The sequence below is a fragment of the Staurois parvus genome, unplaced genomic scaffold, assembly GCF_062004578.1.
Source record: "Staurois parvus isolate SC_StPar_1 unplaced genomic scaffold, SC_StPar_1.0 ptg000347l, whole genome shotgun sequence".
NCBI classification, from domain to species: Eukaryota; Metazoa; Chordata; class Amphibia; order Anura; family Ranidae; genus Staurois; species Staurois parvus.
In genome coordinates, this window is record NW_028318143.1 from 7,865,076 (window position 1) to 7,937,164 (window position 72,089).

The following is a 72,089-nucleotide window of genomic DNA, read 5'->3' on the forward strand; positions in this document are numbered from 1 at the left end:
ATAGAAGAGGTTGTAGGTTCAGATCCGGGTCCTGATAATTTGCTTTGATACAGAGACTAACAGGGATATGAATCCTTCTATTACATTACATAACGAAACAATTAAAGACATATCTCTTGGCTCAAAGAGGCTACATTTCTTTATGCTGTTAGCAGTCAAAATATTCCCTCTCTTACTCTATGATTATGACTTATAAAATTAGCTACTATGACATGTGATTATAAAAACATCAATTTAAGAAGAACTGGGACCCTGGGATATCAGCAATCTATATGAGAAGTCATAACGTTCTTTACTTTTTTCGGATTATACAATTCTTTTGCTCACAATCTAAATGTACGTTGAGCTGCAGTGACAGAGGATAAAACTCCATATTGCAGGTATTTCATATTCAATTCATATTCTGTGCCTGTTGGAACTGTAAACTTACTATCTACGGCATCTATCATGTTACTTGAAAGTGCAACTTCACTCTCTCAGTCAGCATTTACTAATATTAATTCTTATGCTTCTAGCACTAGCAGGGGCGGACTGACAACTCATGGGGCCCCTGGGCAATAGGGGATCATGGGGCCCCTGTGTCCTTGCCCAAACTCAAAAAAGCCTATGAAAAAGGTACCAAGGGCATCTCATGGGGCCCCCTACTGACCCCGGGTCCTCGGGCAGTGCCCGAGTTTCCAAATGGCCAGTCCGCCCCTGAGCACTAGTAAATAGATAGGAAAGTATATCATATACAGTGTTTACCCCTTGATCTCTGGAAGATTTTACCCCCCCTCATGACCAGGGCATTTTCTGCTATTTAGCACTGTGCTACTTTAACTGGCAATTGTTCAGTCTTGCAATACTGTACCCAAATGAAATTTATACCATTTTTTCACACAAATAAACTTTCTTTTGGTGGTATTTGATCACCACTGGGCTTTTTATTTTTTACTATATACACGAAAAAAGACAGAAAATTTAGAAAAACTATATTTTCTACTTTCTGTTATAAAACACAACCAATAAAATAATCTAATTTCTAAGTTTAGGCCAAAATGTACTCTGCTGCATGTCTTTGATGAAAAAAATCACAATAAGTGTATATCAGTTGGTTTATGTGAAAGTTATAGCATCTACAAACTATGGCGTATATACTAGAATTTATGCAGCAATATCAGCGACTTATAGTGGGACTGTGATAGTGTGGTAGGCAATCTGGCGCTAACAGAAACTGGCTGGGAGGGGCACTAACTGATTAACTGACACTGACATCATTAGTGACACTAAAACAGTGATCAGATAGAATACTGTACACTGTCACTGCACTAATGACACTGGCTGGGAAGGGGTTAACATCTAGGGGCGATCATGCTGTACCTAACAAGTGAAATGTGTGTAATGTGTGCTACTGTTACTCACAGATCTGGCTGTTTTTTCTTCCTACTTTTCAGGAAGAAAAAACAGCCAGATCTCTGTTGATCTCGAGTCCTCAAACATATCTGAAAATCGATCAATCCTGATGTACTGACGGTCAAATTTCTTGAAGCCTGAAAATGCCAGGACAGTACAAATATCCCCCAAATGACCCTTTTTGGAAACTAGACAGTCCAAGGTACTTAGTAAGAAGCATGGCAAGTTTTTTGAAGTTGAATATTTTCTAACAATTTTGGTCACTATTTTTTTTTCTTTTTACATACTGTCACCAGTGCAATACAGTGTCATCATATAACTGGTGTGGCAGTGATCAGAGACACTGACTGGTGACGGTATGTTTAAAAAAATATATTTTTTCAAATATTTTTTTTAATGTTTCTTTTTTTCTTACATTTTTTTCTGTGACCAGAGCAATACAATGTTACCATAGTAACATTGTACTACTCGGGGGAAGTGATCAAGATTTTTTTAAAACATTGATTGCTTATATCAGCGAATTTCCAAGGAATTTCATTGATATAAGCAACCATTTTTATTGAAAGAAATTGATTCATTCAGTGTTTACTATTGTGGCTAGCTGTGTTGGCCACAGATAGTCACATGGTACAGATGGCCCTGTCTGTACTATGTAATCACTGTGACCAATCATGGAGATCAACACAATTGTACACAATGGATGGCATGAATGAATGCCAAATTATTGAGTACAATTGTGATGCTGCTGTGATTGGTCACAGTGATCACGTCATATGACATACTGCAGGGAGTGGTTAAAGCGAAGTTCCAGCTGAAAAAAATAAAACGTCAGTAGCTACAAAAACTGTAGCTGCTGACAGTTAAAATACAGACACTTACCTGTCCCTCGGTCCAGCAGTGTCTTCACCACGGCTGGTTTCACCGGCTGTCTTCTCTCCTTGGCGCCGGCATCTTTAGTGTGGGCACCCAGCTGTGACAGCTTGTGGCTTCACAGCCGGGTGCCCACTGCGCATGTGCGAGAAGCGCTGCGCTTTGTGAATGGCCCCGTAGTTTTCAGGGACCTGTCACATGTCCCAGAAGACTACAGGAAGGAGGACAACTTCCGCTTCTGATTGCCTAGGCAATCTCAGCGGAAGTGGGAGCGGGTGCCTGTCAAATTCGTGTACCCGCTCCCCCCCCAGTGTCTTCACCACGGCTGGTTTCACCGGCTGTCTTCTCTCCCTGGTGCCAGCATCTTTAGTGTGGGCACCCAGCTGTGACAGCTTGCGGCCCACTGCGCATGCGCGAGAAGCTATGGGCTGTGATTGGCCCTGTCTATACCATGTGATCACTGTGACCAATGACAGAGACCAACACAATAGTACACAATGGATGGCATGAATGAAAGCCATCCATTGTATACAATTGTCATGTGATCTGGTGTGATTGGTCACATTGTTCACTTGGTACCGGCAGTGGCTGGTACACTGATCAGTACTTCGCTGTGTCCGGTAGATACAGCGGATGACAGATCGACCCACAACGTGGCCCTTGGAGCGCTCGTGAGGCACATTTCGGGAGGACGTCATATGACATCCACCTGGAACAGTGAATGTCGTCATTTGACTATAGGCCGCGCGGGAACTGGTTAAAAATTAATTAAATAGCATTTTTGGTTTGCAGTGCTTATACGCAGTGTAGTAATTATCTGTTCTGTACTCTACTTCTTCCTTATAAAAATATTGAATAACTTCTACCTTGCTACCAGAATACACTCAAGTAGTACACAAAGGTACATGAAAGTTCCTCCGTGGTTCCAGGGAAATGTTTATTACCATTTATTGGCCTCCCGACATCTGCCAGAGGAGAGGATGCTACCGATCTCCATGACACAGAGCTGAAGACTGGCAACACTTTGGAGGAAGAGTTAACAGACTTTAACTATTGTACAGAAAGAGATCAGCCTGACAGATGTGGGTATAAAATTCCTGGCACTGCTGGTCTTCAAAACATTTCATGAGGACATTGTGATGTCATGCCATCGTAACACCACCGGCTGAAAACATTTGCTGGGATGACAGCAGTGTATGAGATGGAGACCACTAACACTGCCATGAAGGTATGATAGCAAGTGGTGGCAGAGGTTTATAGGGTATAGGCCTGCTACATTCTATCGAAGTGTAGGAAGGGCACCAGGGGTGGACTGACAACTCATGGGGCCCCCGGGCAATAGGGGATTATAGGGCCCCCCGTGTCCTCGCCCACACCCAAAAAAGCCTATGAAAAAGCCAATGAAAGGTACCAGGGGCATCTCATGGTGCCCCCTACTGACCCTGGGCCCTCGGGCAGTGCCCGAATGGCTAAATGGTCAGTTCAACCCCGAATGGCACCCTAGGGAAAAAGTGGTAGAGGAGGCAGAACATCGGGACGTCAGACTGCAGAATTTCAAGTACACTATGCTAATATTTTATCACCTGAAAACAGTACGCTGAAAAAACTTTATGTAATTTCTATTTCAAAAGCAAGTGTTGTCTAATGTAGGGTGTGCCTTAACCACTTCAAGTCCGGACACTTTTACACTCTTCCTGTCCAGGCCAATTTTCAGCTTTCAGCGCTGTCACACTTTGAATGACAATTGTGCGGTCATGCAACACTGTACTCATATTAATTTTTTTGAGACCGATAAAACTTTATTTTGGTGGTATTTATTCACCAATGGGATTTTAATTTTTTTGCTATAAAAAAGAAAAAGTCCAAACAGTTTGAAAAAAAAGATAAATAATCTTGCTTGATAAACCTTGGGCAAAATGTATTCAGCTGTCTTTTTAGTAAGAAAAAAAATAACCCAAATTAGTTGATAACCAAAAATTATAATTTAAAAAAAAAAGATTTTTACATTTTTAATTTTTTTTTATATTATTATTTATGGTTTTTTTAACATACCGTTACCTTAGCAGTACAGTGTCACCATAGTAACACTGTGCTACTTGTGGGGTCGTGATGAAGATTTTTTTTTGCTTTTTTTTACACTGATTGCTTTTACACCCATAATGGCTGTAAAAGCAATAATTTCTCCTTCTCTCTGACTGCATTCTTGCAACCATTGAGAAATATGGTGAGAGCTGTGATTGGTCACAGCTTGTCACATGGTACAAGGCTGTTGTGAATAGCCCTGTACCATGTGACCACTGTGATCATTCACAGATTGCACTAGTAGTAAGCAATGATGTCAGGAAGTGACATCTTGTTTACTACTATTCATGTGATTACTGATTGGCCAATCAGTGATCACATGAATCGTGACCTCACACAGAGGTCCCGTACAGCGATCGGTGCACCGGATCACAGTGGCAGTGAATCTAGGGGCTGTTTATAAGCGGCAATCCGCTTCGGCACTGCTCCCGTCCGGCCATTTATGTACACGGACCGGACGGGAAGTGGTTATGTAAGAGCAAAAAATTATATGCAATACATGCACTTGTGTTTTATGCCGTGCACCACTTCAATACTTACTGGGAACTTTACACCCCCTTCCTGCCCAGGCCAATTTTCAGCTTTCAGCGATGACAAACTTTGAATGACAATTGCGTGGTCATGCAACAATGTACCCATCTGAAATTTTTATAATTTTTTTAATACAAATAGAGCTTTTTTTTTGGTGGTATATAATCACCACTGGAATTTTTTTTTTGTTAAATAAAACTAAAAATGTTAAAAAAAAGTCGATTTTCTTCGTTTCTGTTATACAATTTGGCAAAAAAATAATTTTTCTTCATAAATTTAGACCAAGCTGTACATTTCTTTGGTGAAAATAACCCAAATCACTGTTTATTTGGTTTGTAGGAAAGTTATAGAGTCCATAAACTGTTATATATATCTGAAAATCTATCAATCCTGATGTACTGATGACCAATCTCATTTCCAGAGGCCTGAAAACACCAGGACAGAACAATTATCCCCCAAATGACTCCTTTTTGGAAAGTACAGTCCAAGGTATTTAGTAAGAGGCATGGCAAGTTTTTTGAAGTTGTTAATTTTTTGTCACAATTTTTTGAAAAAAACATTTTTTTCACATTCTTTTTTACATACTGTGAGCAGCGCAGTACAGAGTCATTAAATAACTGGTGTGGTGGTGCACACAAACGCTGACTGGTGACAGTATGTAAAAAATAAACAAAAAAAGTTAAATTTTTTTTTTCAATTTTGTTTTTTATCATATACGGTTTTTCTTTTTGCAATGTCTTTAACACACTCTGACCAGAGCAATATTATGTTACCATAGTAACATTGTAGTAGTACTCAGGAGAAGTGATCAGGTTTTTTTTTTAATATTACTGAAAATTAAATTTACATTTTTTTTCTTTATTACACATTATTTTTTTTTTATGATTTTTTAACACACTGTGACCAGAGCAATTAAATGTTACCATAGTAACATTGTATTACACAGGGGAAGGTGATTTTATTTATTTTTTTACACATTATGATTGCTTATACCAGTGAATTTCACTGCTATAAGTGACCATTTTTACTGAATGAAATTGATTGATTCAGTGTTTACTATTGTGGCTAGCTGTGATTGGCCACAGATAGTCACATGGTACAGATGGCCCTGTCTGTACCATGTAATCATTGTGACCAATCATAGAGATCAACACAATAGTACACAATGGAAAGCATGCTTTCCATTGTGTACTATTGTGGTGATGCTTTCCATTGTGATAATTGAATTCCTGGAAAGGACCGGTAATAACCCTATAAAATATTTTTGCATTCTTCAAAAGATTGAATGAAATTTGAAGATGACTTTCTTCCTGATCCTCTGTCAAGATTCGAGACACCATCTTTGAAGAAACCTTTCTCCCAAAATCTTCCATTACAATCTGCCGCACTCTTTGCCTGTTTGTGTTCAGTTCTTCTGCCATCATTTGCACACTCAGTCTTTGATCTGAGGGTTCGAAGTCTGTTCACATATGCATCCATCCTTTGCGTTTTTGGCTGCCCACTTCTTGTGTCATCGTGTACATCTTTCCATCTGTCCTTACGCCATTCAAAAACACTTGATTTCTTTATGGAATGTTCACCACAGGCCTGTTGTAACAGAGCTAAAGTTTCACTCGCACTTTTGCCAATTTTACCACAAAATGTGATGTTAATCCTCTGCTCCTGATTCCTGTCACTTATTTTCCTCCAACAGCGCAACGCACAGGTTATTTTTTCTACTACTTTGTAAGGACTGAGTCAACTGGTCTGCGAGTGCAAGTTAGAAGATGTCAGAACGCGCTCGAGTGCAATTGGCTATGTGACTCACCACCATTGTGCTATGCTGCGGGTATTCTGGGAATTAAATTGTCACACCTCATATATCAAAATGCTTTAAATGGTATAATTAATAGACAAAAATGGAGCAATTCAAGTTTCATTTAAACTTTGGGGCCATGTTTCATGTTAAACCCATATTTAGGGTGTAACATGTAACATGGTAACATTCCTCCTACCCCCAAGCTGCTTCTCTACTACCTGAATTTTGAGGTGCTTCTCCCCATAGGTTTCTGTTTCATTTTTACATCAGTGTAAACAAATGTGTCATCCTTTCACAGAGATCCATGAATGTAGAGACTACAAGTCCAATCTGCCATTGCAGCAGAGGGACTCGTAGATGTCAGTGGCGCACAATGTCAGGACCATACATACTTACCTGTCCACTGGCAGCCCACGTTGTCCAGTTCCAGCTCTCTTTCCTCCCATCAGTGGTCTGTGTTTCAGTTGCTGAGTAACAAGATGCAGCACTGCTCCTCCTCTCACCCAATGTTCCGGATGCCCGGCAATAGGACACAGCCTTCCAGCCCCTCACAACAATTGATCGCTGATGCCTTTTGTTTTGCACATTTGGTTGGGCATATGCCTAACAGCTCCTGGATTGGTCCCTAGTGCAGGAGGCGTGTTATTTAAATATCATCAACCTGTACCTTGGTGCTTGTGATAGTGTTTTTCTGCTAACCAAGTGCATATGTGGCTTTGTTTGCTTGTTCCTGTTACTGACCTTTACTACATTAATGCACATATATACATTCAATCCCTCTACTATCTGCTGCCTGCCATGACCTTTACTAACTTTATTAGATACTTCTCCTGTCTGCTGCTCGTCCTGACCTATGCTGCATTACTGAATCCCTGTACTGTCGGCTGCCTGCCCTGACCTTTACTATGTCTAATGGATACTTCTCCTGTCTGTTGTTCATCCTGACTTTTGTTACATTACTAAATCCCTCTACTGTCTGCTGCCTGCTGCCTGCCATGACCTTTACTAACTTTATTAGATACTTCTCTTGTCTGCTGCTTGCCCTGACCTATGCTGCATTACTGAATCCCTGTACTGTCTGCTGCCTGCCCTGACCATTGCTATGCCTAATGGATACTTCTTCTGTCTGTTGTTCTTCCTGACCTTTGTTACATTACCAAATCCCTCTACTGTTTGCTGGGTGCCATGACCTTTACTAACTTTATTAGATACTTCTCCTGTCTGCTGCTCGTCCTGACCTATGCTGCATTACTGAAAACCCGGAAATGTCTGCTGCCTGCCCTGACCTTTGCTATGCCTAATGGATACTTCTCCTGTCTGTTGTTCATCCTGACCTTTGTTACATTACCAAATCCCTCTACTGTCTGCTGCCTGCCGTGACCTTTACTATCTTAATTAGATACTTCTCCTATCTGCCGCTCATCCAGACCTATGCTACATTACTGAATCCCTGCACTGTCTGCTGCCTGCCCTGACCTTTACTATGTCTAATGGATACTTCTCCTGTCTGTTGTTCATCCTGACCTTTGTTACATTACCAAATCCCTCTACTGTCTGCTGCCTGCCATGACCTTTACTAACTTTATTAGATACTTCTCCTGTCTGCTGCCCATCCTGACCTATGCTGCATTACTGAATCCCTGTACTGTCTGCTGCCTGCCCTGACCATTGCTATGCCTAATGGATACTTCTTCTGTCTGTTGTTCATCCTGGCCTTTGTTACATTACCTAATCCCTCTACTGTCTGCCGTGACCTTTACTATCTTTATTAGATACTTCTCCTGTCTGCTGCCATCCTGACCTATGCTACACTACTGAATCCCTGTACTGTCTGCTGCCTGCCCTGACCTTTGGTATGCTTAATGGATACTTCTCCTGTCTGTTGTTCATCCTGACCTTTGTTACATTACCAAATCCCTCTACTGTCTGCTTCCTGCCCTGACCTTTTATATGTTTATTGTATACTCATGTCTGCTACTTGCTTGTTGCTCTAAAGCAAAAAATGCATATTTTTTTCTGTTCTCTAAACTCATCTAAAAGGTCTCTAAACACATCTAAAAGGCAGTTCCCTATAATAAAAGAGCTCTTATACACATATTCTAGTAGCCCATCACTGCATCCTCTGCCAGACTCTTCAGCAGTTTACACATCAGGAAGTGTCAGATGGCTGTGTCCCCTGCAACAAATTGTGGTTCCATCCTCTGATCCCTGCATCTGTAAGGGACCACCAGGCGGTACCACTAGCACTCCACTGGCCAGGCGTCCCCAGCGCACGGTATCTAAGCCCCAGGGTACGTGTTCACCAGAGCCCCTGATGGTGGGGATGGACTTGAAGTACCCCGAGACCAGGTCGTGGCTACTGAGCACGCCTGTCAGTGGTAGCGGTATTCGCCAGGGGCTCCCGCAGGGAAGAGCCTGATGTGAGGAGGTCGGGTGATCCCGTCGGGATGGATGGATGGCTGAGCAAGTGCGGGGTCAAACGGGCCGGGTCGGTAACAGTGGGGACGGAGCAGTACAAGGCAGCGGGCAGAGAGTAGTCGGGTCACACGCCAAGTCAGCAACGGAAGGTCAGATCCAAACGGGGGCATTCAGGAGAGAGGTCAGGCAAAGCAAGGGTCTGGGCAGGAGAAGGCAACAAGGTCAGGTACAATCCGGGTCAATAACTTACTTAGAACAGGTTCGCAGATACAGGATACAAGGAAAGACCAGAAGGCACTGAATGACAGCTCAGGGCCGTTTAAATATCCCGCCCTGCGCTGCCATTGGTGCCACGCGCGCGCCCGCGGTCCCTACTGCGCATGCGCGAACTCCCTCGCCGCGGACGGCCAGGTCTCAGTGCCCGCATTCTGACACGGGGCAGTGCACTGCGCCTGCGCCAAGCCCGTCGCAGCGGGGATTCCTGACAGCATCACTACAGGCCACAGAATTGTAGTGGTCATTGGAGGATGGAGACATTGTGATCGGTAGGGAGATAGGAGACACAGACTGCCAGAGAGGTGAGTATACTACTTGGATTTGTTTAGGGAACTGACAGGGTCTCTTTAAAGAATCCGTGCCACCAATTTCTACACTGACAACTAAACACAAGCTGGCAGTCTGTACAATATGTACTTACAGAAGAATTGTGTGCTGATCTTGGGAGATTTTTTGGGATAACTGTTCGTAAGCTGTCATTTTTGCTGAGACATATCTACAGTAGAAATACTTTTTTGTTTCCCTTAATTATTTGAAAATGTTGTTATTTGGCTACCAATATGAATATTGGTAAATCCAGGCTTGCCACAAAGATATGGCATGCGGCGCTTCAGAAGAACATCAATAGCTTAATGGAAGAACTGAAAGATTAACATAGTCGTTTACAAGAATTATATTGGAAGACTGATGCATTTAAGGATGGATGAAGCTGCTTACTGACTGATGAGATTGTGTCTACGACTGTGAAGGACATTTTGGAAGCAGAGAAGGAAGGATTTAGAATTGTCACCGTTTCACTGAGCATCCTGCTATATATTCTAGTAGCAATATATGGGGAACGCGGGATGTATGAGGTCCTCTGCTCCATCAAGCTTTGCCTTCCACCCTCAGTCCTTAAGATATTCTCTGCTATTATAATGCTCCCCACCATGTTGGCCCACTATAGAAAAGTTTTACTGTTAAAAAACACCACATGATGACGGATACAAGTAATGCAAACACTATAAAATATCTTCATTGTGTTGCTACACTTAACAATTCAAGAGATTATGATCAAAAGCTTAGGCTGACTATGGCCTAACTGCAAACGTTACATTTAGACTAGGAACAATCCAGCTTAAGGCAGGGCCCCTACACCAAGAATGGATGCCCTAGGCCAGTGGTCGGCAAGCCGCAGCTCGCGAGCCACATGCGGCTCTTTACACACTTTAATGCGGCTCTTCTGTGCGCCGGGCGCCCGCTCCCCTCCCTCCTCTCGGGCGGCTGCCCCAAAAGTCAGGACTCTGCAGCTAGCCCAGCAATGGGCAAACTACGGCCCGGTGGACCTTTTAATCCGGCACGCGGAGCGTGGCAAACATTGGCTGTCAGGATGTAGGCGGGGCAGCGTGACGAACTCCTCTCCTCTCACAGTCCGCCCTGAAGACCGGAACGGCGCGGGAACACGGCGAGAGGAACACGCGGAGCAAAGGTAAGTGAATTGACACAATATGGGGAATGAATTACTATAGGGGGGATGAATTACAATAGGGGGGATGAATTACTATATGGGGGATGAATTACTATGGGGGATGAATTACTATATGGGGGGTGAATTACTATGGGGGATGAATTACTATATGGGGGATGAATTACTATGGGGGATGAATTACTATATGGGGGATGAATTACTATGGGGGATGAATTACTATATGGGGGATGTATTTTCAGTTTTAAAAATGTGGCTTTTCGTGGTTCGTGGTAAAAATCGTGGTTTTGGCGAGATTTGGCTCAGTTGAAAAAAAATGTTGCCCACCACTGCCCTAGGCCAGTGTTTCTCAACCTTTTTTCAGTCAAGGCACCCTTTAAAATTATGGACAGTCTTGAGGCACCCCATCCTAAAATGGGGTGCCTCAAGACTGTCCATCATTTTAAAAGGGCACCCCGTTCTAAATTGTGAAAAACTATTCTAATAGTTTTATGTAACGCAGCAACATCCACACATGTAGGACACCCAACATTAGAGGTGATTTATTCTTTCAAAGCAAATACTCTCTTGCACACTGGTACTCAGTAGTATTACAATGTTTCTCTTCTCCCTCAGTTTTTTTCCATCACTGAGCTGATGTGACACCAGCACTGATGGAGAGGGGCAGTGGAGGGTTAAACTAGGATGCTGTGCAGGCAGCTGACATCCTCCTTATCAACTGATGATGTCATTGGTTGTCAGGATGCTGGCAGCTAGAAGGTCGTAATGGTGCACAATGAAAATCCGTGGCTTTGTGTAACTAAAAGGCAGGTTTGTTCCACCCGCCGGCTTGTATACAGGTTTTGGGCAATTTTTAGACATTTTGCCAAGGCACCCCTGAATAAGACATTTTGTCAAGGCACCCCAGAATGCCTGGGTACCCCGGTTGAGAAAGGCTGCCCTAGGCATCCAGATTGTTAACTGACCATAGAGCTAACAGGTCCAGCCTGTGCAAAAAATAGTTTTTGCAAAGGCTAAGCGGGTAGCCAAGGCTCACCAAAGACTACAGCACACTGTGCAAATACAACGTAGTATGTATATAATAAAGGACAACTGCTGTAAAATATGTAAACTATATGTAAATTTTACATTTAATGATAGTATTTGAATTCCTCTCTCTAATTTCCCATCCTTCAGTTCATATTTTTTTCTCATTTGCAAGCTCTCCAGCAAACGAGACAGTTCCAGATGTTCGAAAAAAATAAAAAATGTGTTGTTTTCTTTTTTTTATTTAAACCGTGGGAATTAAAAGGTAAGCACATCAGGCCATGTTGTACTGTCCTCCCACCCACCCTCACTACAGATAACACTGCCTCCCATATTTAATTTAGCATCACTGGGGCCCTGGAAATATCACTTTCTCTATGCATGACTTAACAGCCCAAATGGCTCGAAAACACTTTATGGCCGGCTAACATGCCACCTGCAGCTCCCAAGGTGCTTGAAAACATCAAGAATTTTATGCTATGGGACAGATGCCTGCATATGTCTGTGTGCATGAGACCTAACATGCATGTGTATGGTATATCCTCCATATAAGGTGCATGTTGTGAAGCTACCAAGCTGTATTAGTTTAGGGTATGGTTGTGGCCACAGCAGGACTCTACAGGCACTCCTTAAAACGGAGTTCCACTCGAAAGGGGAAGTTCCACTTTAAAGATTGGTCCCTCGCTCCCCATTAAGGATTGGCACCTTTGGGGAGCAGGGGGGGGGGAGTGGGTACCTGAAATTGACAGGTAACCACTCCCACTTCCGCTGCGATCGCCTAGGCCAGGGGTGTCCAAACTTTTTTCAAAGAGGGCCAGATTGGATGAAGTGAACATGGTGGAGGGCCGAACATTTTTCCGAACATTCTTTGAACCATTACAATTAAATGCAAATAAATTATTTTATGCCAAGTTAATTGCAAACGACATACTTTTCATTTCATAACATTAAGATCAACTGACAGCTGAGTTTTCACAATGTATTGAAAATAAATTTTAAAAAAACTTACCTGCACTAATGTGAAGGGTGAAAAAGGTAGCTGGAGCTGAAGTCTCTGCTCGGCAGCCGGGAGGGGAAGAGAAACACACTTCACGCTGGAAGCCCGGCCCTGACGTCACCGCCCTCTGTCGCTCCCAGCACGGCGCAGTCACGCATGCGCACTGCTCTCAAGCAGAAGACTGTCTGCCACAGAAGGGAGGGCCGTGCGACAGCCGCATTTACACAGACCAGGGAGAACGCGCCGCAGTCAGGCATGCGCACTGCCCTCTGCTCTCAAGCAGAAGACTGTCTGCCATAGAAGGGAAGGCTGTGGGAGGGCCACATTACACAGAGCAGGGAGGGCTGTTGGAGGGCCGTATTAAACCGACCCCCGGGCCGTAAATGGCCCACGGGCCGGACTTTGGACATGCCTGGCCTAGGCGATCAGAAGAGTAAGTTGTCCTCACCCCTCCCTCCCCGTAGTCTTCTGGGACACGTGACAGGTCCCAGAAGACTACTGTGCCATTCAGGAAGTGCAGCACTACTCAGGCATGCGCAGTGGGCACCCAGCTGTGAAGCCGCAAGCTATCACAGCCGGGTGCCCACAATGAAGATGCCGGCGCCTGGAATACAGGACAGCCGGTGAAACGGGCTGCTGCGGGGGCACCTCGGGAACGTGGGACAGGTGATTGGCTGTTTTTTAAACGTCAGCAGCTACAGTTTTTGTAGCTGCTGACTTTTATTTTTTTACAGAGTGAGTGGAACTCCGCTTTAAAGTGGTAATAAACCCAAAACCAAAAATGTAATATATTGCAGTTTACCAATCCTTAGTTGTGGTGGCTACATTAGTTTTTGGGTTTTTTTTTTTTTTAGGAGTTTTCCCTCTGTGTTCACCTAGTGATCTGGTCTGTAACTCACATCCTGCGTTACCCCAGGTTCACAACTAAGCGCAGCATTTTGCAGAAACGCAGTACAGTCCATTTAACATGATTTCCTATGGGACACGTTCACATCTCTGTGTTTTCACCCGGTGCATTTTTTCGAAAGGGTCAGGGACTTTTATGAACACAAAAAGTTGCGTTTTTGCTTCTATAGGCTTCAACGGAAATGCTTCAGAAAAGCATGTAGTGCGTTTTTTATGCAGTTTGCGTTTTAAATCTGCCTAGCAACAATAAAAAAAAACACGTCAAAAACGCAATGCAGAAACAGCTCAAATGCAACCTGCATAGGTGTGAACCTAGCCTTAGAGTGCCTCCACTCCAAATGAAAGAGCACATGGGGCAAAGCAGACAGCGGCATTGTCAATCTACTGTCATTGTCAGTCAATCTCTAGATGGACTTGCAGATTTAGACACACTAAATAAATTGGGCGCTGAAAGGACTGCCCATAGAGCAAATTCCTGCTGGTCAATCAGGAACCAGTTGAAATTTCATCCATGTATGGCCAGCTTTGAGCTAAACCATTTTCTATTTGCGTAATTTTCCAATAAGACAAAATTATATCTTCTTGATTTACCGTATATATTTCACTACAAATAGTAATAATATAAACAATGTCACTCTCACACAGAAGATCCATCCAAAGAGCCAAAAGTCACTTTTTGTAGAATTTTTTTTATTTAGGAACATTTTTAATATTACATTATATAACAAAAACAAAAAAAAATTCTACATAGCACGTAGACTGTATCGCCGAAACGGCTTTACAAAATTAACCCTTCCCCTGCTGGATGTGGAGAGAAAAAGTTAAATTGGGTACCAGGCCTGGTTACTGACTTTCTGCAAAAAATGCAGAAAACAAACTCATGACGTAACGCTGAACAGTACGACATTAATGGAAAGTGCTGTAATATACATCGAGATCCAGCGCAAGCAAAAGAAGAGTGATAAAAAATATATATTTATATTTATATATATATTTATATATGTACCTTTCCAACAATAAGCAAGCATTCATGCGACCCTTACAATGTTAAAGGAGAACTCAACTTAACAGTGAACTCAACTTTGAGTGAAGACAGGTGAAGACGTAGTGTGTGTATAGGACTGCACTCCATGTCCCAGTTCCACTGGGTTTCCATTTCACAGTCTTGCATTGTGCACTTCCAGGTCCCACAATCCTTCAGTACCCTCTGCCTGCACCAAGTGTCAGACCGATAGCATCCTATGGCAAATTCCCCACACAGACGGGGAAAGATGGGAGCCAGATGTGCAGGGTTTCTGATTTAAGGGTCTAGCAGACCTAAAACAAAATATTAATTTTTGGTAGGACTATTTAAATAAAAAATTAAGAACAGGCATATGTAAAAGGACCCACATTTATATAGAAAGAAAATTGACATATAGGTAATTTGGTGAGACGGCAAACATTTTGCTGTGTCAACTGAAAATTTTAGGCCAAAAGGAGTCTTAACCAACCATCTCTTGATCCACTTTGGAGAGATTCCCCCTTTCCCCTACTTTTCCACAATCAGACATTAACATTTCTTTTTTTATGATTTTAAATACCCACACTTCCAGGTTTCTAGCCAAGGTGAGAATGACCTCCTCCAACCAGCCCACAATGCGTGATGTACATCCCAGGAGGCTGCAGGGCAATCTTCTGCACATGCGCTGGCTGTCTCTTGTCAGTCCTTGAAGCCGCCCCCCTGATGATGCGCATTCACAGCATTACGGCAGCAGGGAACCAGCTTGAAAATCAGGAAGAGACGGTCATCTTCAAGAGAGGAAGATAGTGGTGCAGGACCTGGTGAGCAGCAGCAAAATTGTTACTGCAAAGCAGTGTCGGGACGAGGTCATACAGTACTAAGGGCAAAGATGACAAAATGCACCCTCCCTTCACGGTTCATGGTGTGCAGGCTTATGGAATCCTACGCCCAGCTGTCACTTGCTTGTCAAAATCACTGCCGCTGTCACTACTCCTGTCAGCCCTGTAACAGAAGGAAGGCGCCCCCATCCCTACAGCAAACCATTGGGCCCAGGGCAGCCGCCCCTTCTGCCCACCCCTTGTCCCAGCCCTGCGTCAGAGTGTCTGTGTTCGCTGGGCATGTGAGTATGTTTATGAAGGTCAACTCAGTGAAAAAGGTAAGATGGAATTAAAACAAAAAAAAAAGGGGGGGGGATGAGGTTTCTCCTTAAAGTAATTCCATCAGCACAGGGCTACTTGGATGTAAAACATACCTACAAACTGCACATGCTTACTTTACCCTGTCCTTGAAGAGCTGGCACTTCTCTACTCTCACACATTCAGAAGTGCTTGAATACTCACAAGGGGCGTAATGACGTGCTCCACCACCACTTACTGTGGTTTCTCCTGCTGACTTGTACATCACTACAGGTCAGAATCACAGGAGAAACCACAGCAAACCGTGGGGGAGCAGGTAAGCGACCCATCTGACCAGTTGAATATTTATAGAGGACAGTGAGCAGTGAAGCAAGAAACAGGTCACTGGAAAGGTAAGTACATGCAGTCTTTTTTTTTGCAGATATGAGATACATACAAATGGCCCCGTACTGACAAGGATCAGTAAATTTGAAATGAACAATGATATTTTCTTAAACAGCTCCAAATTGTGTCTTTAACAATATTTGTTGGAGTTTCAAAATCAATAAAGAAATACAGATATTTGACATTTACATAGCTCTGCGGTAACTGCCATTTTTGGTCAAAGGAAGCACCAGTGACAGTTGATAACATTTATTTTAGGTGTCAGGAAGTCAGCTTGACGCAGGAAGATGCACCTCCCCCAATATAATAACTACACTTTACATTTCTACTGCTTTATCTTCTGAAACAAAGACATATTTATCTTGGAAGGTTATTGAAGACTCTTTTACAAAGTAACTGCAGAGGGTGAAGGGAAAGTATGCTGGGCCCCCAAGCTGTAAAGCCGGTATTGATAGGAGAAATTTTCTTTCCTGCAACTATGGGTTGCTGGAGAGAAAAACCGCTTGATTCCCCCATCAACACTGACTGGAATCCCTCCTGCAGAGCCATTGCATTTTCCCTGGTGGGAAGGGGGGGCAGCTGCCCCTGCCAGGAGAGCACAGTGATTACTATTAGTGGCTATAATTGCCGTTAGCAATAATCGCATGTAAAATCCGACAGGCTGGTTGTACCCAAGTTAATCGATTGATCAATTTGGGTGCATTCAGCCTGCCCACACATGGTTTGAATCTCAGCCGGTCCCTGGTGAAGCGGTCAAGATTTGAACCATCTATGGCCGGTTTTATGACCCCTAGTGTGACAGGCACTGCCTCTGTTTAGTGTTGGCGTAAAGCTGAACTCCAGGCAAATAGATGAATATATAGGAAAACACATGACATACATAGATGGGAGCTGAAGGGCAAATAGGCAGAACCAGGGCATGAAATAAAAAAAAAAAAGTTAATGCTGGTCTCACTTCAAACCCACTGATCAGAGTTCTCCTTTAACATGTGGTTAGGAAGAAGACAGTTTTGGGACATAATTTTAAAGGCTGATGTACCTTTAATATCCAATATACTACATTTCGAGAGTAATCCTTTGTAGCCTCAGAATATTATTATGGAAGTAGACTGATTTTTATGGCAAACAAGAATCCTGGTTAATTACACAATTGTCTAAGGAGACCGTTTTTCTCCCTCTGTAGAACATATTGGGTGTACCTATTTTGCCCATTTAATTAGACCCAGATCATGCCCTTTGAAGTGGCACCTGTACTGAGAAAATTGGATGGCCACCACCGCTGTCCTTCCCCCTATGCTGATCCAGTGGTTGCAGTACTATCTCAGTAACTGTATGAAGTCCTGGAGCACATTGACTAAAAGCACCACCAGGGAACCAGCATTTTCAGAAGCAGCAATAGCAGCTTACATATTTCTCTCAGTACAGGTTGTTTTAACAGTCATATTATTTAAGGACATGATGGAATTGTGCATTTGCTTCTATTAAATAAAACAGTGCATAGATGGTTTCACTTTTGAACCCTAAAATGTTTTTGTGCTTAAAAATTCCTAGAACCAATCAACACACCTATGCAAGTTGCGTTGCCATTCATTTTCACTGGTTTTCCTTGTGAAGGGTGGCATGACACGTTGTTACAAACATTGCACTGTTCACTGTTTTAATTTTTTTTTTTAACTTTATTGAATTGTCACAAAATGACATTTCATTCAACTCTATGCACTGCAGTGTATTGTGGCACATAGAGCAATGACATGCAGCTCACTGTGTTGCGCTGTGTAAAAATGTAATCATGCTTTATTTTTTGAAATAGCGCACACAAAAGCAAGTGTATAGTGTAGACCACATGTGTCAAACACAAGGCCGGGGGCTGAATCTGCCCCAGCAGACCATTTCATATGGCCCTCACACCTCTCCTGCAGCACCCCCCCTGTCTCTGTCCCCATCATGGCTCAGCAGTTGACAGCAGATATATATTAAAATTATAGACTGCATGTACCACATTCCTAAATAAACATAAAGAACACCAAAAAATTATATGGGACTTTTCCGGTACAGTGTAGGACAGATGAATGATGCTGTACTAGGGCTGTTTAGCCAATATATTGTTTTTAAAGTATTTAAAATAATTTTTATGTACAATTTTAAAAAAATGTGTAATTTGTTAGTGACGTGTCTGTCCTGCACTGTACCAGAAAAGTCCTGTATAGTTTTTTGGTGTTCTTTATATGCCAGTTGGTAGCAGAGAGGAGGACAGAACTCCACCTCAAGATCCTGCCCTTCTTCATGCAGCCGGAGAGAGGCTGGTCTCTGCCCATCCCCCCATCTCAGCAGTCGGCAACAGAAAGGTGGACAGAACTCCTTCTATAGATCCCACGCCTCTCTGCGCAGATGCAGCAACCCCCTCATTTTCACCTATTCTGGTATTTAACAGACTTTGGAAGCTGACTCCAGCCTTCCTCTTGTCCTCCTCCAGACCCTGCACTTTCTACTTCCCAGATCAGCCTCTAGCTTCTTCCTGGAAGAAGCACAAGTTGAGGGGTGCACTGTGATGTAAGGGATGGTGGGGGACTCTTAACATCTGCTATAAGATTACAATCACCTAGATTGTAAGCTCGAAAGAGTAGGGCCCTCTTACCCCTCGTACGTTGTTTGTTGTTGTTGTACTGTGCCATGTATTGTCCCCCCCTCTATTGTACAGCGCTGAGCAAACCCTTTGGCGCTATATAAACTCGTAGTAATAATAATAATAATAATAAGAGGGGGTGCTCTGGGCATCTAGACTTACAGATATAACTGGCCCTTTGAGGACAACCATACAGCTGATGTGGCCCACGATGAAACGGAGTTTGACACTTCTTATGTAGACAATGCTGATCAACACAGGGCTTGTTCATACTAGGTGTGTGTAGCTAAGGCTAGAAAAACAAAAACACAAATCCAGACAAAGAAGACTATAGTTGGCAATGCCAACTAAACACCATGGGCACACACAGCAGGGAAAACCCTCTGCCTAGCGAGCACCCTAGAAAGACCATTGCTTTAGCACTTTGAACAAAAATCCTGAATAGAGGATAAAAACTAAAAATCTCCAATGAACATGAAAAGACATGAAATGTTTGGGGTTGTCAAATGACTTAAATATGTTACACTGGAAAAATCCAAATGGTATCCCACCAATGTCAACCATGAGGTTCTGCTAGATAAGGCATCTTTTGAAAATGAGGCTGGAAGAATTGAGATTGCCCCGATTTTTTAGCACAGTAATAGTGTTTTTTTAGCAACAGCAAATGGTAAGGTGGTTATATAATAGAGAAATAATTTTTTTCATGCATGCAGTTTTTCCAAATATTATGCCCAGTACCTGCAAAGAGACCAACTAGCATTGCATGTTAAATAAGTAAATGCAAATGCACAATTTCAATATGTAACCAAAAAATCTGTGTCTTTTGCTTCCAAAGAAAAGAACACGAGACTTGGCTATTTTGCTAGGTTTGATGACTGCCATAAAACCCAAGAAAGCTGTAAACTTGAGCTGAGGTCGCTCTTGAAAAACAAAGAAGGGCCTTTTGCTCTATACAAAGGCAAATAAAAACATTTTAGGTCACCTTAAAAGATAGCGCAAAGTAAAAACAGTCCTATTACCCACAACATTGGCCTTTATCTTCTGCCTTTGGTAAAAAAAATGGATTGGTTACTGTTAAAGGCAATAAAACCGTATTCACAAGTACTAGCTTCTATAAATGAATCTATAGTAGGCTTGTTTAAAAATAACGGGGATTACTCAATAAGGCAGAGCAAAGCATACTAATGACATAGCACAGTCATAATCTTTAGAATTCAGCTTTCATCAATTTTCAACTGTTAATGAAAAAAAAGATGAATTAAGATTGGTTGCTTTTACTGCATTTTGCACATTGATTTTAAGCCCATGCATTGCAGACAGCAATGACTTTGCATTTTTTGAGCTAAATGCTAGCATCTGACTGGTGGCTATGGGTTCAGGAAACCATTAGTCCTTGCACTGTCCTTTCCTATTTAATGATATAGTACAAAATGTGGTGGTAAGCACTAATCCCTTTTTTTTAATAAGTTTTCAACAATATCAGACTAATGAAACCTGATGTCTTATTGGCTGCTACATTATATTACACGCCCCTGCTCTTTGCAGATCCCAAATGTGTCTTCATCAATGCAACACCACCCATGGTACCAAATGGCACAACAGTTTGTAAAATATTCTATAATACTGTATATTACTCATAGTTCCATACATCGTGTGGCCATATGACAATATGCTGCTCTATCATAAATAATAAAAATACTTTTGTATAGTGAACAAGCATAACCAATGTACGGTATATATACTGTACCTTCTTCCCAACAGGTACCACATAAAAATATTTTCATTGTATTGTCTTATAGGGTCCCAAATCCCTAAACATTAATCACCAGGGATACTTTGTAAGAAGAGTCCCAACGTGAATATAAGATTAGCTTCTTTTACAGCTAAGTTAGCATTTAAAAAAACAAGCTTTTCTCATTTTCACATGAAAAATAGTATTTTGTATTAAATTAAACATTATTTGTGTAGCTCATTTGGTCTGCGAGCTGTTTGTACTTGTTAAAATATGGAACTTTTGTCCTTACTATTAATTTAGTTCCCTAGTTGCATATACAGCAATATCAAACTGCTACATGTTTGGAGAGTGTGGGCAAACCCTCAAAATGAAATTCTGAACTGAGAGAGATAGCCAGTTTTGAGAGTTCCTCTTCTCAGAAAACATTCTTCCATTGCAGACAAGGCTTGCATGGACAAACTTTGAGGGTTTTTCAGAGTACCTTCAGAAGAAATATTGTTTTTGCAGTCCAGATATATCAATAAACACAGTGAGAAGGGAGTATGGCCCAAGCCAATAGGTCCCAGTCAATAAACAGTCAATAGGGTTTCTTTCTTCCCAATAGGTGTCATCGCTGCCCATTACTTTCTATTGGGAGCATAGACTGATGGAGACTTCTGCTGTGTTTGGAGTCCATTGTGTCGTGATCTTCTGAGAAGCTGTCTGGACTTGGCGCACCGTCTAATGAGCTTCCACAGCTCGAGTTTGGGGAAAGTATGTCTTGGAGGAGATCTTGCTGGACCATGCCATTATCTTTACTTATTTTGCTTCTTTGGTTGCCTTCTTCCTCTTGGTCATCAAGAAGTTTGGCTAGGAAGTTAATATATTTCATAGCCAGGCGTAATATTTCGTTCTTGCTGAGCTTTTTATCTGGAGGGTGAGTGGGAATGAGCTTGCGGAGCTCAGCAAAAGCTCCGTTCACGTTCTGCTGCCTCCACCTTTCCCGACTGTTTGTGAAGATACGTCGGACCACCTTTGGCTGAGTACCTCCTGGAAAAAAATATGAATATCTTGAGAAAATATCAAGTTATGGGCATGTGCCCATCTAATTTTCAGATCCCAATGTAACTAAGCATAAACCCTTAACTTCTTTGGTTTATAATTCATGGTGGATATTTTGCCATGTGAGGTAATGGGCAAAAATCTCAATCCTAGGAATTTCTTGTACAAGGACAACATGTGTATAAATTGATTGTGTTGACCCCCCTTAGCCTTCAGATATTAAATAATGTATTTATTAATTATACACAGTGGTGGCAGCATCTCAGGTGCATATTAAAGTGATCATAAAGGAAAAAAAATGGTTTAAAAATAACAAACATCTCTATACTTACCTGCTCTGTGCAATGGAATTGCACAGGGTGGCCCCAAACCTCCTCTTCTCAGGCCTCCAGCTTGCACTCCTGGCCCCTCCTCCCTGTCCAGTGCTCCCATGGAAAGCCACCTCCCATGCAGCACTTGTGCATGCTTGCTCCCGAGCCCCGCTGCTTTGTCCATTGACAGAGATAGTGGAACTCAGCCCCACCCCTCACTCCCTCATCACTGGCTTTGATTGACAAAAGTGAGAGCCAATGGCTCCTGGTGCCTCAGCAAAGACAGTGAGACCTGTAACTGAGGGGAGAGAAGAGCTGCAGGTGTGCACAGAACTGGGATGAACGCACAGCACTGTGGCTAAATGGTTAGCATTTCCCCCTGGCAGCACTAGGGTCATTGGTTTGAATCCCAATCATGGCACCACCTGCCTGGAGTTTGCATATACTGCCTGTTCTTGTGCAGGTATCCTCCCACACTCCAAAGACATGCTGGTAGGTTAAAGGATAAGCTCACCTTTGGAAACAGGTTATATATTCCACCCATTTTTAGGTTGGAACATGTAACAGGTTCCCAATCCTGCAGCCCCCCACCCTGAGACAGAAGTACAGGGAGATGTTCCCCGTACTAACTGTCACTTTTCATAAACAGCGCGGCCATGCGTCATTCAATCACAATCCTCTGTGAATGAATGGACTACAGGTCCCGACAACCTTAGCGGCTGTCAGCTTGCAGTCCTCAATGAACTACCATGGAGCACTTTGGTAGTTCATTGATTCAGAAGTATGGGCTTGCTCATCCGAGATGTACGAGCAAGCAGATACATTGGCAGTCTACAGGAGACCTGCATGTCATCTGGGATCTGCTGATCGCTGGTGCAATGCTTTAGAGGCGCCACAAACAAAAATAATAAATGCACATTTTTACCTGCAAACAAATGTGTATTTATTATTTTTTCGTGTAAAGGTGAACTTATCTTTTAACTGGTTCCTGTCTAAATTGGCCCTAACATGTGTATGTATGAATGTGAGTTAGGGACCTTAGATTGTACACCCCTTGAGGGTTAGGGACTGATGTGAATGTACATTATATATGTGTACAGCTCGTAAATTGACAGCGATATATAAGTACCTGTAATGAAAAAAAAATAAGTAAAAGGGGGGGGGGGGGCAAAACCAAAACCTAAACATTTTTTACCATTAAGGTAAAAAATGTTTAGGCTTTAGAACCACTTGAACTGTGGCACATTTGCGGAGACGTCATTGCGCTTTCTTTCTATGGGACAGTTATGGGAGTACTGAGGACTTTCTTGCACTGGTATAACTACAGGACATTATTTCTTAATTTGTATGTCTAGGCAAAATAAAAAAAACATATGTAGTACACCTTTCCAATGCATTCAATGCATACTTCTCCATGTTTTGTCTCTTTAAAAAAAAATTACTACAAGTTGTTGATCCTGTCAGAAATTACTGTAGTGAGATGACAATGACACTATTACTGCTGTCCAATCTACCAGGTTCAGCGTCATTCTGATGCAATAGGTGGCAATGCCTCCTCCAAATTCATTAAAAGACCTTCCTTGTTAATCAAGCATTGCTAATACTAACAGCATTACCGTAACCCCGGTTCAGACCTATGTGGCGGTGCGGGCCGCGTTTTGCACGGGCACAAGAGCATATTCATTTGAATGGACTCCTGTGCCCGTGACACGCAGGGAAAGAAGTCCCTGCACTTCTTTGGAAAACGCAGCCTGCACAGGAACCGAGGTTCAAAGTACGGTTGTGTTTCCCAGTGTGGGCGGCGTGCCACTATAATTAATGGCACCCGCCTGCGGGTCCGCAATTCTCTGTGCGGGTGGTGTGGCTGCACAGATTTTCCTGCGGATCCGCAGCAGAACCACCTGCACAAATGTGAACCTAGGGTAAGGGTGCCCACCATCAATATCCAGATCCAGACAAATCATTGTGGTTTGTATAGCATGGGGAAAGGTTAGAGCCTTTATAAATAAAAAAAATTGAAGTCTGTATCCTCATTGAACAGATTTCCCCTCATTTCTGGTTCTAGTGACATTTCTAATCCATGGGGCAGGAATTTATGTGAAATCTCCAATGCAGACAGACAGCACTGAAAACATTTTTTTTTTATTACAGTACAAAAAGTCTGAACTTCTGCAAGATCTGAATTGTCGTTTTCTGCCTTCGTGTCTTAAATGCGTTCTCTAAGCACTCTTTGGGGCCAGCTCTGCCATAGCTTTTTGGAATTGAAATTTATAATTATAAAGTTATTTAGTTGGATGAAGTCATGCAGAACATAGAATTCATTCAAGAAACAAGCAATGTGTTAATCACGTACGCCTTAGAAAATGATTTTCATTCATGAGGATACAGTAAGCAGAAATATGATTGGTAGCTATGGATTATGGCACTTTGCCAGTCATTGTTTCTTGCATTATACTTCTGTATTAAGTAAATCTATGTTTGTTTGTTTGTTTGGGGGTTTTTTGGGGGGGAGGGGTTTAGAAACTGATTGTTTTACAGAACACAAAATAAAACAAAAAAACTGCCAAATAAATTATTGAGCGTGCAGAACTGAGCTACTATTATAAGATATTTAAGCACAGTTTCAGCCAGATAAATACTTAGGGGTTGAATTACGAAAGGCAAATAGACTGTGCACTCTGCAAGTGCAGTTGCTCCAGAGCTTAGTAAATAAGGTGAAGCTTCACTTTGCAAAAAATACCCAATCACATGCAAGGAAAATAAAAAAAAAACAGCATTTTTGCTTGCACATAATTGGATGATGGAAATCAGCAAGGCTTCTGCTCATTTACTAAGCTCTAAAGCAACTGCTCTTGCACTTAGCAAAGTGCTCAGCCTATTTGCCTTCAGTGAAACAACTCTTCGTTGAAACCAGGGGCGGACTGACTATTGGGAAACTTGGGCACAGCCCGAGGGCCCGGGGTCCGTAGGGGGCCCCATGAGATGCCCCTGGTACCTTTTTCATAGGCTTTTTTGAGTTTGGGCAAGGACACAGGGGCCCCATGATCCCCTATTGCCCGGGAGCGCCATGAGTTGTCAATCCGCCCCTGGTTGAAACACACATAAATAGGAATTGTTTTACTTGCAATAGATCTATAAATGAAGGTAGGTTCACTTGTGATCTACCTCACCTGCTAGGTGGCTCCATAGACTAAGGATAGTAACCAAATTATAGATTCCCACCCTCTGCTCTCTCCTTCCTGTAAGCCTGCTTAAAGGGTAACTCCACTTTCGTTAGGGAAAAAAATAGCAAATAAAAAAAAAACAAACAACATAGTGTATACAATTGCGACACAAGTTATATTGTAATGGAATGTTATTACAAATTGACTTTTCCTTTCAATCTGCAGCGCTGTAACTTACTGTAAAATGCAATCCAATATGGCAACCTGGAGGCCTTCTGTACACAGTTGGTGTACAGAACGCCCCTAGAAATGTCATTTCCTTCTTGTGTGATTGGCTCACTGATTTTCCCAGAAGTCTGTACCAAGATACATGTCAGAACTTGGGCATCCCCTGCAACCAAAATGCCATTTTTGCTGAGAGTGGGAAATCATATCTAAGGGTCAGTTCACACCACAAAAAACGCACTTCGGATGCATTCCAGATGCGTTTTTGCTTACAGTTCACACCACACGCAGTTCCTGTGCAGTTTTGATGCAGTTTGCTATGTTCCAGTCAGGGGCGGCCTGACAACTCATGGGGCCCCCTGGCAATAGGGGATCATGGGGCCCCTGGGTCCTTGAACAGACTCAAAAAAACCTATGAAAAAGGTACCAGGGGCATCTCATGGGGCCCCCTACTGACCCCGGCCTTCGGGCAGTGCCCGAGTTTCCAAATGGTCAGTCCGACCCTGGTTCCAGTACAGTCCTGTGCAGAAAAAAATGCAGCATGTTCTACTTTTTTTTTTCTGCACCGGAAACTGACTGCACTGGTGTGAAATAGGGCCATTGGAATACATGGAAAACACTGCGCATGCATTTTTGATGCAGAAAAAAAAAACGCACTGGACTGCATCTAATGTGAACTAGCCCTAAAAGGATGCAGATCTTGCCACTCATTAGAGCCCTGCCGGTGCAGCAGCTGATTGATAATTGTAAAATTACTACCATTCATGATTGCCTCTCGGGGGATCAGGAAGGAATTTTTTTCCCTGCAGGAGCAAATTGGATCATGCTTTGCTGGGCTTTTTTGCCTTCCTCTGGATCATCTGTGGGTATAGGATTATAACTTTTTTTTTTTTTTTCCTATGGTTGAACTGGATGGACTTTATGTCTTTTTTCAGCCAAACTAACTATGTAACTGTGTAACATGGACACAGACAAACAAACAGCTATTTCTTCAGAATAACAAAAGGCAGGAAACGGCAACAAAATTTGTTAAAATCCAATGTGCATAGATCACCCAGAGGGGAATGTGTTTTCTCAACAAAAGTGGAGTTACTCTTTGGCAATGTCCTATATTTATTTATTTCAGGTACTTATATAGCGCTGTCAACTTACGCAGTGCTTTACATATATATTGTACATTGACATCAGTCCCTAACCCTCAAGGGGCGTACAATCTAAGGTCCCTATCTCACATTCATACATACACATACTAGGGCCAATATAGACAGGAGCCAATTAACCTACCAGCATGTCTTTGGAATGTGAGAGGAAACTGGAGTACCTGGAGGAAACCCATGCAGGCAAAGGGAAAACATGCAAACTCCAGGCAGGTGATGCTGTGGTTGGGATTTGAACCAATGACCCTAGTACTACCAGGTGGAAGTGCTAATCATTTAGCCACTGTGCTGCCCCATATAGCCAAAATCTATTACACAGCAAAGACTCCCACTGCCAGCTTTATTCCGATTTTCAGCTGGTGTGAGGCAACCCAATATGAAGGCAGATGTCAGGTGATTAAACTACCTGAATTATCTATCTATCTATTCTGTCATATCTGACCCTTGGCGATTGCATGGACTGTCACTTGTAAGCGACTTTTTCCATGAATTCTCTTAGCAATTATTTTACAGGGTAGGTTGCCAGGTCTTTCCCCAACCCCTACCATGCAGGAGATCCCACATGGCCAGGGATGAAACTAGGACAATTTAGACAGAAGCCAATTAACCTACCAGCATGTCTTTGGAATGTGGGAGGAAACTGGAGTACCCAGAGAAAACTCACACAAGCACAGGGCGAACATGCAAACTCCATGCAGGAGGCACCATGGTTGGGAATTGAACCCATGCCCCATTTACTGCATGGCAGACATGCTAACCACTAAGCCACTGTGCCGCCCACCTGAATTATAAACCTACCCTATTCATTTTTAAAGGAATACTTTGGTGGAATATATAGTATATATTTGCTAGGAGCTGTTTTTTAACCTGCTTAGTGAAATAGTAGACGCAAGGGACAGAGGTCTACGTGATTTTCTGGATCAGCAGATTTTTACACAGCTTCCACAGAAACAGTAAACCCTTTTACACTTATACCTGTTAAACTGTAAGCTGCACTTCTCAACTGAAAGAGCATTAAAGGCTTATAGCTTACCTTCATTAGTTTCTACTTCATATGGTCCTGTGCGTCTCTTGATTCGCGAATTGTTATTAAACACCGTGAAGGTTTCTGGAACTCCAAAATAGCTGCTGCAATAATAAGACAATTATTAATATTTAAAAAAAACAATGTCAAGAGCTGTAATAAATGTATAGTATTCAAAACTATGTATAACAATAGTTCATTGGGTCTCGGGCTCACATCTTAAATATTGTATCCTTTGGAAAGTCAAAAAAAAATTAAAAATGTACTGCTGATGTTGATGAACATACATATCAAGCATTAAAATAAACACTTTTCTCATTTTATTTAATTGAAATATAGAATTAAATTACTCAAATTGAAATTGAAATATAGAATTAAATATTGAATTAAATTAAATTTATATCTACAGTATTCATTTATTTAGTCTATTCCTTTTTTGTTTAACCTAACACTCATCATTCTGTAAGTAAAATAATGTCATATCAAAAGGGAAAGCGAAAACAAAATAAGAGAAATACAGGAAAGCCATTTTAAATGTAGCAACCGAAATATAAAATGGAGGACAGCTGGTCAAGATGAAAGACGATCTACAGGTATAGAAGAAGTTAATTTTTAAACCAAAATAATAGGACTTTAGATATTTTGTTTACATTACTATACATTTATGTTACAGTTTATTTACATTATTTATATTTTTTTACATTACTTTAAAATGAACGGGCACTACAACAAATAGCAAAAAGTAATTATCAATGAATTTCTGAAATAAAATAGTTTTTTTTTACTATAGAATCCTTTACGGTTTAGTCCTGTAATAATGAATGTATTAATAAATAAAAGTGCATAATATAATATCGTAAAAATAATAACTAATATTAATTATAATTATCATAATAAAGAAATTGCATCAAAATAATTCCTACAATGTAATTTTAATCTTTGTCTTCTTAAAAATAATATATCTTCAACTTGGGGGGAAAAAATTCAAAAGTGCTATTTTTTATTTCAAAAATGTAAATACCATGTAATTTTTATGTTAAAACTTAATTGTTGATTATAGAAAAAAATGGCAATATAAAAATACAGTTGTATAGCCACACATCCTCCTACAATATATAAACATGTAATTTAATTGAGTAACACAATATTTAATTGTTAGTGTCAGTGGAATAAGAAGTGAAGTGGATGGTTAAATGATGATTTTTTTTTTTATGCAGCAAAATATATGGTAGCAATTTTAAAATTAATAACATTTTTAAAGTGTAAGCATTTTGAGCAAGGAAAAATATTACTGCCTGATTAGTATCTTGATATTATAGAGATTGTTACATGAGCATAATAATAATACTATGAATAATAATAATATTAATAATAAGTTATCTCTAAAATCAACAATATTATCAATAAAAATTATTATTATTGTTTTTGTTGTTGTTGTTATTAAAAATCTATTATAATTATAAAAATACATAATAAAACAAATAATAATTATTATTATTATTAACTGTAACCCCTAAAATCATCCGTGCATTAATTTTAGCAAAGACAACATTAAAATGCACAAAATATTTGATAAGTACCCAATATGTTGATATTATCAAGTAGGATTTCATGAGATATTTAATTCACTATTTATGAAATTACTCTTCTATTTATTTATCTATTTTAAGGGTACATTCATCAACACGAGGCAATGTCTGTATTATAGGCATCTGTTTTATTATCTATGATAGATATGAAGATATTGCGGTACAGTGATCACAAGGGGAGTTGGGATTCACCGGGAAGACCAAGTGTTTGTGGCTGATGAGAGAGGAAGTTCTGAGAAAGTTATAGAAGATGTCATTCTAGAAGTGACAAGGAAAGGGAAGTGGTACAGGAAAAGGATAAAAGTGAAGCCACAGAGGAAGCCGAATGGTAATGGGATCCATGTAAAGCTTAAAGAGGTAATTTAAGGGGCTTTCCATTTAATTATAAAACTGGGCCACTGCCACAAAACCTTCCATACAGGAGGACTACAAGACCCCCAACTCCTCTTAGCTCCTTATTGTCCCAACAAGACTCTCTACTGCTTTTTGTTATTTTTATATTTTAATTAAAAAATTAAAATATAAAAATGTTTTTTAATATTTCGGATTGAAGAAACTACAATACCATTTTTCTTTACCTGAAGTGGCACTGCAAATAAAATATATTAATGTATCCTCTATATAATATGGTCATAATTTATAATAAAGGTGATGTACGTGTTGCTCTGTTGATATGTTCTGGTTTGGCCATTTTTTTAGCATAGGTAATTCCATAATTGCTGTCTACAATATGCCTATTTTTATAATAATGGATATATTTTTTAGACCTAAAAGTATAATGTCACCAAGAAAACGGACAGATTGCGACACTAGATTTCCCACGCTCAGGGAAATGTTACAGTATAAAAATAATTTACTATGGATCCATTTAAAATAATAAATCTGCAGCATCCAGTGGTCTGACTCGATGCAACATTCTCAAGTCTAGCCCAAGATGTATAGTCCAACCGGACCTTGGGGACAAGTTGCAAACTGACATTGGGGTGCAGCAAATTAGTAAAAGGGCTAAGTCCCACCTTTGACTTTCCTTTTAAACACTCGCCCCTCCCCCACCCATCTCCAGCCACAATGCAAATATCCCTTTCTAGCTTAAGTATACAGACAGAACCATGGCCCGAAACGCACTGTGTGCATCAGACCGACAGCTGTCCAATCAGCAATGAGGAGTGACGAGCCCGTCGGATCACTGCACAGAGCTTGTCATTTGTAATGTCATATTTACTATGCTGAAGCTTCCACTGGGCTTCAAAAAGGGAGCCATCCATCATCTGATATATATACTTATATAGCGCTGTCAATTTACGCAGTGCTTTACATATATATTGTACATTCATATCAGTCCCTAACCCTCAAGGGGTGTACAATCTAAGGTCCCTAACTCACATTCATACATACACGGGCCAATTTTGACAGGAGCCAATTAACCTACCAGCAAGTTTTTGGAGTGTGGGAGGAAACTGGAGCACCCGGAGGCAACCCACACAGGCACAGGGAGGACATGCAAACTCCAGGCAGGCGGTGCCGTGGTTGGGATTTGAACTGGCAACCCTAATACTGCCAGGCAGAAGTGCTAACCATTTAGCCACTGTGCTGCATGATATATACATATATACACATATATACACATATACATATATATATATATATATATATATATATATATATATGTGTATATATGCGTATATATATATATTTATGTATATATATATGTATATATATGTGTATATATATATATATATGTATGTATATATATATGTATGTATATGTATATATATATATATATATGTATGTGTGTGTATGTATATGTATGTATATATATATGTATATATAATTAAGCTTGAAGTGGTATTAAACCCAAAACCAAAAATGTCATATATTGCAGCTTACCAATCACTAAATGTAGTGACTGCATTAGTTTTCTTTTTTTAGGCTTTTTTTCTCTCTGTTTTCATCTGGTGATCTGGCCAGTAACACATCTACTGTATTAAAGTGCCCCCACTCTGGATGAAGGAGTACAGGGGGCACAGCATACAGCAGCATTGTCGGTCTGGGGAGGGGGTGTTTGATGGACTAGCATATTTAAATACACTAACAAATTGAAGCCAAACTCCAGCTCCCACTTTAGAATCACAGAAAAGTTACAGCAAAGTGTTTTTTTTTACTTTTTGAACAAAAGTTTTACATGAATAAATAAAAACTGATCATTGTAAGCACCCCTGCCAGTGTTAAATAGTTTGTCTCATCCCTGTAAACTGATGCATACGGAAGGGAGCTTGTTCTTTTGAAATCAAAAACAACAGACTTACTGGCTGGATCTCAAGATAAAAAAAGAAAAAGCCTAAGCTAAAAAAATAAAAACTAATGCGGCCATCACATCTAAGAATGGGTATACAATATAATAAATGTTTGCTTTTGGGTTTAAAATCACTTTAATGAAAATAATGATATGAGTGTGGCGTAATTTGCAGGCTTTGCCTAATGGACACTCTTTCCTTCTGTTATCCAGGGCTGTTTTTCTCAGAGAATAGGTGCAGGTACTCCGGCTGTCTGAGTCACCCCTTGTTTCTGCCCCCTACCCACCTCCAAGCACCATTCCTTGGTTCTACCCATTACCGACCTCCCAGTAGTGCCCTTTTTCGAGAATACAGAACCAAGTATCATTTTGTGATGCTAAGTAATTTGTATAGCATTTGATAACAAGAAAATCACTAAAATAGTTCCCCTGAAGGCAGCTGCAATAACTCCCCCCCTCCCCCCACAACAATAGACCCTCTTGAAAAATAAACTACCCCCCAGCAACAAAAGATCCTCATCATCAATAGTCCCTCCAGCAGAGCAAGCAACAATAGACCCTTCCCTCAACAGTAGATCCCTTCCAGCAACAATAGGTCCCCCAGAAGCAACAATAGACCTCCCTCCCCCAGCGAAAATTGTTTCCCCAGCAGCCAGCATCAACAGACCCTCCAGCGCCCCCTAGCATCCCTTCCTATTACATACACAGGCAGCACAGTGGCTAAATGGTTAGCGCTTACACCTGGCAGTACTAGGGTCGTTGGATCAAATCCCAGCCACAGCACCTCCTTCCTGGAGTTTGCATGTTCTCCCTGTGCCTGTGTGGGTTTCCTCCGGGTGCTCCAGCTTTCTCCCACACTCCAAAGACATGCTGGTAGGTTATTTGGATCCTGTCTAAATTTGCCCTAGTATGTGTATGTAAGTTAGGGACCTTAGATTGTATACCCCTTGAGGGTTAGGGATCGATGTGAATATATGTGTAAAGCACTGTGTAAATTTACAGCGCTATAGAAATGCCATAAATAAATACATTCAGTGCTGGAGGTACTGGACCTGTGTTGCTGCTAAAAGAAAAAAAAAAGCTGTGCTGTTATCTCACGCCAGGTCTACAGGCAGACAGTTTCTGTCTCACCGAAGATAACAGGCTGCAGTCTCTAATGCCATAAAACTCACAATACTCATGGCATCATGTGATTTTTGCCTAGTATTTATATCACATGACATGAAGACATATTTTTTTACTCTACAACTATGACATTACTACTTTCGGCTGATCTCACACATGACAAGATGATCATTCAATCTGATATTTTCACTAACAGTGTTACATAACAGGCTCGAAAGCTTCTCTATCATATCGTAATGTTGGTAAACTACTGCTTCCTGGTAATTTATGTAAAAAAAATGATTTAAGTGTTCATCAACATCAGTCGGATAAGCTGCAGCTATTTTAATGTGTAGAGAAATAAGCTGAATCTTAATGAGATTGATGCATCAGAGCAATACCTAGAGTAGACAGAATGTACCAACGAGTCTATTAATGGGTCAGTCCACCCAAAATGAATTTTTCTCCTTGGTGTGATTGCTGATAAGATGGAATTCCAACTAGATTCTCATATTTTTTATAGAGTTCCGGCAACAAGATTTTCTTATCTAAATTACTAAGTATTCACATCCACAGCAACTATAATGAGGTTCCCATTATCCCTGGTCAATTTTATTTATTTCAGGTACTTATAAAGCATCGTCAATTTACACAGTGCTTTACATATATATTGTACATTCACATCAGTCCCTAACCCTCAAGGGGCGTACAATCTAAGGTCCCTAACTCACATTCATACATACACATACTGGGGGCAATTTAGACAGGAGCCAATGAGCCTACCAGCATGTCTTTGGAGTGTGGTAGGAAACCGGAGTACCCAGAGGAAACCCAAACAGGCACAGGGAGAACATGCAAACTCCAGGCAGGTGGTGCCGTGGTTGGGATTAGAACCAACGACCCTAGTACTAGCCAGACGGAAGTGCTAACCATTACTAAGGAGAATGCTGATCTAGAAGTGAGGCTACAGAGGCCTCAAAACATTTAATTCTCAGCATTTACACATATGTAAATGGACACCCTAACAATGAACCTCTCGCATTTGCTTCTCTTTGGTCTGTCTATTATACCATTGAAACGATTATGTTATATCTATTAGATAAGTGCAAAAAATACCTGTTGATCCTGCCAGAAATCCAATGAGCATCTAACATCCTGTGCCTCTGCTGCACTGAAGTCTCATGCAGTGTTACCAGCCCTGCCCCAGATGAGAAGGGGGGTGTTCTGCAGTCCAGATCACGAGTGAGCACCGTAGGGTAACAATGCTGATCCTCCATAGATACAGAACATTGGGTGAGCAGTGCCACCCTAGAACAGGAAGTGTGTTACTGATAGAGATGACTTGGGTTTGGCTCTGGGTTTTGGATTGAACCTATGGTCGGCAGAACCCAGAAGCAGCTGTCATTCCTAGGTTGATGAGCTGTGTCTAGGACATCCCACTTCCCACAGCTGAATGTACATGCATATGACATCATTGACTATTGACATCCAGGTTTGGCCAAACCAAAGTTTGAACTGAACCCAAGCTCATTGCTAATTGCTGATAGGGTCACCAGGTAAAAATAATGTAAAATATGGTAAGAAAAAAGAAAAACAATGCAGTTACCATATCTAACAATTGGTAAGTTGTATTATATTACAATTTATTCTTGAGTTCAAATATGCTTTAAATAAAAGTTTTGGGAGAACTGGCCCTTCTGTAAATATCTGTAGAAGCTGTAGAGCAGTGATCTTCAAACTGTGGCCGGGGGCCAGATGCGGCCCCTTGCCTTTATCTGGCCCTTGGAACACTTTTCCTTCCACTGACACGAACAATGGGGCATAATTCCTGTTATTGACATCAAAAACAGAGCACTAATTCTACCATTGACAGGGCACTAATCCTCCCACTGACACCAATGGTAGGCCACTATTCCTCCTAATGACACCAATGGTGGGGCACCATTCCTCCCCCTAGTGCCAAAAATGCACTGTTACTTCCATTGATGCCAGGACTATTTCTACTCCCAATGGCCAGTCTGGCCCCTCTAAAGTCTGAAGGACAAGAAACTGGCCCTTTGTTTAGAAAGTTTGGAGACCCTTGGTGTAAAGCATCAAATATACTGCATTAGAAAGAAAAATAGCAAAGCATTGAGCTATCCATAGACTACCAGTCCACTACTGCACCATCTCACATCCATGTACATTATAGATGTACACAGTGAGATTCCCTTTACATTAGAAGTCTGGGTCCCATGACATCATGGAATGCAAGTCTAAAGTAGTCAGGACACATGGATGCACCCATTGTGCTTGCTTCTGGCTAACTCCAAAGACAATTTCATGTCTATAGGGGCAGGCAGATGCCACCCTGGCCAATCACTCTTGAGAAAGATATCAAAGATGTTAAACAAACCCATCACAATCACCGTTGTCTCTTCAAAGCCCCTTACCCACAAAGATGGCGCTACACGGTGAAAAATGCTTGGTGGGTTCTAAACAAAGAGTTGTTAGCCATTTACATTGATGTTTACATTATCCTTACAAGTACAAGGAAAACTCTAGTGCTTTATGATTGCAACCAGTCAGCTTTTATATTTACATGAAACATGGAAAATTCTTGGGTACTAAGCATTAGTTTATTTTTGGCTTTTCCACAGGTACTAAATGTATGAACCCCCTTATGTTAAGATGTCCACAAACAGCTAAAAACCACCAGTCTTCTCTTAAGGCACAAAGAGAAATGATTGCACAAAATATACATCCAGGTACAACAATCAACATATGATGTGAAGATGATCGCAGTCTACCACCTGGAAAACGCTCGATGTTGTACGCCACTATTCTATGACTAAATCACTTGCTATGAATAGAACAGAATATGTTCTATGGTCTGATTTTTCCTGCACAACCATTTGTGGTTTCTTAAAAATAAACCATGTTTTATATGTTGATCAACCACCCTTGGATCATTAATGAGACGATAATGACTGGGACAAAATGTGATAGCACAATAGGCACATCTATTTTTACAGTCATCATACATCTGTTTTCATTGTCCTTACCATGGTCAAGTAAATGGCAGAATCATCGGTATCTAACCCTTCTTGTCCATAGCCAGATGTATAAAAGATCTCAAGATCTTGTCCTGGGGGCCAGATCTTCTGGGGCAGAACTAAAAATTATGGTCTAATGTTGTCTGCAAAATGACCACCAGTCAAAGTCACTGCATGAAGAAGCATTCGACATTGAGGTGGACACTGGATGGTATGATCTGCCTTTAGACCAATGATACTGCATTGCTCAGCAGTGCCAGACAGTGCAGTCTAGGATCTATTGTGATATTTTGTGGCAGAATAAAGACTACTGTTAATAGTGGTCAGAGGGGGGCATGATCCAGCTTGTTTCGCTCCATTAAATAGTTAATTTAACACAACCAAGCCTGAATGTTCACGCAATAGGTAGACTTCGGAATGCTGGTGGGAACAACAATGGTGAATGTTGGCCAATCTATTGTTCTCCTGAAAAAAAGTAATGGATGTGGGTGTTTGTTGGCTCTCATAGACCTACTGTGGACACCAATACCCAACCTGGCCAAATCTGATGGTGAACATGACCCTCGTGAGTATATTTGGAACTGCCATACACATCCTAAAATTGGTCAAGGTTGAACAATTCAAACATCAAGTCCAAGGATTGAACTACCACAGAATATCGGCATAATACTTCTTTACTGCATTGTCACTTATGCCTTATGGTCTTCCTTCTCACAACCAAGAACAACAAGTTCCTGAAATAGTTGTTCTTTCCAGTAAATTGACATTTTTTCTATAACAATCAATCAGGTTTCAGCTTTCATTTCACAATCTATTTAAAATGAGACGTGAAATCTGGTTTGGTGCTTTTGGGCAGAACCTCTATTTTTAGTTGCTCTTGTGCCTATTCTAATGTTAGCACTGCTACATGGAATTTTCCAAGTGAAACAATGGTCTACCTAGCAAACATGAGATGCTCTGCACTTTAAAATGAGCCAGGTAGGTTACATAGATGTTTGGTGGAAATATTTTGCACTCTAAAACATTTTTTTAAATTGTGAAATTTTCTGCACCGTGAAATGTGCACAAAAACCACACATGCATCTTTACAAATGTTACAATATATTTTAGCTTTTCTTGTAGCGATCAGGATTAGGATCTCCTGGAAGGAGATAACAAGACCTTCCAAGTGTTGAAATTGCCCATTATTGCACACAGTGGTTTCACAACTTGCAGGCAAATCTCTGCAAGAGAATGACAACTGTTACCTCCCCTATGGAGAAAGGGGAAGAAAACTATGACAGCGTGTGCATTTACCCATCCTCTAAGAATTTGGTGGCAGGGCTTAGAGGTGCACTGATGCCATCAAGAATGTCTCACCAAGAACGATGGGTGTTAAGGCATCTGTCTATGTCTAAGCTGCTAGAAGTATCATTGATGATTGTGCAATGCTAAGCTAATGATGCTGGTAAGCCACCAAGCAGCAAGGTAATGCATTTTAGGTAAGGTGTAGAAGAAGTATGATTATTGGCAGGATAGACATGTATACTTTTATGGCATTACAGATCCCAACTGGCAAGGCACACAAAAACTTGTGGTTCCATAGGCATTAGAAAGCTACAGGTTGAAAAAGCTATGTAGTGCAAGGACATGCCTTACTGGATACAAATTAAATGTATTGTTTAGGTTTGTCCTCATATTATGGAGATTATACAATCAGATTGTATAGTGTATGGTCAGCATTGGGTGGGATGGGCAATGGGGGGTGGATGACATGTGCATCATTCAAGTGGTCAAGGCAGCAACACAGCAGAACTCTGATAACTCTAAAATTACAGCACAATATAAGAATCGCCTACCTGTTCCCGGGGGTTAGAGGCTGGCTCAGTCCATACAGCATGGTTCTGCCCGCCGCCTGGATGGGGAGGGATTCTGGGGGGCTCAGCTGGACCATTCGGGCTTCCGCAGCTTGCTCAGCTTGAGGTCCAGAGACAGGCAGAGGGATGGGGGGTCTGCAGAGCTCTGTGGTTGGGGGTAGAGGGGTCCTGCAAAGTTCAGTGGTTGGAGTCAGGGGGGCTCTGCACAGCTCTGTGGTTGGGGTCTGTGGGGGTCTGCAGAGTTCTGTAGATGGGTTCAAGGGGGGTCTACAAAGCTCAGTAGTTGGGGTGAGCTGAGCTCTGCAGATCTCTGTTGAGGGGGTCAGAGGGGCTCTGCACAGCTCAGTGGTGGGGGTCAATGGTGCTCTGCACAGCTCAGTTGTGGGGGTCAATGGGGCTCTGCTCAGATCTGTCGAGGGGGTCACTGGGGCTCTGCAGATCTCAGTGGCTGGAGGGGCTCTGCAGATCTCAGTGGCTGGAGGGGCTCTGCAGATCTCAGTGGATGGAGGGGCAATGCAGATCTCAGTGGATGGAGGGGCTCTGCACCCTTCGCTGGTACTCAAGCTCTGCAGTCTCAGCTCCTGCTCCCTGGCCTTTATATTCCCCGATCCCTCCCCCCTCCTGAGCAGCTCAATCACCGGCACAGCATGAGGGGGGGAACTGGGGGCCGCCCCCTCCTTCACCCCACTCTGCTCCACTCCACGCGTGCTCTCCGCCTCTGCCTGTCGGGGGGGTGAGCTGACATCCGGAGCGTCTCCCATCTCTGCTGTCCCCAACCTCTCCATCATCCTCAGGGCACAATCATAGCACAGCTGTCACCTCCCACCGAAATCCTACCTGGGGGGGCAGAAGAAGAAATCCCATCAGACATGTGCCAAGGAGGGATCACACCAACCACCACACTATGCAACGACCATCCAATCTCCACCACACTATGCAATGACCATCCAATCACCACACTATGCAACGACCATCCAATCACCACACTATGCAATGACCATCCAATCTCCACCACACTATGCAGCGACCACACAATCTCCACCACACTATGCAACGACCATCCAATCTCCACCACACTATGCAACGACCATCCAATCACCACACTATGCAATGACCATCCAATCTCCACCACACTATGCAACGACCATCCAATCACCACACTATGCAATGACCATCCAATCACCACACTATGCAGCGACCACACAATCTCCACCACACTATGCAATGACCACACAATCTCCACCACACTGTGCAACGACCACCCAATCACCACACTATGCAACGACCATCCAATCTCCACCACAATATGCAACGGCCACACAATATCCACCACACTATGCAATGACCACACAATCTCCACCACACTATGCAACGACCACACAATATCCACCACACTATGCAACGACCATCCAATCTCCTCCACACTATGCAATGACCACACAATCTCCACCACACTATGCAATGACCACACAATCTCCACCACACTATGCAATGACCACACAATCTCCACCACACTATGCAACGACCACACAATCTCCACCACACTGTGCAACGACCACCCAATCACCACACTATGCAATGACCATCCAATCTCCACCACACTATGCAACGACCACCCAATCACCACACTATGCAACGACCACCCAATCTCCACCACAATATGCAACGACCACACAATATCCACCACACTATGCAACGACCACACAATATCCACCACACTATGCAACGACCATCCAATCTCCACCACACTATGCAACGACCATCCAATCTCCACCACACTATGCAACGGCCATCCAATCTCCACCACACTATGCAACGACCATCCAATCTCCACCACACTATGCAACGACCACACAATCTCCTCCATACTATGCAACGACCACACAATCTCCACCTCACTATGCAACGACCACACAATCTCCTCCATACTGTGCAAGGACCACCCAATCTCCACCACACTGTGCAACGACCACACAATCTCCTCCACACTGTGCAACGACCACACAATCTCCTCCACACTGTGCAACGACCACACAATCTCCTCCACACTGTGCAACGACCATCCAATCTCCACCACACTGTGCAACGACCATCCAATCTCCACCACACTATGCAATGACCACCCAATCTCCACCACACTATGCAATCACCACCACACTATGCAATGACCATACAATCTCCACCATACTATGCAACGACCATCCAATCACCAAAACACTATGCAATGATCACACAATCTCCACCACACTATGCAATCACCACCACACTATGTAATGACCATACAATCTCCACCACGCTATGCAATGACCACACAATCTCCACCATACTATGCAATGACCACACAATCTCCACCATACTATGCAATGACCATCCAATCTCCACCATTCTATACAATGACCACGCAATCTCCACCATTCTATGCAATGACCACACAATCTCCACCATACTATGCAATGACCATCCAATCTCCACCATACTATGCAATGACCATCCAATCTCCACCATTCTATGCAATGACCATGCAATCAACCTCAACACTATGCAATGACCATCCAGCCATCTGTTTTGTACATAACCGTTTTGTATATAACTATGATATAGTATAACATCTGATAGAATTTAACACACTCACGAACTAGTTTAATATGTGGTATACATTGCCATTCAACACACAATACAGTATAGATAGTCAATGTATATATATAGTCATTGTAACGTTTACCATCTGATATGAATTGCAATTCAACACATATATACTGTACATATAAGAGAGTTTGACATCTGATATGATTTACAATCCGCACACAGACAGTATGTGTATGTATATATATATATATATACAGTAATCATAATAAAGTTTAGCATCTGACATGAATTCCTAATCAGCATATATATGTATGTGGAGTATAAGTATATCGTCATGATTGATTCTAATTCTGATAGGAATTACAACACACACACACACACACATATATATATATAAATATATATATATATATATTTATTGGTATCACATACCACTAGTCAATATGTGTGTCCACTAGTCAATATGTGTGTTTGCTGGAATATAAATAAATAAATAGTGGCCAGCCCTCTGCTGTGTCAGCTATAATTGCACTACTGCAGTCATTGGCAACAGGCTGGACTGCGAGATGAGAGCACACCCTGAACAGCCATATATTAGGTCACATTACAGGACTTATTTATAAAATAGAATGATCCACAGCAACCAATCAGAATCCATATCTGAATGATCTGTGCAAAGGAAGCTTGATTCAATGTTGCAAATGTCAGTTTACAGAATAAGCCTTCAGCTGTCAATATGATTGTGTCTTTAACTTGCAAAACCCCCCAATGCTTTGTGTGTGTGTGGGACTACAAGGCACAGCATCACTGTCAGATTTCCCTATAGATGACACTTGTGGACTGTCCCAGAACAGCCTCTCCCGCATCCAAAACATCCCCCTTCCATAATGTCCTCATATTGCAGTTAGGATTATAGGGTGCTACCTGGAGGGGGCAACATAGTAACGGGGGGGGGGGGGGGGGGGCGGTAGACTATAATAAACAGGGCCACTGTCAGTGCAGGAGATATACAGAGGAAGACAGCAAATGGTTCCAGTCATTTACTACTACTACGACTCGTATATAGCAACAGCAGTAGTAGAAATAAAAATAATACATCTAGTTCCAATACTAATAATAATAATTGTAGTTAGCAGTAGTATTGCTATTATTAATATGGTTTTGGATGGATTTTATAATAATAATTTGTGATATCTAAAATCAACAATATTATCAATAAAAATTATAAAATCAATAATAATAATCTGTGATCTCTAATATCAACAACATTAGCAATAATAATAATAAAAATTATTATTGTTGTTATTATTATTATTACCATTAGCTTTGATGTGGTTGTTGTTGTTGTTGTTTTTATTATTTTTATTTCTATTATTATTGTCTTTGATGGGGTTGCTATTATTTGTATTATTATTAATGTTATTATGACTAATAATCATTTTCTAGATACACAGAGTTCGCCAATGTTTTGCTAAATCGTATAAACTTTATTTTAAAACAAAGCATTTTTTTTTTGTTCTTGTACATTTGTTTCCCTATACTTCATTTATACATAATACTATACAGAAAATATCAGCAATATTACTATCAAAAAAATTGTATTGTGTTAGAGCATAAGACACGATTTGCACTCAATTATCCGAATCCCATCACATTGCCACATGCTACGTGTTGATGACAAATGATAGATGAATAATTCATATTGATAGGAATTTTAGAACCTGCAATATAAGGAGAAGATGAGAATGAATATGTTGCATCCCTTGTATATGTATTATAGATTCTGGATGAGTCATTGTACTTTATTATATCAGAGAGCTCCTCCATGAGAGTATGGAAACATCTCCTCCATTCCACATAATTATCTCTATTACGTATTGTGTGGGAGGAAAGTATAGAGCAGTGGTACAGAACACACAGTACATACAATATACACACAGTCTTATGCACAGCACATACAGTATACACACAGTACATCCAATACATGCAGTACACAGTATTATACACAATACATACAATACATACAGCACGCATTATACACAGCATACACAACACAAACATGTACCTACATTACACACAGTACACTTACAGTATTACACACAGCACACACAGAATATGCAATACACAGTCCACATACATACAATACACACAGTACACATATTATACACAGTACATACAACAAAATACACATATTATACACAGTACATACAATAAAATACACACAGTACACATATTATACACGATACATACAATACACACAGTGCACATATTATACACAGTACATACAATACAATACAGCACACATATTATACACAATACATAGAATACATACAGCACACATTATACAGAGCATACACAACACACACAGTACATACATTACATACAGTATGCTTACAGTATTATGCACAGCACACATAGAACACAATCCACATACATACAGTACCCACAGTACACATATTATACACAGTACAAACAAAATACACACAGTACTTATATTATACATGATACCTACAATACACACAGTACACATATTATACACGGCACATCATACAATACAATGCAGTACACATATTATAGACGGTACATACAATACAATACAATACAGTACACATATTATAGACGGTACATACAATACAATACACACAGTACACATATTATACACGGCACATCATACAATACAATACAGTACACATATTATAGACGGTACATACAATACAATACAGTACACATATTATATACACAGTACATACAATGCAATACAGTGCACGTACAGTATTATACACAATACATACAATACATTCAGCACACATTATATACAGCATATACAACACACAAAAGTACATACATTACACACAGCACACTTACAGTATTATACACAGCACACACAGGACATACAATACACACAGTACACATACATACATTATACACAGTACATACAATAAAATACAGTACACATATTATACACAGTACATACAATACAATACAGTACACATACAGTATTATACACAATACATACAATACATTCAGCACACATTATATACAGTACATACAATAAAATACAGTACACATATTATACACAATACATACAATACATTCAGCACACATTATACACAGTACATACAATAAAATACAGTACACATATTATACACAGTGCATACAATACAATACAGTACATATATTATACACAATACATACAGTACACATATTATACACAATACATACAGTACACATATTATACACAATACATACAATACATACAGTACATATATTATACACAATACATATAATAAATACAGTGCATATATTATACACACTACACGCACATACAAATAGTAAAAGAACATGGAGGAAGCTGTATTACTGTATGTTGTACAGTTGTAAAATAATCTGTATGTATAGATATGGTATACATAGAAGTGATATACATACACTACTCATCTATACAAGAAGGTAATTTCGCAGTATGCCATGTATTATTTTTCTTATTTTTTTTATTATTAATTCTAACTTTAGAAATATATATATATATATATATATATATATATATATATAATCGGTATACAGTGGGGTGTCAAAATCGGGAGATGGAAAGAGCACTGTCTGTCATTCATACCCACCAATCAGGGTGTTTACTGCAGTCTGTACAGCTCAGCCCACTGCCTCTACCATACAGACTGCGGTCTGAGCTCTTTGTTTCTGGCTGCTCCGTCTAAGCTCGGGGCTGTCCTGTTCCTGGCTGCTCTGCCCTGTCTCTCCATCTCTGAACAGGCATACAACACAGGGATGTGCGGGCTAAAAAGGGTCAATGGAATCTCACACCCGGTTATATCTGCCAGTGTGTGTGTGCGTATGTGTGTGTGGTGGGGGGTATATTGTTTTATTATTTGACCACTTTTATTACATACCAGAGACTGAAATGTCACTTCTGTCAAACTACAAACAGGATATATGAAAAGCATAAAAATATGTCAACCTGCATTTAAAAAGGATAAAAAATGTGTGTGTGGTGATATAGGAAAGAGAGAAAGAAAGAAAGAAAGAAAGAAAGAAAGAAAGAAAGAAAGAAAGAAAGAAAGAAAGAAAGAAAGAAAGAAAGAAAGAAAGAAAGAAAGAAAGAAAGAAAGAAAGAAAGAAAGAAAGAACGGAAGGAAGAAAAAAAAAATCAGGAATAAACCCTCTCCTGCAGCAGTACAATCATGCTTCCATTCCCAGTATATACAAAGGAAAAATGTAGGTGTTATGGAGGTGATCGCATATCAATATGTCTTCATATGTGAGAGTCAGGCAGGAGGATCTGTGTGTTATCGGAGTGACCTCACACACCACCCCAATAAATGCGGCCGATCTCCGACTTCCCTGTCCGCCCTCACTAATACATCACCCGGCATTTCACATACCAGTTCCAGGAATATAATAATAATTGTGATAATAATAATACTACTACTACTACTAATAATAATAATAATTATTATTATTGTTACCATCATTTATATTATTATTACACATTTGTCAGGGAATGGTTTGCTAAATCATGCAGCAATTATTTTTTTTAGTACAGTATTTTTATAATAATAAATTAAAAAGTAATGTGTTAGAATTTTTTCTAAAGGCGTTTTTTTCATAGAGCGAATGTCCCTGTATTATTTATTTATCTATTTATTTTCATTCCGTGATTATTAATATGTTAATCCAGGCTTATGATTTTATTGAATTAAAAAAAATAAGAGGATATGAGTATAATTTTTATGCCACAGATGATCTACAAAATATAATAACCTCTCCTATGTACTGTAGATATCAAATCATGTATTTATTACAGGAAAGAGCAATAGAGATATTGGAATCAAAATGAATATTGAACAATATTTATACAATTATAATTATACGCTGACATGTACTATTCTACCAGCCAGGGGATTCCACAAGGTGCACTTTTTTTTTTGGGGGGGGGGGGGGTTGCGTTTGAACATATTAAAATATCTAATTGGTTGATGAAAGGTAAATCACATTGGTGCAAAATCAACAAACTGCTGGGGATAAAATGGCGATTGTAACCGACCTCCTGTTTAATTTCGTATTATGCTTCTTCGCAGTTTCTATTTCCAGTTTAATAATTATCTTTGGAGAAAAATCAAAACAAAAAACAACAAAAAAAACCCAAACAATATATATTTAGTAAAATGGATACAATGGTACTAAATGACCATTGTAACTTTACTCATTTTTAATTTCATATTAATCTGCTACCCAGTTTATTAATACGTCAATTTGAGTGTGTGTGTGTGTGTATATATATATATATATATATATATATATAGCGCACTGTGAAACAAGTACTGCTATATATATATGTATATATATGTGTGTGTGTGTATGTATAAATATATATATATATATATATATATATATATATATATATATGGTAGTACTTATTCACAGTGCGCTACGGCATATGCCAGCGCTATATACATAAGGGGGAAAATATATAAATAAATACAGACAAAAATGGAGTTCCACATTTTCTTTTCTCCCTCTCTTTAGAAAGATGGCAGATGATGGTCTCACCATATAATTGTATGTCACAATACATCCAATGCATAGATATAGCATGTAAAAAACTTACACACACATACACACAAATATATATTATAGACAAAATATTTATAAATATATATATATATATATATATATATATATATATAAAATATGTATATATATATATATATATATATATATATATATATATAAATGTATATCATATCATACATGTAGACTAGACACACGATCGTTCATGACATACATGAGGGACACACATCTATACATCTATAGATCACATCCATACATACCGACACATCGCAAGGTTATTGCGCCCATACAGATGTACAGAACATGGCATTATTCCCTGTGCAGCCCCAGACCTGTCATAATACAATATATAATGTCATTCCCCCCTCCTCTATATTCTGTACATTTCAGCCTGATCGATGAAGAACAGTCTTAGAAAGAAAGGGGGCTCCCCCACCCCCAGATCACAGAGCCCCCCCCCAAATCGTGTGTGTGATCACAGCCCCATCCACAAGACAAAGCCATGTACTCACCGAGCTGCTTTCATGTGTGTTAGTGACTGAAGCCATTTTGTGGCCTATCCATGGCTGCAGTGGGTGTTTTTTAGGGGAGTAGTTGGGTGGCTGCAGCAGGATTGGATCTAATCCCCAGCCAAGGCTGCTTCCTATTTAGTATGGAGAGAGGAACACTTCAGCAATGTGTCCAGGAGAGATAAGGCTCCAGCACTGGCCAGCCTGCCCTGATAAGCCTCTAAGCCCATTATTTATGAAATGATTCATTATTATTTGGCAATTTTATCGAAGGGAAGGAGGAAAAATATGGCAGGGATATATGCATAGGAATAGATGCCTTGCAGGTTCTTTTTTTTCTTGCTTTTTTTTCTTAGCTTGTTAAGAAAAAGACACTGCTGAGAATAATATCATCACTATTAAAAATGCACCATGACAAACCGCTAATTCTAAACTTCATTTCACTGCCTGCTTATTATCCCCTGTGTTTTATTAAATATAGGAACACCTACCCAGTGCTTAATTAAATGTAATGAGTTACAGTCAATTGGCTAAGTAATGTTGTTCCCAGCTAAATCCACACAATCCTTTATACTGAATATATATATATATATATATATATATATATATATATATATACACATTGTATATTTGAATGTATTGAGTATTCTATTTATCACCTTCTTTATGCATGTTTGTTTATTTGTCTGGCTGTCTTATATCTGTCTATTTATCTCTGCATGCCAATTATCTATCTATCTATCTATCTATCTATCTATCTATCTATCTATCTATCTATCTATCTAATTTCTGTATCCTTGTGTCTACCTATCCAATGTCTGTATCTTTGTCTGTCTGTCTATCTATATGTACTCTATGGGGAGGATTTACTAAAACTGGTTCATTCAGAATCTGGTGCACCTGTGCATGGTAGCCAATCAGCTTCTAACTTCCGGTCAGGGGTGGACTGACCATTTGGAAACTCGGGCACTGCTCAGGGGCCCGGGGTCAGTAGGGGGCCCCATGAGATGCCCCTGGTACCTTTTTCATAGGCTTTTTTGAGTTATGGCAAGGACACAGGGGCCCCATGATCCCCTATTGCCTGGGGGCCCCATGAGTTGTCAGTCCACCCCTGCTTCAGGTTGTTCAATTACGCTTTGGCAATAAAACCTGGAAGCTGATTGGTTTCTATGCAGAGCTGCACCAGATTTTGCACTCTCCAGTTTTAGTAAATAACCCCCACTGTCTGTTTGTTCTGCCTATCTGCCTGTCTGTATATCTCTGTGTACCCTGGGTACATATCTTTCTATATATCTTTGTAACTTTCTATCTGTTTGTCTATCAGTCTACAGTCCATCTTTTGTCTATCACTTTTACTGCTGCTGTCTATTTTTGGGTTCACCTTCTCATCTCATCTGTCTGCCTGTTACTATTACTGTATCTTTTTTATCTATCTATCTATCTATCTATCTATCTATCTATCTATCTATCTATCTATCTATCTGTCTCTGTCTATCAATCAGTCCTAGATTTATTATGTGTCTCGTCTCTCTTTGCCTATGATTAATCTATGTGTGGCCATGGATGGATATGGATGGATAATTTTTTTCATCCAATTAAACAAATTCAAACAATAAAACATTGTAAATGGCAAATATCTGGCAAAATTATTTTCTAGCTTGTTGGAAAATCATCATCTACAAAGGGGCTAGCACAATTGGTACAAGTGACTGTTTGCATTAATTAAGATATTAGTTATGTATTTTATTGAAAAATAATTGTAGGAAGTGAATAGGGTTGCTTAAATAATCGTTGGCGGTTGATTTATTGAAGCTGGAGAGTGCAAATTCTGGTGCATCGGTGCACGGTAGCCAATCAGCTTCTAATTTCAGCTTGTTCAAATAAGCTTTGACAATAAAACCTGGAAGCTGATTGGTTTCTATGCAGAGCTGCACCAGATTTTGCACTCTCCAGTTAAAGGGTCCTTTCACATGCGCAGACCTTTTTAGCAGAACCATTTGCTCAGCAGTGGATCTCTCCGCTGATTTGTATCTGCTCCGCACAGTTCGCTCTCCTCAATGGGCAGTGGATGAAAACGGACCGCCTGTCCATTTCCATCTGACCTGATCCAACGCCACTCCATAGAGGAAAATGGAGGTTCCAATTGGGTCCGACCTTGTGGTAATAGTTTGGGTTTAGAAAACCAGCTCCATAAAGACACGGTTTGACCAATTTGGTGTGGAGGAACTTGAATGGCCTGCAGAGAGTCCTAGCCTCAACCTTACTGAACACCTTTGGGGTGAATTGTAATGTTGACTACAAGAAAGGTCTTCTCATCCAACATCAGTACCTAAACCCCAAAATGTTGTCTGATTGGGCACAAATTCCAACAGATACACTTCAACATCTTGTGTAAAGCCTCTCATGAGAATAATGTAAGCTGTTGTGAGTGCAAAGAGGAGCAACTCGATATTAATGTCATGGTTTTGGAATGGAATGGCCAAGCTCATATAGATGTGATGGTCAGGTGTCCTCAAGCCTTTGGTAATATGATGTCTTTCTATCTATCTATCTATCTATCTATCTATCTATCTATCTATCTATCTATCTATCTATCTGTCTATCTACTATATGGTCAAAAGCATGCAGAAGCCCTTCCAAATGTTTGAGTTTAGGTGTTTCCAGTGATGGGCACTGTAATGCTACAGCCTACAAAGTCATTTTAGGCAATTGTGCTCTTCCAACCTGTAGTAATAGTTTGGGCTCACAAAACCAGCTCCATAAAGATAGGAGTTGACCAGTTTGATTTGGAGGAACTTGAATGGCCTGCAGAGAGTCCTGACCTTAACCATAATAAACACCTTTGGGCCAAAATAGAATAGAATAGACTGCGAGCCAGATCTCATCCACCATTAGTATCCGAACCCAAAAATGCTGTCTTGTCTGTTAGGGTACAAATATACACATATACAGTGGGGCAAAAAAGTATTTAGTGAGCCACCAATTGTGCAAGTTCTCCCACTTAAAAAGATGAGAGAGGCCTGTAATTGGCATCATAGGTAGGCCTCAACTATGAGAGACAAAATGAGAAAAAAAATCCAGACAATCACATTGGCTGATTTGGAAAGAATTTATTTGCAAATTATGGTGGAAAATAAGTATTTGGTCAATATCAAAAGTTCATCTCAATACTTTGTTATATATCCTTTGTTGGCAATGACAGAGGTCAGACGTTTCCTGGAAGTTTTCACAAGGTTGGCACACACTGTTGCTGGTATGTTGGCCCATTCCTCCATGCAGATCTCCTCTAGAGCAGTGATGTTTTGGGGCTGTCGCTGGGCAACACAGACTTTCAACTCCCTCCAAAGGTTTTCTATGGGGTTGAGATCTGGAGACTGGCTAGGCCACTCCAGGACCTTGAAATGCTTCTTACGAAGCCACTCCTTCGTTGCCCGGGCGGTATGTTTGGGGTCATTGTCATGTTGGAAGACCCAGCCACGTTTCATCTTCAATGCCCTTGCTGATGGAAGGAGGTTTGCACTCAAAATCTCAGGATACATGGCCCCATTCATTCTGTCCTGTACATGGATCAGTCGTCCTGGTCCCTTTGTGGAGAAACAGCCCCAAAGCATGATGTTGCCACCCCCATGCTTCACAGTAGTTATGGTGTTCTTTGGATGCCACTCAGCATTCTCTCTCCTCCAAACACGACGAGTTGTGTTTCTACCAAACAGTTCTATTTTGGTTTCATCTGACCATATGACATTCTCCCAATCCTCTTCTGGATCATCCAAATGCTCTCTACTGGCTTAAGCAGGGGGACACGTCTGGCACTGCAGGATCTGAGTCCCTGGTAGTGTGTTACTGATGGTAGCCTTTGTTATGTTGGTTCCAGCTCTCTGCAGGTCCTTCACTAGGTCCCCCCGTGTGGTCCTGGGATTTTTGCTCACCGTTCTTGTGATCATTTTGATCCCACGGGGTGAGATCTTGCGTGGAGCCCCAGATCGAGGGAGATTATCAGTGGTCTTGTATGTCTTCCATTTTCTAATTATTGCTCCCACAGTTGATTTGTTCACACCAAGCTGCTTGCCTATTGCAGATTCAGTCTTCCCAGCCTGGTGCAGGTCTACAATTTTGTTTCTGGTGTCCTTCGACAGCTCTATGGTCTTCACCATAGTGGAGTTTGGAGTGTGACTGTTTGAGGTTGTGGACAGGTGTCTTTTATACTGATAACAAGTTCAAACAGGTGCCATTGATACAGGTAATGAGTGCAGGACAGAGGAGCCTCTTAAAGAAGAAGATACAGGTCTGTGAGAGCCAGAAATCTTGCTTGTTTGTAGGTGACCAAATACTTATTTTCCACCATAATTTGCAAATAAATTCTGCCCAAATCAGCCAATGTGATTGTCTGGATTTTTTTTCTCATTTTGTCTCTCATAGTTGAGGTCTACCTATGATGCCAATTACAGGCCTCTCTCATCTTTTTAAGTGGGAGAACTTGCACAATTTGTGGCTGACTAAATACTTTTTTGCCCCACTGTACATTCCAACATCTTGTGGAAAGCCTCTCAAGAGAGGAATTGAAGCTGTTTTGGGTGCAAAGAGGAACAACTCCATATTAATGTCATGGTTTTGGAATGGAATGGAATGGCCAGGTGTCCTCAAACCTTTGGTAATAAGACATCTATCTTCGCTACCTATCTACAGTATCTATATATTGATTGTTCTCTGTCTAGTAGAAAGTTTCCAGCTTGCTGAAAGTGCAACTGCTCATGTAGGTTTTCAGCAAAATCTCACCATGCATATGTTGAGGATCAGCTTTCTTTTCAATATTCTGACTGATTTTAGCTAATGATAATAAAGGCATAATACACAGCATAGCAGTATAGCAACCAGTCAGGTTTGAGCTGTGATCTGGCTGGTTTGGACAAGAAAACATAAGGCAGAATCTTATGCTATGAAAAGCTACTCCTGTCCTTTGGGTTCGTAGATATTTATGTTGCGTGCACTCATAACAAATACAATTCATTAAAGTTGGGTATGGCGGGGAGGGCTGGATGATGGTTATTGTTTGGCAGGAATTTGAGCATGGAAATGTTTTTAACTCCATATGTGCAGGCTTGTATTCCTGGAAGGCAGCCAGTACCAGAAATAATGGAGGTTATGTATTATTCTAGCATCCAACGACACACATAGATATCCCATTCTTTTTATATGGGTATTTTATGCATAATTAGTTACTTTTATTGATGTTTAAATAAAATGACTTTTAAAATATTGTAGATGCACCAAAGCTGTACGTACATAAAGCAGCAGGGATGCTCAGGACATCATTGATGTGTCACTCAGTGTCACTCATGTGTTTTTTTCACCATTATCTTTGTTTTTTCATCAGTTGTATATAGTGTTTATACACTTATAGAGGATTAGCACAGCACCACTTTCGTTTTGTTTTTCTCTACTATTTGCTATTATAGGTGTCCTTTTATGACACAGAGAATAGCTGCGATTCAACAGATCTCAGCTATTCTCTGGTCATTCACAGTTTATGACACTCAGGAGATCATGTCAGCCCTTCTCTGGAGATCTGTGTTCTCCCTCCAGATTCTCCAGCCCAGAGCTGGAGAATCAGAGGGACCGAAAACTAAGCAGAGATAGTTTACCTCTGTTTAGTAAACTGATCTTTTACTGTAATCTGGCGAGATTATAGTAAAATGAGGCGTTTTTCAGAGTTTGTAGACCGTTCTCCAGCGTTTGGAAACCGTTCTCCCTTCGTTCGGAGAACTGCTTCATAAACTGCATTCACAGGAGAACTGTGTTCTCCGAGAATGCAGGAGAACTGAGCAGCGATCTATTACCGCTGGTTCACAAACGGACACCTATGTCAGGTGTTAGCAGCCATTTCTGGTCTTTGTTTTCTGTGTTTAGATTTATTTATTTCTTTGGGTTGGGATATACAGTTGTGTTCAATATAATAGAAGTGTGTTGAAAAAAGGTGAATAAAGCTCAAAATCCTTCTAATAGCTTTTATTTCCATACACACAAATGCATTGGGAAAACTACACATTCTATTCCAAATCAAAACATGAAGAAAAATATATCAGATTTGTGGTGTTCCTCTAAAAAAAATTGAAGAAAAGTGAATATTAGACTGTTCAAAAAAATAGCAGTGTTTGTATTCTTCTTTACAAACTCAAACATTCACTATATAAACTGAAAAATGTTTGAAGATTTTGCTTTCCTTTGAATCACTTAATGAATATTTTGTTTTATAAGCACTGTTTCTGAGAACTGCTGTACATCTGTGTTGCATGGAGTCACCCAACTTCTGGCCCCTGTGAACAGGTATTCCAGCCCAGGATGATTGGACTACATTCCACAGTTCTTCTCTATTTCTTGGTTTTGCCTCAGAATCTGCATTTTTTATGTCACCCCACAAGTTTTCTATTGGATTAAGATCCGGGGATTGGGCTGGCTACTCCATAACGTCAATCTTGTTGGTCTGGAACCAAGATGTTGCACATTTACTGGTGTGTTTGGGGTCGTTGTCTTGTTGGAACACCCATTTCAAGGGCATTTCCTCTTCAGCATAAGGCAGCATGACCTCTTCAAGTATTCTGATGTATTCAAACTGATCCATGATCCCTGGTATGCGATAAATAGGCCCAACACCGTAGTATGAGAAACATCCCCATATCATGATGCTTGCACCACCATGCTTCACTGTCTTCACAGTGTACTGTGGCTTGAATTCAGTGTTTGGGGGTCGTCTGACAAACTGTCTCCGGCCACTAGACCCAAAAAGAACAATCTTACTTTCATCAGTCCACAAAATGTTGCACCATTTCTCTTTAGGCCAGTCAATGTGCTCTTTGGCAAATTGTAACCTCTTCAGCACGTCTTTTTTTCAGCAGTGGGACTTTGCGGGGGCTTCTTGCAGATAGCTTGGCTTCACATAGGTGTCTTCTAATTGTAACAGTACTCACAGGGAACTTTACACCTTCTTTGATTTTCCTGGAGCTGATTGTTGGCTGAGTCCTTGCCATTTTGGCTATTTTTCTATCCATTTGAATGGTAGTTTTTCGCTTTCTTCCACGTCCTTCAGGTTTTGGTTGCCATTTTAAAGCATTTGCGATAATTTTAGCTGAGCAACCTATCATTTTCTGCACTTCTTTATATGTTTTCCCCTCTCCAATCAACTTTTTAATCAAGGTACGCTGTTCTTCTGAACAATGTCTGGAACGACCCATTTTCCTCAGAATTTCAGAGAGAAATGCACTGTAACCAGCATGTACAACATTTGCTGCCTTCCTTCCTTAAATAAGGGCAATAATTGCCACCTGTTTTTCAAAGAATGAATGACCTCACTAATAGAACTCCACACTGCTATTATTTTGAACATGCCCCTTTCAATTAGTGATTCAATTACACAGAATCAGCAGCATGCATGTCATGACTGTTGGGTCTGTTGGATTTCTATTACTCTACTACACCTGCTAGTAAATTATTTGCCATGTAGAAATATCATTTCAACCAAAAACAGTGATTGATCAGGTTAGTGATGTCTGACTGCTATTATTTTGAACACAACTGTAGGTGTTTGTTTATGAACCAGCAGTAAATGATCGCTGCTCAGTTCTCCGGAATTGTCGGAGAACACAGTTCTCCTGTGAATGCTGTTTATGAAGCGGTGTAGATCAGTTCTCCGAACGAAGGGAGAACGGTCTACAAACGCTGGAAAATGGCTGCTTTTACTATAATCTTGCGAGATTACAGTAAAATATCAGTTTACTAAACAGAGGTAAATTATCTCTGCTTAGTTTGCGGTCCCTACGATTCTCCAGCTCTGGGCTGGAGAATCTGGAGGGAGAACACAGATCTCCAGTGAAGAGCTGAACAGTTCTCTGCTGATCTCCTGAGTGTCATAAACTGTGAATGACCAGAGAGTAGCTGCGATCCTCTGAATCGCAGCTATTCTCTGTGTCATAAACGGACACCATAGTGGCAGCGCAGGAGGTCTATTTTTGTTTACTTCACTCAGGTTTGGACTATACTGAAGCTCATTCCTACACTCAACATCCCCCAAACACATTTCCCCCCAGACAGTTTTCTTGCTGAATTTAGCCACAAATGTCAAGTTTTGGCTAGAACAGAGAAACAAGATAAGAACAAAATAATCAGATATTGAGTATTTGTGCTGCCCTAGACATTGGCCTAAAAATGTCATTATAATTACAGCTCTCCCTCCCACACAACATGCTCAAACATAGGTATCCTTGATCTTTAAAACTGAACTCCCAACAGGTAAAAAAAATACACAAATGAATGCAGATCCGTAATTATTAATACATAATTCAATGTATGACAAGACAGATGCTGATAGGGGGAGAAAGCAAGGTGACAGGGAGATGATCCCATCATCTTGCTGCTTCTCCTTTCACTGTCCAGTCACAGACTGGGGGGCGGGTCCATAACAGCCTGGGTTTAGTGGCAGTGGTTGAAATGATGCTGGACATTAGACTGAGGACATCTAGTGGCATAAAAAACATACTGTAGGGAACAGCTCTGGATTGAAAGTGGATAATGCAGCACAAACTGCTTTTTTATCTTTTAACTGGATATGCACATTTATGTTGCTATTTTTGTCTGGAATTCTGCTTTAACTGAAGTGTTCATGTTTTACTATAGACAACCCAAAAGATATAATTGTTCAGCATCCCAGCAAACGTTCCTGATCATGCAAGGGACAACAGAAATTTGAAACTTTCCCTATGGTCATATACAGATATAAAAGCTCTCCCATTCTTCCTGCTCTGAGTGGATGTTGATCAGGAGTATTCATTGTGGGCATGAAATACAGGGATGGGGAATTAAGGATAAAGTTTGGGTACGCATATTTTTGCATAGTTACATTGGTCCAGCTTGGCCCATTGTAAGTATGTATGTACCTTATTATTATTATTATACAGTATTTATATAGCGCCAAAGGGTTTGCTCAGCGCTGTACAATAGCAAGGGGGACAGAACATGAGACAAGACAGAAACAATACAATACACGAGGAGTTCGAGGGCCCTGCTCTTTCGAGCTTACAATCTAGGAGGGAGGGGAAGGTGGCACAGGAGGAGATGGCTGTGGGGGATGGAGTGGTGGGAGGAGTGGAGGAGGTCAGTTGTTAGGTGAGGGTAGGGTAGGGTAGGCTTCCCTGAAGAGGTGGGTTTTCAGGGTGCGCCTGAAGGTGAGGAGGGTAGGTGACAGTCTGATAGATTGGGGTAGGGAGTTCCAGAGGATGGGGGACTCCTGGAGAAGTCCTGCAGTCGGGCATGGGAGGAGGAGACCAGGGAGCTAAAGAGTAGGAGGTCCTGTGAGGAGCGAAGGGCACGGGTAGGGTGGTATTTGGGTATCAGGTTGGTTAGGTAGTTTGGGGCGGCATTGTGAATGGCTTTGTAGGTCAGAGTTAGCAGTTTGAATTTGATGCGCTGGGCAATCGGGAGCCAGTGAAGGGATTGGTAGAGGGGGGTGGCGGATGTGGAGCGTGAGGTTGGTGAGGTGGATGAGTCTCGCCGCTGAGTTCAGGATCAACTGGAGTAGGGATAGCGTTTGGGTAGGCCAATGAGAAGGGAGTTGCAGTAGTCCAGGCGTGAGATGATGAGGGAGTGTACGAGTTGTTTAGTAGTGTCTGGGGTTAGGAATGTACGTATCTTGGAGATGTTGCGGAGGTGGAGCCTGCATGACCTTGATAGTAATTCTTACCTGGCCAATCACCGTGGAAGCTGGAAATCACTGTAGTAGACTCCAACAACGCCACCATCAGCCCCACTCTGCAAGCCTGAGTACTAGGTGTCATTCTAGACTCCAATCTGTCTTTCCAGCCCCAGGTCCAATCGCTGACAAATTCATGCAGACTGCACCTCCGCAACATCTCCAAAATACATCCGTTCCTAACCCCGGAAACTACTAAGCAACTCATTCACTCCCTTATTATATCACGACTTGACTACTGTAACTCCCTCCTCACCGGCCTACCTCAACACAGGCTATTCCCTCTTCAGTCTATCCTGAACTCTGCGGCCAGACTCATCCACCTTACTAACCGCTCTGTATCCGCCTCCCCCCTTTGCCAATCCCTCCACTGGCTTCCGATTGCCCAACACATAAAATTCAAATTACTAACATTGACATACAAAGCTGTTCATAACACTGCCCCAAACTACATCACCGACCTGATATCCATCTACCACCCAAAATGCTCTCTCCACTCCTCACAAGACCTCCTACTCTCTAGATCCCTGGTCTCCTCCTCCCATGCCCGTCTCCAGGACTTCTCTAGGGCTTCCTCCATCCTCTGGAACTCACTACCCCAATCCATCAGACTGTCATCTACCCTCCTCACCTTTAGGCGCAACCTGAAAACCCATCTCTTCAGAGAAGCCTACCCAGCCCTCACCTAATTGCCGATCTCCTCCTCTCTTCCTACCACTCTATCCCCCACAGCTATTTCCTCCTGTACCACTCTCCCCTCCCTCCTAGATTGTAAGCTCCAAGGAGCAGGGCCCTCGAAACCCTTGTGTATTGTATTGTATTGTTAGGGCTCGTTCACACTAGGCTGTTTTGCCAACGCTTGCCAAACGCCCCTATAGCTTTTGGCAAGCGTTGGTCCGGTGTTTGCGGAGCGTTATTAACGCTCGGCAAATGCTCCGCAAACGCCGCATGCGCGGTTTAGCGGCGGTTGCTAGGCGTTTGCCGAGCGTTAATAACGCCCCACAAACGCCTATAATGCAGTTTGAGTGGTGTTACCGCTCCTCAAACGCCCCACAACCGCGTCGCAACCGCACCGCAAACGCCGGCCGGGCGTTTGCGGAGCGGCACCATAGACGAGAATAGGAGGCTTCAAAGCCTCCTGACTCGTCCAGAGGCGTCCGTTTTGCCGCGACGCAACGCGACGCGACGCAAACGCTCCCGTTAGAACAGCACCATGTGCTGTAATGTGCAGAATTGGCAGAGGCGTTTGGGAAGCGGTAAAAACGCTTCCCAAACGCCTCTCTGCCGCCTGCACACAAGGCTAGTGTGAACGTAGCCTTACTGTGCTGTCTTGTGTACTGTCTCCCATTGTAATGTACAGCGCTGAGCAAACTGTTTGCGCTATATGAATCCTGTATAATAATAATAATAATAATAATAATAAATACTACAATGATCACTGCTAACTTCCAGGTCCCATTAGGGACTACCCTGCTGTTAAGTGAATACAGGAGGTCACTCACTCAGTATGGGCATTTTTCAAAGAACGCTTTAGATATGCTCAGTGAGTGAAAGCATTCTCTGATTAGACAAAGTGGAGAGGTATGGCAGTGACTTCATGATCTCCATCTCATCCAAGTAGAGAACTCCTTGAGTTCATTAGGAAAGTAGATGAGCTCATGCCCAGGTGCATTGCGTGTGCATGGCAAACACTGTGATAATACGATCAGATTGTTTGACCTGCTCCATGGATACACCAGTATAACACTGTGTGTGCAGATGATTTAGTATATCATTCACATTATACATGGTGTCCTAAAAGTCTGGATCCATAGTTCTCAAATTATTGGAAATAATAATTTCTATCCCTATAAAGTGTAGCTGGTCCAGGAACTGTCTGATGACACAGGCAGGCGTATTGAATATTAATAATTGGTCCTTAGAACAGTGGGATTTAATGTAGTTTTTCAGTGAAGCCTATGTTCATCTCAATGGTGGTGTCATCTGTCACAATGTATGATATTGGTCTGAAAAACAACCCAAACTAGGTGGCTGAAGGTCATTTTCAAACTGATCCACATATTATGCTGTGGAAGGGATATTTGGTGGCAGATTATTCGGGCCAAATTTTTTTTATAGTAATGTAACAGGAAACTTACCTCTGTGTTTTACAATCTTGTCTCTTAATTAGATGATATTGTTTTGTTGCAACAACATAAAATAAGTTTCAGCAGGAAAGTGTCCCACCACACTTTGCTATTGCTATTGCTGTGGCCAATTCTTAAAATCAAACTTTACAAACTTTTTTCTTTGGAGTCATGTAAAAAGATGGGAAGGCCTGGAAAAAAAACAGAGAAATTGGGGGAAAAAATATGTTTTTCCAAAGCGGTTTTTGTTTTTTCCTTAAAAATAAAAAAAAAAACAGTGTGGAATATGTTCTTTTACAAAGATAAATAATATATTTATGACATGGTATTCAAACTATATAACATGAAGACCTTAATGAAAGATTTGAGACTTCATGTAACGTCTTAAATTATTGCAAGTTCTCTCAGCTGAAGACAAATGAATCTTGGAATACAATTCAAGTAACACTGTACTTCTTAATGCAGTTCTCAAACAAGAAATTTGCAATATGGCTCCATCTTGTACATCCTACAGTTAGGTGATTGTTGGGATACAGTAGATGATAGTTTCTTTCCTCTCTGCCTTAATTGACAGATACATTTGTCTGACAAAATAGTTTATCTTTATAACCTTTAAATGATTTATAATAATGTCCTCCACTATCACAACAAATGTTTCCCTATAGTCTGGTCAGTAAATTGTTTTTTCTTATCCTACTCTCAGTAAAATGGTGAGACCAACATCTAGAGTATAAAAACATTTCCACAATTCAATTTCTGTTGATAGCAAAACTGTAATTTGCAAATGTGAGAAAAGGTATTCTTTTCCAAATGCTACAAGGATGACAAAACACATCATTGGATGCTAGAGGTGCCCTAAAGACATTAAAATATAATTTATGCAATTATATGATGAGGACCATAATGAAAGTGCAAGTAACTTTTCCTTCTACAGTTCTCATTCCATAAACAGTGCTATTGGTGCTAAGGGGCAAATCTTATTTTTTTTTTGGTTGTCTGTTACTTTTGAGGGAAAGGGAGGTGGTTACCTGCTCTCATGCATAGTTGATATGTTCTTAACATATACAGTCTTTGTTATTCCATTTGTAATAACAAAAATAAGATTTTAAAAAGCCAGTTTCATTTATTTACTTTTATATATACTGCATTTCACGTTTCCAGTGTAACAGAATGGCTTTCAATTTGTAAAACTAATCCACACTGAATTTTGTTTTCAATTTTGCCAAAAATTTAAATTTTTTTCCCATGTCTTCAAAATCTCTGGACATTTTATATTTCTAGTCATGTGAAGTCTGTTGTCTACAGGGCTACACAGCCGGGTGCCCACTGCACATGCGCAAGTAGCGCTGCACTTTCTAAATGGTCCCATAGTCTTCTGGGACCTGCCACATATCCCAGAAGACTACAGGGAGGAAGGGGGAGGACAACTTCCACATCAGATCGCTTAGGCAATAGCAGCAGAAGTGGGAGCGGGTACCTGCCAATTTCGGGTACCCCTCTTCCCCTCTGCTTCCCAAAGTTGCCAATCCTCAACGGGGAGTGGGGGAGCAGTCCTTAAAGTGGAACTTCCCCTTTTGGGTGGAGCTCCACTTTAAGTGGACCCAAGTCTCATGACAAGCTGTCTAGGCCTCCAGGCCCTCGCTTTCTTGTGTAGGTCTAGTAGAAGTTTCTGTTTACTAACTAATGCATTTCATTCTAGGTGGTGGAAGTCTTTATGTGCGCTAACTGTGGATCAAACCCTCTCTCCTGGATTTTGGCTCCTCTATTTTCAGCTAAGGGACTTTACAATCCATCTCAGTAGATTGGGATCTGTATATAGAGATCCTTTACTCTTCGTTATTCTGTGCCTTCAGCCTCATGCCTCTATCTAATTTCCCAAATGTATTCTATCTTCTTGAATCAGAAGCATCTTTCTGTTATTTATTACATCTCTGCTTGAGAACCAATCTCAGGAGAAAAACTTCAAGATCCTGACATGCTGGTATAAATTCCCCTTTTCCTTATCTTAGTGCTGGTGCTACAAAAAGGAGAGGGGGACCAAGTTACATCTCTGGTGGTTATGCCCCCTGATCTTGCCATTCTGGTCACAAATCTTCTATGACCAATCCAGACCTTAAAACGATATTTCACCTTTACCAGAAACATGCCTATGAAGATAAGGTGTCTGTGGATAATAACAAACTGTGACTAAAGTTGAATAATACCTTTGCTATAGTTGTAGGCCATTTACGTACCTCATGAAGCCTGACTGGAATACTCCAAAGACATTGCTAAGTGAGGCCTAGTCATTACTGTTTACCTCCTCATCACAAGAGTGAGCATTTTCTCTGAATCAAACCCCGTCACATGCTCTTTCTCTCCCCTGATGCAGTAGCTCTCTAGCTCCAGAACTTGCTTCCTCACATTGATTTTGTACCCAATCTCTAATGCTAAAAGAGGACTTTTGAGCTTCTTCTTACTAGCTGCCAGAACTCAGGCACTGGCGATCCAACCTTTCCTTTCCCATTAAAGAACAGATCACTGAAATGACTCATCTACAGTGCATGAAGGAACCAATGGTGTGGTTAGAAGATATATTTGAACAATATGTCTCCACTTGGAGTATCTGGATCACTTTCATGAGCTCTAACCAATTCAAGCATCTCCTTTATTGGTGCTTTTTGGTACCATATGAGCTGGGACCGTGGACTGCCTCCCATCTGCTGTACACCCTTCTCCTTGCCCTCTTCCCCGTCTTTCACACACTTTTTCCTTCCTCTCTATCTATGGTGTCTTTTACACTGCTCTATCTTCTGGTACTTGAGAGGACTTGGATGTTAACCCTACCTAACACTCCCAATGCTTACCCCAAGGCCCACCTAGGACCTTCCTGACTGCACTAAATTGACTCAGGCTATTGCATCACCCTTCAGTTTTGTGGATTAGGCATTTTTTCTATAGACAATTGTCATATCCCACTGTGCATTTTGACTTCTGTACCCTGAGTGTACCAAAAACTTGAATAAAACATTACTATGAAAAAGAAGTTTAGTGTTCTTGTATTTGGTGTATACACAAGTGTTGTGAAGTCCAAGTCTGTAATAGACATGTGCAGTTTGTTTAGGTCTGAATTGAAATTCGGACAAAATTTTCATTATTCAGAGATTCAGATGTATCCAAATTACCGAATTACAATAGTGACAAATTTAAATGAATCGGAAAAAATTAAACAAAATTTGGTCCAAAATAACAAATTATCTGAATTTGAATCAAATTAGAAAACAAATTTGAAATGCAAAAACATTGCTGACTATTGCTGATTTCCTTCAAAGACAGAGTGTATTAGTGTTAGAATATAGCCATCATCCGAAATTCAAATTATGAAAAGAATAAAATAAAATAGAAACTAAAAGAATAGCATATAATAAAATAGAAAATAAAAGACTGTAATAGAAAATAATAGAATAGATAATTAAAGATTAGAATAGAAGAGAACAGAATAGAAAAAATAGAATAGAATGAATATAGCCGTCTTCGGAATTTCAAATTTTGAAACTCAAATTTCAAATAGAATCAAATAAAATAGAAAGAATATACCCATCTTCCAAAATTCAAATTTTGAATAGAATAGAATAAAAGAGAATATAGCCATCTTCCAAAAATCTAATTTTAAAAAGAATAGAGGGAATCAGATCAGAATATAAAATAAAAGAATAGAATAGAAAATAACAAAATAATAGAGAATAAAGGAATAAAATAGAAAAGAATAGAATAGAAAAGAAAAAACAGAACAGAATAGAATAAAGATACCCGTCTTTCGAAATTTGAATTTCGAATAGAATAGAACCAGCTGTTCTTCACAAGGAATTTGGATCAATTTGATACCTTTTATCTGAATTTGATTCAAATACTTCAAATCCATTGGAAAAATTTGAATCCGATCGAAAACGAATAAATAAAATGAAACAAAATTAAACAAACTTTGTTACGAATGCAGTGAAATGCAATTAGTAACTTAAAGAATCGATCCGAAACCAAACAAATTTTTGTCTAGACTGTAAGTCTGAAAATACTGTAATAAAACTTTTAAATACAATTTTGCCTATGGATCCAGATTTTGTTCGGACACCCTGTATGTGAGTTTTAAAAAGTATTCAGGCATTAAATGAAGAACAAAGTACACAAATCTCCTGCTGAAACCACAGTAGACCCATCATCCTTCTTTGCTGAGACTGATTTAACTCCATGAAAGGTTCAGTCTGGTTCAGGGGTGGACTGACAACTCATGGGGCCCCCGGGCAATAGGGGATCATGGGGCCCCGTGTCCTCACCCACACTCAAACCACACCCAAAAAAGCCTATGAAAGGTACCAGGGGCATCTCATGGGGCCCCCTACTGACCCCGGGCCCTCGGGCAGTGCCCGAGTTCCCAAATGGTCAGTCCGCCCCTGGTCTGGTTGCTGTTGGTTACTCCCATTATTTTCCAGTAGTGTGAATTTTATAGGCCATTGTACACTAAGGCTTGGGGAAGGTGCTGCTTGCAGAGTATGGAGGATGTATGGAATGCTATCAGGTGCCGCAGTCTTGTATCTTCAGCTGCAAGGCAGGAAACACTACAGGAAACAGGAAAGAGTTGAGTGCCTGAAAGTCGGTCAGGATGGCTAAAAAGGTTCAGTGACCTTCCACCGAGTTCTGCGTCTTCTGTCCTCTTTCACATATTTCTCACTTTTGATCTTCGAGGATTTCATAGAGGGACTGCTAGTAGCAAGGCAGTAGTGTTTTCCATATGACTTCTTTGAATATAGTGATAGATCATTTGAGAGGGTGATCATACTTGGGGGCACAATCTGACCATCCTCGAGGCAAGTTATCCACAGTGTCCAGATTGCTCTGTAAACCTGAAAGTCTTCATATGGAGCCCGCTCTGTGCTGGGGTGATACGTTTAAAGTGGTTGTAAAACTCAGATATGAAATATGAACAAAGCATATTCCTCTATAGTGTGCACCTGTCTCAATCCAGAGCACTAAGTGTCATTTCTGTCTGCTTCCTCATTCCTCTGCTATCAGCAAGTATTCCTGAAACCAAGAGAAAAATGGTGACATGTGAGGGACCTTCAGCTGATTAACAACCAGATCTGTTCCTGTGTGCTGTGTGGAGGGAGGTGTCCCTTACATCCAATCAGCTCTCAGCCAGGGCTGCTGTTAGAAACCATAGGACCCCATACAGCCAACCCGACAGGGCCCCCTTGAAAAAAAAAACTGTTTACTATACTTCAGTTATGAATGAACACAGTGAGTGATTGGTACCAATCACTCATGTTCATTCAGGAAGGGGCTGGTAAATGTGACATATTTACTGGAACTTTCCCCCAGTCTCCATCCTGATGGATCCTATTGCGGGACTGCAGCTGCCGGTGAGAAGGAGAGGAGGGAAGCCAGCAGCACTGCAGGTGTGGGGGCACACAGGGGGGCCTGGGTAGCAGGGGGAAATGTATGGTGCCCAGGGAGGGTGATGGGTGCGGTGGGGGCAATTATTGGACCCAGTTCCCTGTATGGCTCCCTCTGCAGCAGCTGAAAGCCAGCGCTGCTGCAGAGAGCCATACAGGGGTTCGGTTCCAGTAATTGCCCCCGCCATGCCGATCACCCTCCCTGCCCACATTTGATTCACCCAGCTGCCTGGGCCCCCCTGTTGGCTTGGGCACTGTACAAGAGGACAGGTGGTACCTGTTATCCACGGCCCTGACTTCAGCTCTCTGCCCCTTTTTTCTCAACTCTCAGAAAACTTTTCTAAATTCTGCACTTTGAATGGCTGTAGAGAAGAGAAGACCGTAGATAAACAGGTACAACATATGTAGGAGGATTTGTTTCATCTCTGTGTATCACCTGAGGCCAGTCACGTCACTGGGCATGTAAGGGTTTACAACCAATTTAAGGGTGGAGAGATCTCTCATGGAGACTGATAGATGAGACCATGTGTTTTATGCTTAGATTTCTTGGTGTGGAGATTTTTAGCAACAAGTTTTCAGCTTGAATGATTTATCTTAAAGTGGTTGTAGAGGTTCAAGGTTTTTTACCTTCATGCATTCAATGCATGAAAGTAAAACACTTTCTCTGTGCAGCATCCCTCCCAGCCCCCCCTATTACTCACCTAAACCCCCTCTCGATCCAGCGATGTGCACTGGAGTCTTGGCTTTCCCGGGACTCCCTCTTCTCATTGGCTGAGACAGCAGCGCGAGCCATTGTCAATCACAGCAAGGGAGCCAATGAGAAGAGAGAGGGGGCGGGGCTGAGCAGCAGCTCCGATTGTGAATGGATACATGGAGCAGCGGGTGCCCCCATAGCAAGCAGCTTGCTATGGGGGCACCCGACACGAGGGAGGGGCCAGGAGTGCTGGCAGGGGACCCAAGAAGAGGAGGGTACGGGCTGCTTTGTAAAAAACCACTGCATACAGCAAGTAAGTATAACATGTTTGTTATTTTTTCTTAAAGAATTTAGCTCTGGTGCACACTGATGTGGTGCGGAATTCTCAGCGTTTTCTGTGCAAACTCCAGACTGCATCAGAAATGCACCCCGTTCATGTGAACTGCTGAAGGTGTGTATGTTAAGTTAACAACACCCCGAAAGCGGTCTGCAAAAGCGGTGCGATGTGCAGAATCAGATCACATAGGTGTGAATACCCATGCAATCTGATTCTAGTGCGGACCAAAAAAAGGGTCCTGCATGTTTTTGGTGCGGGTGCGGTGCATATAGAGCCATTCAAAATATATGACTCCAGTTGCACCGCACACAAATAGCATGTAATTTGCACATGAATGCGGTGCAGTTCCTGTGCGAATCATGTGATATACCACACCGCATATATGTAAACCCAGGCTGAGAATCACTTTAAATTTGTGATGTCTGATGTGTCTTCACATCACAAATATTTCGGGGGCACTGCCCGAGGCCTGGAGTCAGTAGGGGACCCCATGAGATGCCCCTGATACCTTTCATAGGCTTTTTTGGGTATGGTTTGAGTGTTGGTGAGGACACAGGGGCCCCATGATTTCCTATTGCCCGGGGGCCCCATGAGTTTTGTAAGTCCGCCCCTGTTCGGGGGTTTAATTAAAGTGCATGCAAACTCCAACAATGAACTTCTCTTATTTGCTACCTTTTTGCCTTGTTAAAAATACTTTTGAAAGCCTTTGGCTACATCCGTTCAAAAATTAAAAACAAAAAAATGTTGATCCTGCTAGAAATGCAATAAGCTGATAACCTTCCTGGTCCCTCTGTAGTGTTATCCCAAGTACTGTTATCAGACCTGTGACGGTATCCCCCCGAACTACAGAACCCCTCCTCCCTATTTTTGGAAGGGAGGGGAGGGCGAAGTGTTCTCTAGTCCTAACACACTTCCTGTCCTAGGGTATCAACATTGCCTCCTCTAAGGTACAGTACAGTGAGTGAGTGTTGTTCTCTAGGACATGAAATGTGTTATTTATAGAAATAAAGTGCAGCGTTAAATCATCAAAATAAGATTAAGAAGTACAAATCATAAATCAATATATAAAAGTGTAATAAATAAGTGCAGCAACAAAAAGAAAAACAACTATAAAAAATTCTTATAAAGCATAAATACATGCATAAATGTGCAAAACCACAAAGTGAAAAAAGGGAGAAACCCTTCAAACAATTCTGTGAGTCCATAAAGCAAATAAATTAATAAATATAAAAGTCCACAAAGTCTGTATAATGAATGCAAAATGACGGGAAATCTTCACTTTGTGGACTTTTATCATTCCCAATTTCCATGAAAGTCTATGGGCACAGGTCAAATAGAAGTTGCCTTGAAGTACAGGAACCTTTTTGTAAAGTTGGAGCAACTTCAGTAGTGCTAATTAAGACATCTCTCATTGACTAACATGGGATTTCACATGTCATGTGACTTGCAGTCGCACAAGTCAGATCCCAAGTTGCGGCAGGTTAGATTTAGGCTTGGTTCACACTGATGTGATCTAGGATCTGACTTGTGAGACCCCCCAAGTCACATGACAAGTGAAACCCCATGTTAGTCAATGAAAGCTGTCTTAACCACTTGCCCTCCAGAGGATTTACCCCCCTTCTTGACCAGACCATTTTTTGCGATACGGCGCTGCATTACTTTACCTGACAATTGCGTGGTCATGCAGCGCTGTACATAAATTAAATTTACCTCTTTTTTTCCCACAAATAGAGCTTTCGTTTGGTGGTATTTGATCACCTCTGCATTTTTTATTTTTTGCGCTATTAACAAAAAAAGGCCAACAATTTTGAAATATAAACAATATTTTTGACTTTTTGCTAGAAAACATGTCCAGTAAAAACATTTTACGTGAACGTTATAGCGTTTACAAATGGCGGTATATATACCTGAATTCTTATTTTTATTTTTTTATACTAGTAATGGCGGCGATCAGCGACTTATATCGGGACTGCGGTGGGCATTCTGACACTGGGTGGGAACTAACTGCCACTGACATCCCCAGTGACACTAATACAGTGATCAGTGCTAATAAAAAGCACTGACACTGTACTAATGGCACTGGGCAGGAAGGAGTTAACATCTGGGGTGATCAAAGGGTTAACTGTGTGCTGTTTTATATTATGTGCTGTGTGTGTTTTACTAGGGAAACATGCTGTGCAGAGAAATACAAAGCAGCATGTCCTTGCTGGCAGGATAGAGACTTGTTATTACCAGGACTGACCATTTGGAAACTCGGGCACTGCCCGAGGGCCCGGGGTCAGTAGGGGGCCCCATGAGATGTGCCTGGTACCTTTTACATAGGCTTTTTTGAGTTTGGGCAAGGACACAGGGGCCCCATGATCCCCTATTGCCCGGGGGCCCCATGAGTTCTCAGTCCGCCCCTGGTTATTACACACAGGTCTCTCCCCTGTCAGCTTTCCCTGACGATCGCTGGATGCTGACGGGGGAATCTACGTCCGTGACCCAGTGATTGACATCCGTAGCCTCCAATGGCAGTATGGGCAGGGCAGCAAGCGTGCGCCGCTACCCAGAAAGGCAAATCACGTATATATACGTGATTTTGTGCTGCCCTGTAGCGGTACTCCTACTATATGGGCAACTGGTTAATTAGCACTACTGAAGTTGCTCCAACTTTAGAAGTTTAGAAAAGATTCCTGTATTACTTCAAGGCGACTTCTATCCGACTTGTGCCCATAGACTATAATTGAAGTTGCCTCCAAGTCGGATCCTCCTCTATATTGATGTGATTTGAATCTGACATTACAGGAAGATTACCCAGGCCAAGTTGCATGGCATGAACGTCGCACATCAAGTCACATGAAAGTTATACTCAAGTCGCCAGCAAAAAGCCAGAAAGTCACCCGGCAAAGTTGCACCGTAAGTCGACTTTCAGATTGTAGTAATGTGAGCCGAGCCTTAGGGTCACTTCCAGTGTAATGGTTCCATTTTAGGCTGAAGTGTATCTCTGGGAAGAACTTTTTTCGGATTAAAAAAGAAGGTTTGGCTCACCTGTCACATTTTTGAGTCTGTGTTCTATTCATTGATGAAATCACATGGGACCATATTAAAGTATTCCATGTGTGAACTGTTAATCTATATACCTTACTTGGGGCATTTCTATATGAAATGGAACATCACACAACATGAAAATCTGATCCCTGACTATGACGTCATATAGAGCTCCTTAATGCATTTCCTGCGTGTATTGCCCAAGTACCTGCAAAAACAGGAAACTGGGGAGAAGGTGATGGCTTAATCCGACACTGGGATTTGGATCCTTTATAACAGGTCAGGTCTGGTGTTCAAGAATGACATCCTGTTTCCTGTTCCATAATCAGCATTGTATCATACATGTCAAATGCCACACAGCTGCTGGCATCCCTATTAAGAGCACCAGTCATGACTCGGCCTATGCGAGAGTCTGAACAGCCATCCTAAGGGTTCATGTACACTGCAGCTGCTAAACTGACACTCAGGAGCTTTTCTGCGTTTTTTTCAGCAGCCCCTGAACTCTCCCTAATGTTTTCCTATGTGTCCATGTACACGCCGTCGTTTACAGGCAGTTGAGTTTACAGTCGTTTTTTTGAACGCACCAAACTCAGGAGTAGATTTTATCAGTGTTTAAATTGCCAAACGCTTGTAAACGCGGCTAACAGCGTTGATAAGCGTTTGCGTTTAGAAGCATTTTTTAACTGTTCCATATCCAGATGCTGTCCAGAGACTTTTTTCCTCATCAGAAATGCATGCAAAGTGTTTTCTATGTATTCAAATGGACCCGGTACACCAGCGCAGTCAGTTCCAGGTGAAGGAAACAATGGTAGAACATGCCTCATTATGCTCATGATTAGATCCATAGTGAATACAACCAGAAAAGACAGGTCATCTCAACACATACTGCTCTCTCTGCTTCTGCTCTCTCTATTCCTCTCAAAATGTCTGAAATAGTTCATTTTTTACTGTTTTGCAGTGCATTCTGGACATTTGGGAAGGTCTCCTGAGGTTATCTTTAAAAAATGCTTATAAACGCAAACGCTCATAAAAGCGGCTAAGCAGACATTTTTTAACCTAAGTTTTCCAGCAGTCAGTTTCCATCGGTCAGAAGTGTTTTCCAAATGTCCCGTGTACATGGAGTCTAAGGCTCTATGCACGCTAGTTTTTTTTTCAAGTTCAAAAAACCTTGGGAAAAATGTTGGGTGAAAAACACTGGTAGTAGCTCTTTAGTAGCGTTCAGAAGCTTTTAGGAGCGTTAGCGTTTTATTTTCATTTTCACAGTACATGTAGAAGGAAAAAAAAGCTAGAAAAAAAGCTGTTAAGAGTGTTTTAGTAGTGTTTAGGAGCACAGAGGAGCATTTAGCATTTTTTCTGCCCTTCCATGCACACTAACGTTCTTTTAAGCTCCTGGAAGCCATTATCAGCATGGTTTTTCTGCTCTTGGAAGCTAAATAGTGTTATCCCATGTGTCCATGCACACTACTTTAGGATATTAGCATCTATTGAGCTTTTGTAGAGTTTTTTGGAGCGTTTTTCCAGCAGAAAAAAACGCTCCTAACAGATTTTTTATAGCTTTTTTTTATCTCGACTTGTACTGTAAAATTGCTAAAGCTCCTAAAAGCATCTGAAAGCAACTAAAACAGTACTAAAAGCGCTATTACCAGTGTTTTTTGAGCTTATAAAAAATGTTAGTGTGCATGGAGCTGAAAAACATCTAAAAAATCTCCACAAAATAATTTTTTTTCAGTCTCTAGATGCTGAAGCTCCGAAAACGCAAAGAGCCTAACGTAGTGTACTGGACACATAGGAAGATACTATTTGGTTTCTAGAAGCAGATAAAAATATGCTGATAATGGCATCTAGGAGCTAAATAAACACTAGTGTGCATGGTGCCTAAAAGTGGACCTAACCCCTAACTGGATCTTACTCATATAAAAAAAAATTAAAGGAACACTTTGAGAACACATCAGATCTCAATGTGGAAAAATCTCCTGCTGGATCTCTATACTGATATGGACTGGGTAATGTGTTAGGAATGTAAGGATGCCCCATTGTTTGATGGAATTAGCAGCCTACAGAGGACTGAATTCAAAGACACCCCAAAAATCAAAGTGAAAAAATGATGCAGCAGGCTAGTCCATTTTGCTGAAATTTCATTGCAGCAACTCAGAATGGTACTCAGTAGTTTGTATGGCCCCCATGTGCTTGTATGCATTCCTGACAACGTCGGGGCATGATCCTAATGAGACGACGGATGGTGTCCTGGGGTATTTCCTCCCAGATCTGGACCAAGGCACCACTGAGCTCCTGGACAGTCTGAGGTGCAACCTGGTGGCGTCAGATGGACCCAAACAGGATATCCCAGAGGCGTTGTATTAGATTTAGATCAGGCGAGCATGGGGGCCATTCAATGGTATCAATTCCTTCATCCTCCAGGAACTGCCTGCATACTCTCACCACATGAGGCCGGAAATAGTTGTGCACCAGGAGGAACCCAGGACCCACTGCACCAGTGTAGGGTCTGACAATGGGTCCAAGGATTTCATCCTGATACCTAATGGCAGTCAGGGTGCCATTGTCTAGCCTGTAGAGGTCTGTGTGTCCCTCCATGGATATGCCTCCCCAGACCATCACTGACCCACCACCAAAACGGTCATGGTGAACGATGTTACAGACAGCATAATGTCTCCATGGCTTCTCCAGACCTTTTCACGTCTGTCACAAGTGCTCAGGGTGAACCTGCTCTCATCTGTGAAAAGCACAGGGTGCCAGTGGTAGACCTGCCAATTCTGGTGTTCAATGGCAAATGCCAGTCGAGCTCTATGGTGCCGGGCAGTGCACACAGGGCCCACTAGAGGATGTCGAGCCCTCAGGCCACCCTCATGAAGTCTGTTTCTCATTTTTTGGTCAGACACATTCACACCAGTGGCCTGCTGGAGGTCATTTTGTAGGGCTCTGGCAGTGATCATCCTGTTCCTCCTTGCACAAAGGAGCAGACTGGTCCTGCTGATGGGTTAAGGACCTTCTACGGTCCTGTCCAGCTCTGTTAGAGTAACTGCCTGTCTCCTGGAATCTCCTCCATGCTCTTGAGACTGTGCTGGGAGACACAGAAAACCTTCTGGCAATGTCACGTATTGATGTGCCAACCTGGAGGAGTTGGACTGCCTGTGCAACCTCTGTAGGGTCCAGGTATCTCCTCATGCTACCAGTAGTGACACTGACCCTAGCCAAATGCAAAACTAGTGAAAAACAGTCAGAAAAGATGAGTAGGAAAAAAAATGTCATTGGCCGCCACCTGTAACATAATACATATGTACGGCAGCAAATAGGGTGGACTTTACCGCCTTCATGCTGCACATAGGCGTCCATTGATGGCAGAGGTTTCTGTAAGGAGCATGTGTTCACTGCACTCCCACCAGTACAGTGGCTGAACTTTCAAAGACAGTTTCTGGTCTCTAGTAATGATTGGGAGCCAACAGGACTGGCTTCCAGTCATGTGACCACTGTAACAGCCAATCACAGTGGTCACATAATCAGGCAGACGTTTCTACCCCCCCAGATGTAATAGGAAAAGGGACCCCAGGGCTAGGAGGGGTTAACCAAAGTACCGTTTTCACCTTTTGTTGCATCTCAGTGCTGCTGATCCCCTGCAGCCTCTTTTCTGCCACTCTGTCTCCATGTGCTGTAGCAATGGCATTTTTTCAGGACAGGCTCTCTTACCGTAGGTTCACACCTAAGCGTTTTCTGCAGCATTTTGCTGTTTGCAGAAACGCACTTCAGTTCATTTAACATGATTTCCTATGGGACACATTCACATCTCCGTTTTTTCACCGGGTGCATTTTTTTAGAAATGGTCACGTACTTTTTTGAATGCAAAAAGTTGCATTTTTGGTTCTATAGACTTCAATGGAAACGCTGCAGAAAAGCATGTAGTGCATTTTGTAAAAAAATGCATCAAAACCGCAAGTTCAAACATGGATCAAACGCAAAGTGCATAGGTATGAACCTAGCCGAAAGGTGTCAACGCTGGTACATGCCAGCACAGTATAGTGTGTGTCGGCAGAGCTGCTTGTAGTGTCCAATAGGAGCACATGTGACAGGGTGCAATCACAGGAGGACAAGCTGGAGACAGAGCGCTGTCACCATATATGTTTGATAAAACCTTTCTGGGGGGGGGATCATCAGATATTTGTATTGCTAGGCACAGATTTAGGCTCATACACATGGGCACAGAGGACAGTAAACTGGAAAAGCCTCCATATTTCTGCACCCAGGAGTCACAGGTGTTGCGTACAGCCGCCCGTACAAACCAATGATAGGATGCGGCTGTACGCTGGTAAGCATAGATCTGAGCACATACTGTCACCTGTCCCAGAAAACTACTGGGGGTGGGGTGGAGGACCACTTCCGCTTCTGATCGCCATTCAATCATGGGGAGCGGGGGGACTAGTGCTTAACCCCTTGGTGCAGGCGCCTCCCTGCCCTTTAAGGGTTCCAAAAGCCAGGAGGCGGGGCAGGACAGGGTTTTAGGGTCATGTGACCGCCGTGATTCGCTATCGGGACCTTTCCGTGAGTACCACACATGTGTGCTGGGAGCATGTAGGGTGTGCGCTCTCAGCACATATGTGTTTTT

General features: G+C 41.4%; 1 protein-coding gene across 1 annotated transcript; it reads right to left on the reverse strand.

The window, feature by feature from the left end:
* Positions 1-14,430: 14,430 nt before the first annotated feature.
* Positions 14,431-46,285, reverse strand: TAL1 (TAL bHLH transcription factor 1, erythroid differentiation factor). The gene is made up of 4 exons (XM_089684437.1): positions 46,126-46,285; positions 37,424-38,278; positions 27,574-27,668; positions 14,431-21,671 (listed from the first exon to the last, which is right to left on the reverse strand). The coding sequence occupies exons 2-4, from the start codon at positions 38,227-38,229 to the stop codon at positions 21,250-21,252; spliced, it is 1,323 nt and encodes a 440-aa protein (XP_089540563.1). The 5' UTR covers positions 38,230-38,278; positions 46,126-46,285; the 3' UTR covers positions 14,431-21,249.
* Between the last annotated feature and the right edge of the window lie 25,804 nt (positions 46,286-72,089).

What these genes read in the sequence shown, in the direction of transcription:
- TAL1 (XM_089684437.1), bottom strand. Translation starts at nt 38,229, where the DNA reads ATGATGGAGAGGTTGGGGACAGCAGAGATGGGAGACGCTCCGGATGTC. An exon ending in CCTCTAACCCCCGGGAACAG is followed by an intron (nt 27,669 to 37,423) that starts GTAGGCGATTCT and finishes TTATTATTGCAG; the next exon opens with CAGCTATTTTGGAGTTCCAG. An exon ending in TGAAGTAGAAACTAATGAAG is followed by an intron (nt 21,672 to 27,573) that starts GTAAGCTATAAG and finishes ATTTTTTTCCAG; the next exon opens with GAGGTACTCAGCCAAAGGTG.